Source organism: Bidens hawaiensis, unplaced genomic scaffold (genome assembly GCF_021521415.1).
Source record: "Bidens hawaiensis isolate Kalapana, Puna unplaced genomic scaffold, B.hawaiensis_p1.1 tig00000296_1, whole genome shotgun sequence".
In the NCBI taxonomy this organism is placed as follows: Eukaryota; Viridiplantae; Streptophyta; class Magnoliopsida; order Asterales; family Asteraceae; genus Bidens; species Bidens hawaiensis.
The window spans coordinates 153,962-226,050 of record NW_027491024.1 but is presented as its reverse complement, the minus strand read 5'-3'; the positions used below and the strand labels follow the sequence as shown (position 1 = coordinate 226,050).

Sequence of the window (72,089 nt, the reverse complement as noted above, 5' to 3'; positions counted from 1 at the left end):
ATCTGTAACAGCCCAGCTACCGCCGCACCATAATATTGTCCGCTTTGGCCGGGATGTACCACCATCACCTCACAGCTTTTGGTTGCGTAGGTGGTCACCCATCCTTATAATACTCCCACCTGAGCACGCTTAACTGTGAAATTCTCCTCTCATCCACTACTATTAAGCGCCAAAAACGCGTTATGACGGGGAAGGTATCCACCTCCTTAAAAAGAAGGCTTAGTTCTCTTTCCCAACCGATACGGGATGTCACAACTTGTAACATTCCGTTTTCTCATTTTGGTTAATAAATAAAATATGAGTTATTACGAGTTGGGCTTGTGTTGGGTTAAACAGATATGAGGTATGGACTTGGGTTAAAAAGGAGAGAAATAAAGACCATGGGCTTAAGCCCATGACTCATCATATATAAACAATAATTACTCCATTAATCCATTCATTTCACATATTCCATATACCACCCAAAACACACACTTAAGCTATCTCTCTAGTTTCTCTCTTTCTCTTAGCCGAACCATGAAGGAAAACCAAGCATCCGACCCAAGGTAATGAAAATATGATACTGTACGGACCTAAACCCGCTAGATCTAGTCGCGAAACGACGAGCCGACACCCTAAACCGTTAAAGTCACGAGATCCAGATGAAATCGGGTATAAACCGACCAAAAGATGAGCTTAGGGGTCACCCTAGCTCAGATCTGGATCGAACTGGACGAAAAACGGTGGAAAACAAGCGAGATCTCGCTTTTCCGGCGAGATCGCGGTTTTCTGGCGATGACGGCGCCGAAAAAGTGTGTACGAGGATGTTAGAGAATATTCTGACATATTGACCTAACCCTAATTCGTTAGCGGAGAGATAACGAATTAGTGGTAATTCGTTATGTTAATTCGTTAAGGAAGAATAACGAACTAGTTCCGTTCGTTAAGCAATTCGTTGACCAATTCGTTAAGCAGTTCGTTATAAATGTCAGTTCGTTATAAGGGTTCAATTCGCTATGAAGTTCAATTCGTTAACCAGACCAAACGAATAAGTCCAAATTCGTTATAAGGACCAGTTCGTTATAAGGTCCGATTCGTCATAAAAACAGATTCGTTATAATAGTCAGTTCGTTATGAAGTAACGAATGGGTTCATTCGTTATGAACCCAATTCGTTAAAAACTGGGTAACGAACTAGAAGTTTAATAAAATGTCAGAATGGTCCCTAGACTTAGAAAAGAAAGGTTTAATTACAAAGAATCCCTCGAACTTTTTAAGTTAGCAAATTAAATAATGATTTAAAATTCTAATGGAAAATGTGTTAAGACAGTTAATGGAAATAAAATTTTTCCAGCTCGACCCCAGCCAGGGGTTCTGCCCCTTGGACCCTGCTAGGGGCTGCCGCCCCTATAACCCCGCTGGCAGGGGTGCTGCCCCCGGACCCCCGTTCGTTGAGGGTAATAATTAAACTAGAAACGCGATATGGGTAGTGATAGTGTCACACCCCCATCTTAGGCCTAGGAGTGTGATCGACAGTTGGTACCATATTTGTAAATAAACCAGAGTAGCGGGTTAATGCGGAAGACTTTATAAAACTTAAGGATCACATTTATAAATTTTTACATTACAAAAGACGAGACGAAAGTTTCGTTTAGTATTTACTTGTTTATATGTTTTACAAAAAGATTATATTTTAATATTTTAACAAAGTTATCCGAGCCATCGGATTCTTGAGCTTCATCATCTCCATAAGCTCTAATCTTGATTACCTGCAAAATGTTATAAAAATACGTCAGCGACGAATGCTGATGAATATGCTGACGCTAAAATATTTTCTTTACTTAACTACCCCTCAAGACCATGTAAGCCTCGGCCCATCTTGGCTTAGGAATAATCAAGTTAAACAATCATTATAAACTCGAGTCTCTACACTAGGTCATCTCAGCAAAACACCGCAGCGTTTCGGCGTACATAGGTACCATAAATATACACAAGGTCATTCTCACTCGAACATACTTTTGTTCGGCCCATCGTGGCTGGAGGTTGTGACCAGGCGTGGTGCGATGTGCCCACCGCATACCACATACTTAAGGATCCAGACAAACGTATACCACAGCTTGAGGGCTAGGCTCATACTCTTATTTACAATGTTTTTAGAGAAACTTAGTCTCATTTAAAATTTTACACATAACACGTTTGTTTGTTTGAAAACAAGTTTATAAAAGTGGGGCGTATTCACCTTTTCAATGGAATCGGCTTCCAACACCGTCCGTTGAGTCTTTCTTGCTATCTCGCACCTATAGTACGAGTATAACCTTTGTTAGTCGGATACACGATCCGGCTTAACACCTTTAGTCCTATTTATCTCGATGAACCTTTAGTTCATTATCTCTTTTTACTTTAAAACCTTTAGTTAAACAGTAATCTTTATAAACCTTTAGTTTATTTAGAAAACCCTACGTTTCTTCTTCTTTAAGAAATGTATTCTTTTCTTTATTATTTAAGTATACTCATTATACCTAAATAATATATTTTATAACAAAGAGTAATCATATACATATATATTCACGTATGTATTTTATTTTTCTTTCTTTACGTTCTTTGATATAAATTTTTTTGTTTATCGAGAATAATTCTGACTTGGGGTATTAAGCCTTTCCAATAATTTATTATCATTTTATTCGGGCATTATGCCTACCTTTCTTGGCTCAATACTCCCTACTCACTCGGGCAGCACTTCGACTCTATCCTCCTTATCAACACACACTTGATCAACCCTTGGACACGCTTATCGAGACACCAACTCTTCACGGCACGTACTTCGAGATGATCGTCGGAACGTCGGGGCAACACCTCCTTCTTGATTAGAATGTTTTCGGGGAGTGGTACGAATGTCGAGGTAATGGGCACGGAAAACGATGAATTGGGGCACGGATTTCGAGGTTGATCGAGGGCACGTACTTCGAGGTTTAGAGAGAGAGTAGTGAAAGAGTAATGTGTGTGTTTATGGTCTGGGAACAACAGAACCCATGGCCCTCTATTTATTGCCAAATTTTGGACCTCATCGCTGTACGCGATGGGTTCCTTGGCTGGCCCGTCGCGTAGCGCGACGTAGGCCTGGCCATCCAGCCTGTAGACCTGCCACGTGGCAGGCGCCACGCCACGTGGCGAAAGACGTTGCCACCGTGTGCCACGTGGCACACGTGTCACAAGTGTCAGACACATCCATCGCGATACGCGATGGGGTTCTCTTCTAATCCATCGCGTAGCGCGATGGGTCAGGAAATCAGAATTTTCATTTTACCCCTTTGAGTTCGGAAATTGACGAATTTGGTTCATTGACTTTGGAAACTTGACATTTTTGGCTCGAAATTTACGTGATGTTACATCCTCCCAACCTTGAAATATATCTCGTCCTCGAGATTGCTTACGAGAACAAGTGGGGGTATTTCTTTCTCATTTTGGACTCGAGTTCCCAAGTATATTCGGGTCCTCTTCGGGAATCCCATCTTACTTTAACGATTTTTAAAGTTCGTCTTTTAAGTTTCTTTAATTTTGAACCTTCGATTTGGATTGGACGTTCTATGAATTTTAAGTTCTCGTTAATTTCTACGTCTTTTAATGGCATCATAAGAGATTCATCGGCTAGACACTTCCGTAGATTTGAGATATGGAATACGTTGTGTATCCCTTGCATTTCCTCGGGTAGTCGCAAACGGTATGTAACGGTACCAATTCGTTCGAGTTCCTCGACTGGTCCAACGAATGGAGGACTTAGCTTGCCTTTCTTACCGAAGCGGACTACGCCTTTCCACGGCGAGACTTTTAAAAGAACTTTATCACCAACATTGAATTCTAACGGCTTACGACAGACATCGGCGTAACTCTTTTGGCGATCAGGTGCTGTTTTAAGTCGTTCTCAGATTTGAAGAATTTTGTCGGTAGTTTCTTGGACTATCTCAGGTCCAGATAATTGATTGTCTCCAGTTTCAGACCAGCACACGGGCGTTCTACATTTCCGACCATATAACGCCTCGAATGGTGCGGCTTGAATACTCGTGTGATAACTATTGTTATACGAAAATTCCATTAGGGGTAAGTGGTCGTCCCAACTTCCACCTGTCTATCACACAAGCTCCGAGCATATCTTCCAACGTTTAAATTGTCCTTTCTCTTTTCCCATCAGTTTGTGGATGATAGGCAGTGCTAAGGTTTAGTTTCGTACCGAGTGCTTGTTGGAAGCTTTTCCAGAAATGAGACGTAAAGCGACTGTCTCGATAAGAGATTATAGATAGCGGTACTCCATGAAAAGCAACGATGTTGTTTACATAAATACGCGCTAATTTATCCATTGAGTACGACTCGTTGATAGGGATAAAGTGTGCGGATTTTGTTAAGCGATCCACAATTACCCATATAGTTTTATGTTGTCGAGTCGTCTTCGGGAATTTGGTTATAAAGTCCATAGTGATTAACTCCCACTTCCATGCGGGAAGTTCGGGTTGCTGAAGCAATCCTGAAGGCTTTTGGTGTTCAGTCTTAACTTTCAAACATGTTAGACATTTCGCAACATGCGAAGCGATGTCCTTTTTCATCCCATTCCACCAGTAGTTTGATTTGAGGTTTTGATACATCTTGTCACTACCGGGGTGCATCATGTACTTGGTCTTATGGGCTTCGTTCATTATTTTCTCACGCAAATCCTCAATGATCGGTACCCAAATCCGGTTTCCCATTCTAAGGATACCATCGTCACATTTGACTAGCGAGTCAATGGTGCCGTTACGTTTTTCATCGGAGATCTTGTTTTCATTGATCGCTTGAATTCGAGCAGATTTGATTTGGTCAATAAGATCAATTTGAAGTTCTAACCTTAACGCTCAGACTCTTTTTGGTTTTTCGTGCTCTTTGCGACTTAAGACATCAGCCACAACGTTGGATTTACCTTCGTGATAAACGATCTCACAATCGTAGTCGTTAAGAGTTTCCATCCAGCGTCGTTGGCGCATATTAAGTTCTTTTTGCACAAAGATGTGCTTTAAACTTTTATGATCAGTGTACACGATAAATCTTACTCCATAGAGATAGTGCCTCCATATCTTAAGTGCAAAGATTATGGCGCCTAACTCTAAATCGTGAGTTGTATAGTTCTTTTCGTGCACCTTAAGTTGACGAGAGGCGTAGGCGATTACTTTCTTTCGTTTCATTAGTACACATCCTAAACCGGAATGGGACGCATCATTAAAGACAACGAAATCTTCAGTACCTTCTGGCAAGGCCAGTATAGGAGCTTGGGTAAGCTTTTGTTTAAGTATATCGAACGCCTCTTGTTGCTTTGCTCCCCATTCATACTTGATATTCTTACGAGTCAAAAAAGTTAGAGGAACAGCGATTCAGGAAAAGTTTTCAATAAACCTACGGTAATAGCCGGCCAAACCTAAGAAACTTCGGATCTCAGTTGGCGACTTGGGAACTTCCCATTTAGAGATAGCTTCAATCTTAGCGGGGTCCACTTGAATACCGTTAACGTTAATGATGTGACCAAGAAATTGTACCTCGTGCAACCAGAACTCGCATTTTGAGAACTTGGCGTACAAATTCTCGGTTCTAAGGATTTCAAATAGTGTTCGAAGGTGATTTTCATGATCATCCTTAGACTTAGATTAAATAAGTATGTCGTCGATGAAGACGATAATAAATTTATCCAAGTAAGGCTTGCAGATACGATTCATCATATTCATGAATGCGGCTAGCGCATTAGTAAGTCCGAATGGCATAACGTTGAACTCATAATGGCCATACCTTGTTCGAAAGGCGGTTTTCGGGATATCTTTGGATTGAACCTCGAGTTGGTGATAGCCGGAACGAAGATCGATTTTAGAAAAGACGCTAGCACCTTGAAGTTGGTCGAAAAGATCATCGATTCGAGGGAGTGGATATCGATTCTTGATTGTGACTTTGTTGAGAGCCCGATAGTCGATACACGTGCGCATGGATCCATCCTTCTTCTTAAAAAAAGTATTGGCGCTCCCCATGGCGATGAAATTGGTCGTATAAAGCCTTTCTCAAGAAGTTCATCCAGTTGTTACTTTAGTTCCTTCTCTCTGTTGGTGCGAGGCGATATGGAGCTTTAGCGATCGGAGCAGTACCGGGAATAAGATCGATCCTAAATTATACTTCACGATCGGGAGGAATGCCAGGAAGTTCATTTGGAAATACATTGGCATAATCGGAAACAACAGGAACGTCTTTGATTTCTTTGGGTTTTGATTCTTCGGTGACGTAGGCCATGAATGCTAAGCATCCTTGATTTAAACATTTGTTAGCCCTTATCATTGAGATTAGGGTAACCCGGCCAGCGTCTTTATCCCCTTCAATTCGAATAGTTCGTTTATCTGTGGCTCGAAGTTCAACGGTCTTGTTATTGCAGAGGATACGAGCATGGTTGTCGGATAACCAATCCATACCCAATACAACATCAAAAACAGCAAGAGTCATAGGTAGCAATTGAATAGGCAAAACATAACCAGCTAATAAGATTTTTCCGTTTTCTAGGGCTTCGGAGATTTTAACGGTTTCTCCATTAGCGGTCTCGACGCTTAGAGTTTTATTTAGTTTGATTAAAGGTTCGTTTAATAGACTACAAAAATTATAATCTATAAAACTTAAGTTGGCACCTGAATCAAACAAGACTCTATGATGTGTTGAATAACACACTTATATTTCCTTACAATTTTATGATGTTTTAATGATTTAATATCAAATTTATGTAAGTTTAGGGGGTTAAGTGCAAAGTTTTACAAAGTTGAAATGTTTTGTGTAGGTTATGGAAAGATGTGGAAAAAAAGGCAAGAAAAAGAGAATTTGGAGGGTTTAAGTGTCAAAGTTTCAAAGTTTAATCAAGGCCCGACCCAAGCCCACATCTTAGAGGCCTGGTATAATATTATAATAAGTTAATTACTCAAGTAACCAGCCACAGATATTTCATTAATCCCGAAATACACAAAACCCTAACCCCATCTACAAGCTGCGATCGCAGCTACAGTAACAGCCGGGAAAAGAAAGAAAAAAAGGGAAGCTAGCGGCAGCTGAGGGCTGTGACTGATGGGGAAGAAGAAGGAACCTTGGGGCAACAGCTAGAGGCTTCAAACAATTACAAATCTCAGCCATAAACCTTGAGTATACATCTTTAAACTTTGTTTATCTTTCAAGAACCCTAGCTTTGATTGATTTGGTCTTTTGTTTTACATTGTTTTGCAATTGATTGATAGATTGACTTATAATTGATTGTGTTTGGATCTTGAATGAGTTTTATCATGTTTATATTGAAGTTTATGATGTTTACTTTGATTGTTTGTGGCTGTCCAAAAGTAATGTTAGGCTAAACTTGGGGGTACTACCTAGGATAGATGATTGTTGAGTAGTTTTGACTTGTTTAATGGATTGTTAATGTTCAAGACTTAAATTATTGATGTAAAGATTAACTAAACCATACATTAGATTGTGTGTGATGGCTGTGTTTTATGTTTGATTACTTATAATCCTCTTGCATTAGTTAATTGAATTGGTTTTGATTAATTGATTGCTTGTTAAACTCTTTACTTGGTGTTTTGGGTTTATTTGCGGGAAGTACAACCGTAGGGATAAGTGGGTAATATAATCATCTAAAATCAGTTAAAATACACCTTCTTTGAGACCGAGAGGTGATAAGAAGTAATATTGTCTCATTGCTTTTACTTGTTAGAATTAAGACCGCGCGAGAGCGGGTTTTTGTCTTGTCAAGTTTGAGTGTTTATGTGCAATTAGTTGGTTTAATTTGGGTTAAGTTAAATTGTTCCTCTATCCTTGGTTGCGTAGTATTCGTTTCCATTAGGTTAGTGTGTCGGTGAGACCGAGAGGTGAGTCGGTATTTGAACACGTTAATAATTGTTTGTCCGGTTTATTCTTTAAAATCAACTAAAATAAGTTAGAGTTTGTTAGAGAGACTGAGAGGTAATTTGACTTTCTTAAACAAGTTTTAGTTGTGTCATCTTTTATAACCGGTGTCTTGAATATTTTCAATCCATTGTCTTGTTATTTCTGTCAACATGATTCATTCCTAGGTAGACGTTTTTATCACTGCAGTCAAAGTTTTCAAAGAGTTTTGTTGAAAGTTTTCGTTTAATTAAGTTAAGTAGTTTAATAAATTCTAAAATAAATCATTTAAATATTATTTTGGTGAGTCTTAGTTAGAGTTCTCTTAATCATAAACGTTTTCATGTGTCTTCGAGTTCGATATCCGGACTTCCTTGATGCTATACTATTTATGATCGGTACACTTGCCGGTTTTGTGTGGTTTCTATAGGATTTTCGTTTTTATAAATTTAAAGCTTAATTTTGATTCGTTCTTTATTTATATTATACATTTTCACACATCACTCTAGCATAAGCGTTGTTAACCAGGAACGTACCGGTAATAGTTTCCGGCATGTCGGCCGCTTTCTTTGTATCCAAGACGAAGACTCTTGCATTGCCCTTCTTGGGCTCGTTCTGTTGACCGCTACCACCCGCACCACCGGTCGCGGGCTTATTCTTGGGACACTCGAAGCTAAGATGTCCCATCTCTTTGCATTTGTAGCAGGTCATCTTCTTTTACCAACAATCGGCCGTGGCGTGGCCGGGTTTGTGACATGATTCACAAAGTCGTGGAGTTAAATGGCATCTACCCCTGTGGTATTTATTACCAATTTTAGCATTGTGGGATGCCGGGGGTTGAAGCCAGACCTACGTTGGTCAATTCATTTACCCTTGAAACGGGTATTTCCTTCCTTCTTCGGGTCATGCGTCATCACAACCATCTTATCTTATTCTTTATTGCGAATCATTCCGCCCATTAGATACCCAGCCAACTCCATCACGGAGTCAGCAGTTTGTGGCAAGTGGGACCTCACCATATCACGAATCTCTCGTGGCAGTCCCTAAATGTAACGTGTCAGTTTACTAGATTCAGGGGTAACCAGCTGGAGAACCAGACGACAGTATTCATGAAATTTCGTGTTATACTCACGAAGGTTTGTTCCAACAACCTTGTGAGCCAAGAACTTGGTTTGGATTTGGTCCGTTTCATGCATCGGACAGAACTTTGACATCAACAACTCTTCGTGCTTAATTGTGATTCGTTCTTTATTTATATTATACATTTTCACATATCAAGTTTTTGGCGCCGTTGCCGGGGACACGGTTTGAAGCGTTTTAAGAACGACTCGAGTTAGGACTTGCTTTGTTACTACTTGTCTTTCTTAATTGTTTTGTTTGTTAGTTTAAAATAGTTTAGTTAATTAATATTTCTTTTATTTATTTTAATAGTTGTATGCGACGTACTCGATCTCTAGGAGCACCAGAAGTTGAAGGATTTCCCGAACCAGAGAGAGAGCTTCTTGAGAGATGTCGTACAAAACCGTCTTCTCGTTCATCTACATCCGTCGGTAATACATTCTCTTCTCCTTATGGCCGACGCACAACCGAGGAGGACAGTCGCAGACCGGGCCCGTCCGGTCGATTCTGGCGCAAGATCCAGCATTGTTGCACCAGCTATAGGAGTTCAAACGACTTGGCAGATTCCATCTAACGTTCTGAACACGATTGCTCATTCTGCTCAGTTTCACGGGTTGCTCCACGAGAACCCGCATTCTCATCTCACTCGTATTGCACGTATCTGCGACACGTTTCATCTTGCCGGCGTATCCGAAGACACCATAAAACTCCGAATCTTTCCGTTCTCACTCGTTGATCAGGCGAGTCTGTGGCTTGAATCCCTCCCACAGGGATCCATTTCTACTTGGGCCGCCATGCAGACCCAGTTCCTGGAAAAATACGATCCTCCGGCTAAGGCCGCTCGTTTGCATAACCAGATTCATTCTTTCCAGATGGAGGACCCTGAGAGTTTCTACGAGGCGTGGGAGAGATTCAAAAACCTACTTGCTTTATGTCCGAACCACGGCTTGCAGGACTGGGCGGTTGTTGAAAAGTTCTATAACGGAGTGACGTACGCGACTCAGAATATGCTTGACACTGCTGCAGGAGGCAACTTACTGACAACGAAAGATACAGATGAGTGCATTTCCTTATTTAACGGTTTAGCCATGAGTGGATACCAGCGACCACCAGTTAAGAGTACCAAAACCGTTGATTCCCTATCACGCGGCATGCATTCGGTGGACACGAGCACTGCACTTGCGGCACAAGTTGAAGCGTTAGCAAAGATCGTGAAGGACTTGCAGGTGAAAAGTAAGTTATGCGAGATCTGCAGAGGGGGACACGATACCGTTCAATGCCCCGTAGGTTTCCAGGAGGAGGCAGTCGACTTCGTTTATAATCCAAACCGAAATCAACATTCTTTCAATTCTTATAATTCGGGGTGGAGAGGTAACCAAAACTCAAACTGGAGGAACGGAAATCAGTCCGGCTTCAAGCAACGTCAGAGCCTATTCCAGGATTCCGGTGAGGGACCGAGTAGTGGGGAAAAGAAGCCCACGTTAGAGGAGATGATGGCACAGCAGACACAGATGTTGTCGTAGTATATGACTCGGGGGGACTCCCGTCACAAAGAGACTCAAGAGAAATTCCGGGAGCACGAGTCATTCATGAGAAATCAAGGAGCGTCAATTCAAAATCTTGAGCGTCAGATGGGAGAGATAGCAAGTCGTCTAAATGAGAGGTCGCCAGGTACACTTCCAAGTAACACTGATCAAAATCCGAAGGCGTTTGCGAAGGCTGTGACGACAAGGAGCGGTGCGGGGGCACGTAGCGAGCCCGTGATTCAAGAAGCGACGAGAGAAGTCGTTAACAAACCTGCGGTAGATGTAGAGGAGCAGGTAGACGAGGATATTCAGTTGGAGTCTCCACCGGCCAGGGTGCATCAGAGGCACAGCCCAGGAAGTACAGCACAGGCCGAGAACCAGCCATTACCCAGCACACTACCGAGAGTCTACAAACCTAGACTCCCGTATCCCGGGAGAGTCCGTAGGGATAGAGACGAGGAGCAGAACTCCAAATTTCTTGATCTTCTGAAGCAACTTCATCTTAATGTCCCATTCCTTGAGGCACTCACGCAAATTCCCAAATACGCAAAGTCTCTTAAGGATGTTCTTTCGAACAAAGAGAAGTTAGCCGAAGTCTCTTCCATTCCTCTAAGTGCTGGTTGCTCTGCAGTCTTGCAGAGAAAGTTACCCGAAAAGATGTCCGATCCTGGGAGTTTCACAATTCACTGCATCTTGAGTGATAATACAGTCGTCCATGCACTGGCAGATCTTGGTGCCAGTATTAATCTCATGCCGTATTCCGTGTATCGCAAGTTGGGACTAGGCGAACCAAGGCCTACCCGTATGAGTATCCAGCTTGCTGATCGTTCTATGAAATACCCCCGAGGGGTGGTCGAGAACATGCTAGTTCGTGTCGACAAGTTCATCTTCCCGGTGGACTTTGTCATCCTGGACATGAACGATGACGATAGTGTCCCACTCATATTGGGCCGACCTTTCCTTGCCACTGCATAGGCATTGATCGATGTCTAAGAGGGTAAATTAATCTTAAGAGTTGGGGATGAGAACGTCACCTTCGACGTTCGACAGTCACTGAAACACCCCAAGTCTGCTGATGACTCCTTATACTTCATTGATACCATCATGGAGCATGTCGGGGAGTTTTTCAGCGAAATTTGTGGAGGATCTGCCTCTGACACCCAGATTCTCGATAGGGAGATTCCGGAGATTGAAATGGTTGCCATGACCAATCAGTCCTTAGATGACGACACCGAGTCGCATAACCCTGAATCTGGCGTGTATGCCGAGATCGTACGAGACGATTCGATGGACCGACCTTCGGTCGAGAGCCCTCCTTCCTCCTTAGAGCTTAGGGATCTGCCTGCCCATCTTGAGTATGCATTTTTAGATGAAGAGAGGAAGCTTCCAGTTATCATTGCATCTGCTTTGACGGAGGTCGAGAAGGAGAAGTTGTTGAGGGTGCTACGAGAGCACAAAGAGGCGATTGCATGGAAGATTATCGACATCAAGGGTATCAACCCTTCATTTTGGACTCATAAAATCCTCATGGAGGATAATTTCAAAACTGTCGTCCAGCCGCAACGGCGGCTCAATCCGAAAATGCAAGAGGTCGTAAAGAAGGAGATCATTAAACTCCTTGATGCGGGGATCATTTTCCCCATTTCTGATAGTGCTTGGGTGAGTCCAGTCCAAGTGGTTCCTAAAAAGGGTGGCATGACTGTCGTCACCAATGAGAGGAACGAGCTTATCCCCACTAGGATTGTGACGGGATGGCGAGTCTGCATCGACTATCGCAGACTGAATGATGCCACCAGGAAAGACCACTTTCCTTTACCCTTCATTGATCAAATGTTGGAGCGTTTAGCGGGTCAGCAGTACTACTGCTTCTTGGATGGTTTCTCCGGGTATTTCCATATTCCCATAGCTCCCGATGACCAGGAGAAAACCACTTTCACCTGCCCTTACGGTACGTTTGCCTACAAACGTATTCCGTTCGGACTGTCTAACGCTCCAGCCACATTCCAGAGGTGTATGGTGGCTATTTTCCATGATATGATCGAGGACTCCATGGAGGTATTCATGGACGATTTTTCCGTATTTGGGAGTTCCTTCGATCATTGTTTATCTAATCTTGAGAGGATGATGTCCCGTTGCGTTGATACCAACCTAGTCCTTAACTGGGAGAAGTGTCATTTCATGGTTCGTGAGGGCATTGTTCTGGGACATCGGATCTCGAGTGCGGGGATAGAGGTTGATAAAGCGAAGGTCGAGACCATTTCTAATCTTCCCCCACCCACCTCCGTGAGATCCATTCGTAGTTTTCTAGGTCATGCCGGGTTCTACCGCCGGTTCATTAAAGATTTCTCAAAAATCGCGAGACCCATGACCAAACTTTTGGAGAAGGATGCTCCATTTGTTTTTTCCGAGCAGTGTATCGAGGCGTTTGATCTTCTAAAAGACAAACTCGTTAACGCCCCGATCATGGTTGCTCCGACTGGTCGTCACCATTCGAGTTGATGTGTGACGCGAGCGACTTCGCAGTCGGAGCAGTTCTTGGACAACGGAAGGATAAATATTTCCATCCGATCTACTATGCGAGCCGGACCTTAAACGGCGCTTTGGAAAGCTATACCACCACCGAAAAGGAGCTTTTAGCTGTGGTGTTCGCTTTCGACAAATTTAGGTCATATCTGGTTTTGTCCAAAACGATTGTTTATACGGATCATGCGGCTATTCGTTATCTCTTCAGCAAGCAGGACGCCAAACCTCGTCTTATCCGTTGGATCCTGTTGCTTCAAGAGTTTGATATTGAGATCCGTGATAAAAAGGGTGCCGAAAATGTCGCGGCCGATCATCTTTCACGTCTAGAAGGTGCTGAGTTAGGAGATTCAAGGGGCAGGATCAACGACCGTTTTCCGACGGAAAGTCTCATGTTCGTTTAGGCACAGGAGGAGGTTTTCCATGGTTCGCTGATTTTGCAAACTATCTTGCTGATGGATACCTCCCGAAGATGTCTTACCAGCAAAAGAAGAAATTCTTTGCTGATGTTAAGTTCTACCTATGGGACGACCCGTATCTTTTCCGTGTTGGTGCTGATCAGTTAATTAGGAGATGTGTAGATGCAAATGAGGGATGGCAGATTTTGAGCCATTGTCATGTGGGACCGACAGGAGGTCACCACGGTGCGAATTCGACAGCGAAGAAGGTATTTGATTCTGGATTCTATTGGCCTTCTATTTTCAAAGACGCACATGAGTTTGTTAAAAATTGTGACCGATGTCAACGTGTTGGTAATATCTTATCCCGGAATGAGATGCCCCAAAATGCGATTCAGGTATGCTAGGTTTTTGACATTTGGGGTATCGATTTTATGGGCCCGTTCCCGTCATCTAGAGGGAACAAGTACATTCTTGTGGCTGTTGATTACGTTTCCAAATGGGTCGAGGCTAAAGCATTGCCCACTAACGACGCCCGAGTTGTAGTGAGATTTTTAAAAGGTTTGTTTTCCCGTTTTGGAGTCCCGAAGGCCTTGATCAGTGATCGAGGTACTCACTTCTGCAATTCGCAGATGGAGAAGGCGTTGCAGCGCTATGGGGTCACCCACCGGCTTGCGACCGCCTACCACCCACAGACCAGTGGGCAAGTAGAAGTGAGTAATCGGGGAATTAAACGTATTCTCGAGAAAACGGTTGGTTCAAGTCGTCGGGATTGGTCCGACAAATTAGATGACGCTCTGTGGGCTTTCCGTACAGCCTACAAGACTCCGACTGGTTCCACACCATTTCGGATGATTTATGGGAAAGCATGTCATCTTCCTGTTGAATTGGAACACCGCGCTTCATGGGCCCTTCAGAGGGTTAATCTTGATTTATCCGTCGCTGAGAGTACACGTTTCCATCAGTTGCACGAGTTGGAGGAGCTCCGGGATCACGCATATGCACAATCATTTCGGTATAAGGAGCGGACGAAGGAACTGCATGATAGAAAGCTGAAGGGCAATAAGCAGTTCAAGTGTGGGGATAAGGTTTTATTGTATAACTCCCGGTTGAGGTTATTCCCGGGAAAGTTGAAATCCCGATGGTCGGGACCGTTCACGGTTACTGAAGTTTTCCCGTATGACACGATTGAGATACAAGATCGAAGCGGGAAGTTTAAGGTGAACGGCCATAGACTGAAGCACTACATTGGAGAGCCGATAACTGATCAGACAGTCGAGGTGTTCTACCTTGACTCATTCACCGAGGAATAGTCGTGGAGACAGCCCGAGTTGTAGAGTTTGTATTATGATTCCCTTTACTTTATGTTTTTATTTGTTTTATTTCTATTTATAAAAAAATAATAAAAATGCAAAAAATAAATATTTCAAAAAAAATCAAAAAAAAATAAAAAATTCAAAAAACACAAAAATTTGTTTATTTCTTATGTTCTGTTTTCTGTTTTGTACGCCGCTACATGCGAGCGAGTTTGAGTTGTTGCAGGTATTATTATGCGCATGGTAGCTCTGATGGCGTTTTGGAACTAGTTCACCCGAGGTTGCGGCCGCGAATGAAATGCTATACGGTCGTTCGTTCAAATCATAAACAGTTAATGAAGAATCTGCATCTAAACCAGGGGAGTAACCCGTTCTCTATTTTAATTTCTGTTCTTTAAAGTTTTAATTTTATGCTTTACGTTTTATTTTTATTTTATTTCTTTTCCTTGCTCTCATCGAGGACGATATCGTTCTAAGTGTGGGGATGGGAATTTATTTTACTTAGTTGTAGAAGAAAAAATAAATTTAAAAAAAAATTAAAAAAATTTAAAAAAATAAAAAAGTTTTCACTTGTTTTTCGTTTTCGTACGTTGTTCAAGTTTGATAAAAAAAAGAAAAAAAAGAAAAAATGTCCCTTGTTTTTAGTTTCTTTTGCATTAAAGTCGGAGATGATGATATTTATCGGAAATCAGTTTTTCAAACTACTGATAACATGAGATAAATAAAAGAAAACGCACTTAACTTGAGATGTGTCGGTAGGCTCAGCCTTGAAAATGAAAGGGCAAATTTGATAAAACGGTTAAACGGAAATCTTTTGTGGGTAAAGCATTTTGTCCGTGGAAAATAAGCAATGAAAGGTCGGGCCATACTCAAGCCTCAAATTTTGTTATGAAAAAGTGAAAATATCATGAGTTTTTAAAAATCTGAATACGTTATCATATGATGCTTGGGTAGGTTTAACGTTAGAGTATGCCGTGTAGCCTGTGATATAAATCTTAAAATGATAGTTTAGTGTTTTACACCTCATCGGCGTATGGTTTTATAACCTTAAATCCTGTATTGATGGGATGCTTCGGGTCCGGAGACCATGGGTCTGTATGCAATCTATTTAGCTGGGTATTCACAATTCCTAAGTGGGGTTGTGGATATTTAAAATAAAGCCAAAGAGCAAAACCCTTTTAAGTCTATAAACATGATCACAACAGTACGAAAGTACAAATACACTACAGACTTGATCATCCACGCTGTTAGTCATGTGGGGTCCCCTTGCTCGCGTCTCATTACCATTAAGAAACGGACCACAAGGGACACGCTACATGTAAGCCCTACAGATAAAATATTGCATACTCACCTATGGTTATGGATTTGGGTATTGCTTGATAACGGGGGTATGTCATGTTATGGGAAGCACTAGCTATAAATAATTGAACCTTAATCATATCAAATGGCTGCTTGGTAGACTTTGATGCTTAAGCATAGGTGGATAAAAAATACCCTTGATCGTCTTAACTATTCATAAATATTGAGCAACAAAGTTTTAATTCTGCTAACTTTGAGGTTTAAGTCAAGTTGGGGTGGTCTGGTCCGGTAAAAGCAGAAAATAAGTGGGTCTTAATTGTGTAAACCACTAAGTAATATTATTGTCGGATCTTATTTGTCTCGGTAAAGATTAAGGCATGGGTTTAGGTGGACAACAATAGCGATGATCGCGGTTTTTGCGTTTTTCTGAGCTTTAAAATCTAACCTATATGTTTGATTTGACTTTGATTTTCTGATTCTGATCCAACTGCAGTAAAATCTTTTTCAGGGACGAAAAAGTCTTAAGTGTGGGGATGTTTGATGTGTTGAATAACACACTTATATTTCCTTACAATTTTATGATGTTTTAATGATTTAATATCAAATTTATGTCAGTTTAGGGGGTTAAGTGCAAAGTTTTACAAAGTTGAAATGTTTTGTGTAGGTTATGGAAAGATGTGGAAAAAAGGCAAGAAAAAGAGAATTTGGAGGGTTTAAGTGTCAAAGTTTCAAAGTTTAATCAAGGCCCGACCCAAGCCCACATCTTAGAGGCCTTGTATAATATTATAATAAGTTAATTACTCAAGTAACCAGCCATAATTAATTCATTAATCCCGAAATACACAAAACCCTAACCCCATCTACAAGCTGCGATCGCAGCTACAGTAACAACCGGAAAAAGAAAGAAAAAAAGAGAAGCTAGTGGCGGCTGAGGGCTGTGACGGCTGTGGAAGAAGAAGGAACCTTGGGGCAGCAGCTAGAGGCTTCAAACAATTACAAATCTCAGCCATAAACCTTGAGTATACATCATTAAACTTTGTTTATCTTTCAAGAACCCTAACTTTGATTGATTTGGTCTTTTGTTTTACATTGTTTTGCAATTGATTGATAGATTGACTTATAATTGATTGTGTTTGGATCTTGAATGAGTTTTATCATGTTTATATTGAAGTTTATGATGTTTACTTTGATTGTTTGTGGCTGTCCAAAAGTAATGTTAGGCTAAACTTGTTTGTTCTACCTAGGATAGGTGATTGTTGAGTAGTTTTGACTTGTTTAATGGATTGTTAATGTTCAAGACTTAAATTATTGATGTAAAGTTTAACTAAACCATACATTAGATTGTGTGTGATGGCAGTGTTTTATGTTTGATTACTTATAATCCTCTTGCATTAGTTAATTGAATTGGTTTTGATTAATTGATTGCTTGTTAAACTCTTTACTTGGTGTTTTGGGTTTATTTGCGGGAAGTACAACCGTAGGGATAAGTGGGTAATATAATCATCTAAAATCAGTTAAAATACACCTTCTTTGAGACCGAGAGGTGATAAGAAGTAATATTGTCTCATTGCTTTTACTTGTTAGAATTAAGACCGCGCGAGAGCGGGTTTTTGTCTTGTCAAGTTTGAGTGTTTATGTGCAATTAGTTGGTTTAATTTGGGTTAAGTTAAATTGTTCCTCTATCCTTGGTTGCGTAGTATTCGTTTCCATTAGGTTAGTGTGTCGGTGAGACCGAGAGGTGAGTCGGTATTTGAACACGTTAATAATTGTTTGTCCGGTTTATTCTTTAAAATCAACTAAAATAAGTTAGAGTTTGTTAGAGAGACTGAGAGGTAATTTGACTTTCTTAAACAAGTTTTAGTTGTGTCATCTTTTATAACCGGTGTCTTGAATATTTTCAATCCATTGTCTTGTTATTTCTGTCAACATGATTCATTCCTAGGTAGACGTTTTTATCACTGCAGTCAAAGTTTTCAAAGAGTTTTGTTGAAAGTTTTCGTTTAATTAAGTTAAGTAGTTTAATAAATTCTAAAATAAATCATTTAAATATTATTTTGGTGAGTCTTAGTTAGAGTTCTCTTAATCATAAACGTTTTCACGTGTCTTCGAGTTTGATATCCGGACTTCCTTGATGCTATACTATTTATGATCGGTACACTTGCCGGTTTTGTGTGGTTTCTATAGGATTTTCGTTTTTATAAATTTAAAGCTTAATTTTGATTCGTTCTTTATTTATATTATACATTTTCACACATCACTCTAGCATAAGCGTTGTTAACCAGGAACGTACCGGTAATAGTTTCCGGCATGTCGGCCGCTTTCTTTGTATCCAAGACGAAGACTCTTGCATTACCCTTCTTGGGCTCGTTCTTTTGACCGCTACCACCCGCACCACCGGTCGCGGGCTTATTCTTGGGACACTCAAAGCTAAGATGTCCCATCTCTTTGCATTTGTAGCAGGTCATCTTCTTTTTCCAACAATCGGCCGTGGCGTGGCCGGATTTGTGACATGATTCACAAAGTCGTGGAGTTAAATGGCATCTACCCCTGTGGTATTTATTACCAATTTTAGCATTGTGGGATGCCGGGGGTTGAAGCCAGACCTACGTTGGTCAATTCATTTACCCTTGAAACGGGTATTTCCTTCCTTCTTCGGGTCATGCGTCATCACAACCATCTTATCTTATTCTTTATTGCGAATCATTCCGCCCATTAGATACCCAGCCAACTCCATCGCGGAGTCAACAGTTTGTGGCAAGTGGGACCTAACCATATCACGAATCTCTCGTGGCAGTCCCTAAATGTAACGTGTTAGTTTACTAGATTCAGGGGTAACCAGCTGGAGAACTAGACGACAGTATTCATGAAATTTCGTGTTATACTCACGAAGGTTTGTTCCAACAACCTTGTGAGCCAAGAACTTGGTTTGGATTTGGTCCGTTTCATGCATCGGACAGAACTTTGACATCAACAACTCTTCGAACTCGTTTCAGGTCAAAATATACATCGGTTCCCTTCCTCTACTCATCATTAACTTGTTCCACCACTCCAGGGCCTCACCTTTGAACATCAAGGCAGAGTATTGTATGTTCTCCTCGTCCGAACACTTGCTTGTAATAACTATCGTCTCCATCTCCTCGAGCCACCTCACAGTTGTGATGGCTCCCTTGTCACCATGGAACTCTTTTGGTCCATAATATTTGAAATCTTTAAACGAGCATCCACCGATTTTGAGTTTCTTAAATTCTTGTCTAACGCCTCCATCGGCATTCGACTCATGGACACTCTCTTCTAGATGAGATGGTTTTGGACGAGACTTAACAGATTTTTGGGAAGGGTGAATAGATTGAGAATGTTTTGTTTGTCGAGATTGGGATCAAAATTCAGATTCTTCTCTAACAGCTTTCTTAATCATTTGTTGGATTTGATTCATATATTTATCGGGAATTGGTTCCACTTGTTCTTTCTCGGGACCTTTTCCCTTTGCTTCACGTTTATCGGCTTCCTTTCGAAAAACCTCTCGGTTATCACTTTGTCTAGACATTCTTTTCTTTCTTTTTATCTGAAATTTAACATATTTCTTTTCTTTAATATGCAAGTTTATTTATTTCACATATATATATACATATCATAAAATGAAAGATATGTATATTATTTTACAACATACTTATATATCATTTTAAAACGATATATAAATTCCTATCTTTATTACATCATATGTTACATATATCACACAAACTATCTTAACACACAGACTTCATCTCTTTGAACACACCCTCATCATCATCCACTTAGTCTTTCATAAATTTCTTCACAAATTTCGTCAGCTTGTTGCATTTACGAAGAAGCTTGTCTCCTATCTTCTTCTTTTTCTTTCCTTCAACATCAATCTTCTTTCTTAACTCATCTGTTTCCTGTAGAGCTCGATCCAAATGCTCCTCCTGGGACTGAGGTATGTCTGTAGGATACCCATACCTTGGAGGTGGGTTGCGGTAACCCATCATCACAATGTCGTAGTGGTTCTTGGGATCAGGGTATGGAGATGCAGTCATATCGGAGGGATAATTGAAGAATGCATCGGATGCTTTATTCTGCTCTCGGATTTCATTGGCCTGTTCTTCAATGGATGGAATCTCACCTTGGTATGGTGGGAAACTTGATGACTCCTTACCCTTGAGTTCATGGAGGAATTTCATGTACGGATCAACAGAAACATAGCTTGGGGTTGAGTGTTGTTCTTCGATTAACGTGGTCACTTCATTTGGATTGTCAGGATATTCCTCCTCAGGGTTAGTTTCCTCTTCCGGTTTCTCTTCTGATTCATCTTCGTTCATTGCCGGCATGTGAATCTTCTGGTATGGCATCGTTACTCTCATCTAGGGTTTGTGAGATGGCCCTTCCTTGTTGACACGGGAATCGGCAGAATCCATAGTTGAAGTGCCGGTATGCCACCTTCGTTGATCGGAGTGGCATTGCATCCAGTCGGATGAAGAAGATTTTGGTTCCTACTTGATTGGTAAGTTGGAGAGGAAAACGTACGAAGGATGAGGATTCGGTGGTAGGTGTGTTGATCCTCCGGATGGGTAATACGGTGGGATTTCAGTTGGTTGATAAGTCGAGATCTCGGTAGGATGATATGTCGGAACCTCGGATGGTTGATACATAGGTAGTCTTGTTGGATGATAGTTTGAATGTCGAGGGGGTTGGTATGTTTGATGTGGAATGTTATCTAGATGGTAGATTGGACTTGGGTTGGGGTTTTGGTTATGTTCTTCGTTGGAGTTAAAGAATGATTCAAAATAGTCCTTGCTCATGATGTCTTTTGGGAATTTGTAGTACTTCCTTGCTCTTCTTGCTTCATTATCATAATATTCCATTAACTTCTCGTAAGACATCTTGATGGGTAGTTTAGAATGTGGAGAGGGAAAGAAAAGGTTACCAACCAATCTTATCCTTATTTCAAATAAACAAGTAAATATTCCTATGCTTGGATCGAAGCTTGGGTATTGTTTTATGATACCCAATTCGCTAAGATCGATGGCTCTGGTACCAACCTGTCACACCCCCATCTTAGGCCTAGAAGTGTGATCGACAGTTGGTACCAAATTTGTAAATAAATCAGAGTAGCGGATTAATACAGAAGACTTTATAAAACTTAAGGATCACATTTATAAATTTTTACATTACAAAAGACGAGACGAAAGTCTCGTTTAGTATTTACTTGTTTATATGTTTTACAAAAAGATTATATTTTAATATTTAAAAAAAATTATCCGAGCCATCGGATTCTTGAGCTTCTTCGTCTCCATAAGCTCTAATCTTGATTACCTGCAAAATGTAATAAAAATACATCAGCAACGAATGCTGGTGAATATGCTGACGCTAAAATATTTTCTTTACTTAACTACCCCTCGAGACCACGTAAGCCTCGGCCCATCTTGGCTTATGAATAATTAAGTTAAACAATCATTATAAACTCGAGTCTCTACACTAGGTCACCTCAGCAAAACACCGCAACGTTTCGACGTACTTTGGTCATTCTCACTTGAGCATACTTTGGTTCGGCCCATCGTGGCTGGAGGTCGTGACCAGGCGTGGTGCGATGTGCCCACCGCATACCACATATGTAAGGATCCAGACAAACGTATACCAAAGCCTGAGGGCTAGGCTCATACTCTTATTTACAATGTTTTTAGAGACACTTAGTCTCATGTAAAGTTTTACACATAACACGTTTGTTTGTTTGAAAACAAGTTTATAAAAGTGGGGCGTATTCACCTTTTCAATGGAATCGGCTTCCATCACCGTCCGTTGAGTCTTTCTTGCTATCTCGCACCTATAATACGAGTATAACCTTTGTTAGTCGGATACACGATCCGGCTTAAGACCTTTAGTCTTATTTATCTCGATGAACCTTTAGTTCATTATCTCTTTTTACTTTAAAACCTTTAGTTATAAAGTAATCTTTATAAACCATTAGTTTATTTATAAAACCCTACGTTTCTTCTTCTTTAAGAAACGTATTCTTTTCTTCATTATTTAAGTATACTCATTATACCTAAATAATATATTTTATAACAAAGAGTAATCATATACATATATATTCACATATATATTTTATTTTTATTTCTTTACTTTCTTTGTTATATATTTCTTAGTTTATCAAGAATAATTCTGACTTGGGGTATTAAGCATTTCCAATATTTTATTATTATTTTATTCGGGCATTGTGTCTACCTTTCTTGGCTCAATACTCCCTACTCACTCGGGCAGCACTTCGACTCTATCCTCCTTATCAACACACGCTTGATCAACCCTTGGACATGCTTATTGAGACACCAACTCTTCACGGCACGTACTTCGAGATGATCATCGGAACGTCGGGGCAGCACCTCCTTCTTGATTAGAATGTTGTCGGGGAGTGGTACGAATGTCGAGGTAATGGGCACGGAAAACGATGAATCAGGGCACGGATTTCGAGGTGGATTGAGGGCACGTACTTCGAGGTTTAGAGAGAGAGTAGTGAGAGAGTAATGTGTTTGTTTTTGGTGTGGGAACAACTGAACCCGTGGCCCTCTATTTATAGACAAATTTTGGACCCCATCGCGGTACGCGATGGGTTCCTTGGCTGACCCGTCGCGTAGCGCGACGTAGGCCTGGCCATTTAGCCAGTAGACCTGCCTGCCACGTGGCGACACGTGGCAGGCGTCGCGATACGTGGAGACACGTAGCAGACGTGTTGCCACGTGGCGGCAGACGTTTCCACCATGTGCCACGTGGCACACGTGTCACATGTGTCAGACACCCCCATCGCGATATGCGATGGGGTTCTCTTCTGATCCATCGCGTAGCGCGATGGGTCAGGAAATCAGAATTTTCATTTTACCCCTTTGAGTTTGGAAATTGACGAATTTGGTCCATTGACTTTGGAAACTTGACATATTTGGCCCAAAGTTTATGTGATGTTACAGATAGTTAATTGATACGTGTAATTATTATACAGTTAGTCGTGCACAGCTCAAGAAAGGAATAACCATTAACGATGAACGTAACTGAGTTCAGGTGAGTTTCTAGCCTCATTCCTTGTTATGTTTTCGGGGCTGTGTGCATACTCGATGTTATTAGTTAATACACTTACCTTAAGTGGTAAGTGTATGCCTTATATGATTTATGTATGAATGAATACTTGTCGGTGTGTGAATGATCTTCGGATATTGCATGTACTGCCAGGTGATGGTTTGATGATATGATTGTTGTATATGATGAATGAACAATGTATGTGCGTATGAAACTTATAATTATATATGTAGAAAGCTATGGCATAATAATAAGGAAGAAAGGGAGATCGGACCCTAACAATATCCGAGGATGGAGGGTACTGGACCCTAACAATATCCGAGCAAGAAGGGAGACCGGACTCTAATAATATCCGAGGATGGAGGGTACCGGACCCTAATAATATCCGAGGAAGAAGGGAGACCGGACCCTAATAATATCCAAGGTATGCAGGACGAAATGCTCTTTATAATGTAAGGATAGTTGTGAATGTATATGGAAGAATGATGGACAGGTTAAGTATGTAATGCGTACCTTCAGGCACATATATGTGTATGTAAAGTAAGTTATGTGATTAACTAGAACTCACTCAGCGTATCTGACTTTTAGTATGCACGTAGGTGAGTAGGATGAGGCAGTTCGCTTGATGAAGACACATGGCATGGAATTGAAGATACTGATATCTCAAGAAAATGTTATGATGTTTTAAAGACTATGTTTTGATTTTAAATAGCTGTGAATGTTTGTTAAGACAAGATTTGAAAGTTATGTAATATGTTATGGATGAAGTTTTATATTCCGCGTAAAGTTTTAATTAACTCTGATATTTAGAACTGTGTTTATGAGTAAATAAAACGTCAAAAGTGAGGCACCGGTAACGGGGCCTTACAAATTTAGTACAACATCATTTCAAAAATAATAATTAACTGAAAAGGCAGAAAAGGCATGCAAGTTTAAAAACCGATTTGTGTATCATTTATAATTGGTTAATGAGAATTTAGATTGGTATTTGGAAATAAGTCAATAACTAAAGCAATCCTACTCTAACTTTATTATAGATAAAAAGCATGAGAATTTGCTATGTTGGTACTAAAGATTGAGTTAAACTAATTAAGCCCAATATAATTATTATATAGTATAAATGTAAAGTGTAACTATTAATCGGGTTAACCCGAAACCCGATTTTCTTTCTATAACGAACCCAAAACCCGACCCTAATAACTATTCGGGTTAATCGGGTTAACCCGAATAACCCGATTAATACTTTTTGACCCGACTAACCCGACCCTATTTAGCTTATTCGGGTTAATCGGGTTCTGGTATTTTGGACACCCTATATACAAGTAAAGTAATTATGTGATTACATCATAGAGTAATTACATAAATTACTCTACTTGATTCTCACGTTTAGCACGTTAATTTCATTTATATTTGATCCAAACTCTATATATATATATGTATGTATATAATGGTTCAAATAAGAATATGGAGTTTCTTAGGAATGGTAAGAATCAACAAATTTTTAACATTTGACATTACAAATTATGGTGAAAGAACAATTTTAGGAAACTATGTCGGTTATTGGTAATTTTAAATCTCAATCGTTGATTAACATGATCCAATGACTATGATTTATTCCTAGTCTTCCTAGGAAACTACTTATTTTTTAGGATAACCCTCATTTATATATCTACCTATATACTAATAAAAGAAAATAATTTTGGACACATGACATGTTAAGATTAATTCTCACTATTAAATTCCTGTCCAAATCACTTCTCTTCTATTGATGGAAAAGAAAAAAAATATCTTTCAATATATAGTATAGATTATAAATTCAACATACCATATCAATTGACCAATCTCAATTGATTAAATTATTAATGCCATAAAGTATATTGTAAACATACTTAATATAAAAAAATATTAATATAATAATTACATGCCATAAAAGATATTTTCTTCAAATTTAAACGTAAATAAAAGAGTTTATATTTAAAGAGTACACTAATATTCAATTTTTGAAACATCTAAGAAAATTATAATAGTTTTTTTATTTTTATTTGTTTCATATATTCAATGTTTAATAAGTCTTAAAAATTAAATAATATAAAGAGACTTAATTATATATTTTTATTTGTATTAAGTTCTTCATTGTAATTTATACATTAACTTATCCCGTGTAATATACGGGTTTCTAAAGCTAGTATATATATATATATATATATATATAGGGGATGGATCTTGCGAGAAGTGATATTACAGCGAGAAGTGCGAGAAGTGAAGGTATAACTCCATTAATCCCTAATTTCACTCCCTTTCATATGATGTTACATATATATATGTAGGTTGGTTGTATTTATGTCTTAATTACACATTCAAACCTACTTACAAACATATAAATGTACCGAGCCACATTCAAACCTATGTACCTATACACATATAAACATACATACACATATACAAACATATGTACACATATACAAACATACGTACCTACACACATACATATACACCTACACAACGCACCTACACATAAGATAGGGAGTGAAATTAGGGATTAATGGAGTTACACCTTCACTTCTCGCACTAAAAAAACTTCTGAAATGATCCAATACCTATATATATATACATATATATATATATATATATATATACTTACAAACATATAAATGTACCGAGCCACATTCAAACCTATGTACCTATACACATATAAACATACATACACATATACAAACATATGTACACATATACAAACATACGTACCTACACACATACATATACACCTACACAACGCACCTACACATAAGATAGGGAGTGAAATTAGGGATTAATGGAGTTACACCTTCACTTCTCGCACTAAAAAAACTTCTGAAATGATCCAATACCTATATATATATACATATATATATATATATATATATATATATATATATATATATATATATATATATCTTTGAAGAAAGTTATGTGAGCCAAACATCACATTAAATAATTTTTTAGCATGTCCAAATTTGATATCTAAAATTTATCGGGAATATCTCATAGAATAGTAACCAATTTTCAAAAGTGTTCCAATTAGGTCACTCATGCATATTTTTCTTAAATCGAGTCACTAAATCTTCAAATCGAGTCTCACCGATTTTTTTGTTTATTAAGAAAGAAATAGAGGATAAGATGTGGGGGTCGAAAATTACAATATATGTAGTTATATTTAAAAAAAATAAAAAAACGTTAATTATATTAAAATTCAAAAATAAAAAAATAAACTCAACGTCGCAACTCAACGTCAACATAAAAAAATAAAAAGATTTCCTATGTCAAACAAAACATAAAAACGTTAAAAAACATGTTAAAACCTTTAATTTAATAAAATGTGAAAGTTGAGTGACCTAATTGAAACACTTTTTAAAGTTGAGTGACACTTTTGAAACACTTTTAAAACTTAATTAGTATTATATGAAATTGACCCAAAATTTATCTCATATAGTTTACTAGTTAGAATATTCATTAATTTTTTAGCTAACCATCAATATTCCGTATTTGCCATTAAAAATGATGCGCTTCACATCATTATTTATTTATGTGTTTGTATGAGTAAATATCAAACGTGAGTAATTATGTTACCTTTTCTTTTATCCAAAGAAACCAATAATTGTGTTATGTGTGCCTTATGGTTATAAATATATGATGAAGTAGAAGTGGAAGGATCGCACTTGTGAGCATATGAGTTCCCAAAAAACAGCAAGAAGCAATTAAGGATTTCTTTGCTCACTTGCAACTCTTTTCTTCAAGATCAATGCCACCACAATCGTTTCCCCCCGAAAATGAAGTCGGGAAAGTTCATCATGACGACCATCCACCGCAACCAAAACCCATCCAACGGAAGCCCGGTGGTTGGAAGTCCATGCCTTATATTCTAGGTATTAATATAATGAAGTTCCCTTTAGACACTATATTAGCTAGTTACATATATAGCTTCTATATTCTTGTTTGGATTCCCGTTCACTCATAAGGAAGATTTGTTGACGTTTAGCGTCTATATTCTTTTGGATTCTCGCTCATTCATAAGGCTTTGTAGACTCAATACTTCTAGACACTTGTTTGAAATCTCGTTCATTCATAAGGCTTCATAGACGTTTAACTTTGTTTGGATTCTCGTTCAATCCTTTTAAAAAAATACATTTGTATGTAGGAAATGAATCTTTTGAGAGACTCGCGTCATTTGGGTTGGTAGCTAACTTCACAGTGTTTCTAATGACGGTATTCCACATGAACCAAGTAGCAGTATCAAACCTAATCAACATTTGGTCCGGACTTACCAATTTTACTCCTCTCATCGGTGCCTTTATCTCGGATGCTTATGTTGGCAAGTTTTGGGTCATTGCCTTCTCCTCCTTCGCTACTCTTACGGTAATTTTCATCAAATTTGCTTATGAGCCATCAAGGTTGGCCATGGCATATGGCAGGGTAGTCGACGGCCATATGCTCGACTACCCGCTAGGCCTGGATTTTTTATTTTTTTTAAATTATATGTATTTTTATGAAAAACTATATCTATACTTAATGTTTTAACAAAAGGTTGTGTGTTTAAGTTTCATTTGAAACATGTTTTAGTCTATTTTTATACATCAGTTTTTTAAACAATTCAAATCATAACTAAGGAAGCCAATTTAAAAATTAAATTGTTTAAACCTAAAAAAATATTTTTTTTACTTTAGGTCCAAAATATTGTTCGTCTTCGGCCCAAATTTTCTTTTTCAATTCTCAGAGTCGGCCTTGTGAGCAATATGTCTTTTTACAACTAGTGGTAAAAGGTAAAACGCTAATATTCCAATTCCATTTGTAGTAATTTTATATGCTTGTTATATCGTCCAATAGTTCACGTTATTTATGTCGATAAAACTACCAATTTGGTGGGACTTAATGATTGATTAAACATTAAAGAGACATGTACATATATTTATTGGTCTGCTGTCATTTTAACTAAATTTATTGAGCATACGGTACTCGTCTAGTCGTCTTCATCTTAACTACATCAAACAAGCAATCAAACATTAACAGTCTTATAATTATAGGGATGAGCAAACGGTATCAGATACCGGTATCAAATTGGGTATTGTCGTTACCAATTTGTTATGATTTTTTAATTTTTGAGGTTTTGGGATAAGTACGATACCGGTATTTTTCCGAATTTTTACGTTTGGTAACGGTACCGAACCAGAACCGTATAGGTATGGTATCAAGTATTTTAGTACCGATACCCATATTTTGGCATTTTTAGTACCGGTAAGCTATCCCTATTCAGTTAATTAATTTATAGTTTTATGAAATATTTTAACAATTTTTTTCATACATGCATAATGGCACATACATAATTATTATTGAGATATTCCCTATATTATATGTGTATCACGTATGAAAAAGTATACATGATGTCATGTCTATCATGATGACTGAATGATTATATGAATTTGTCCTAAATATAAGTAAAATAAAGAGAAAGGTTTAGCTTGGTCATCCACTATATCTCCAAAAGGTGTAAATGATTTTTTGGACCCTTCATGGAGATGAATGTCATTAACGGTTAAAGTGAGGGATACTTTTGATGGGTTTTGTTTTTATTTTATGTTTATCTGGTACAAGAAGTTATATATAAAAATCTAGGGGCTCTTAAAATGTACTCCTATTTAATAAAACTAACGATTAAATTGCTTGATATGTATTGACAATCACATACCAACTAATCTCCTTTGACAGATAATATTTTTATATATTAAAATGTAACACGTGAACTTTCATAAACCCATATTTGTCACGGTTCATTTTCATCACTCGTTTAAGAATTCATAAATGAATATCTCACTCATCTTAATACTAGTCTCAAACGGTCAAAGTTGACTCTAGAACAAGGCGTTAGAGTATCCTTTCCTCTCATCTCCTTTTCTTTTTTTTTTTGTTAAAAAGCTCAAGAACAAGGCGTTAGAGTATGTTTGAGATTGAGTTTGAAGACACCTTATTAGTTTATTGACTTTTTCAAAAAAGCCAATAAGTTAAATGGTGTTTGACAATCATAAAAATTCTTTTTGTTTTAGCTTTTCGAAATAGTTAATAAACAGTTTTCTAAAAGCTCAAATCATGATTTTTTGAAAAACCCAATAAGACAATAAGCAGTTTTTAAACTCAATCCCAAACATGCTCTAAATCTCTTCTCCCGGCTACATCCAATATGCCTTAACACCTTATATTTGAGACCAACATATATTTTGTTAATGGACTATGTGAGATTCGAATAAGATACAAAAATACCTTCTTATATAGACTCATCTACCTCCATTATATTTACTAACCATCATAAATAACACACGTATATAATGCTATCTAAGGTGTTACTTCCTAGTTAGTGGCTTTTTATTTTGGTGAGATATTCCTGTTTTTTATCTTTATATTTTTTTTAACAACTACTTCCTAAGTTGTTAGACTACTTGTAGTGAGTGAAGTTTTCAGGCGATGAAAGGGCGAGAGGGGTGAGAACACCCCCCCCCCCCCCCCCCCCCCCCCGCAGCGAAATGTGGGGTGAAATGGGGGAGAAGGGGTGGGGGCGAGAACCTTTTGTCGCTTCTCTTTCTGATTATTATTATTATTATATTAATTGTGTGTGGATATATATATATATATATATATATATATATATATATATTATGCTACAAAATAATTACACCTCAAAAACAAATTATTACCCTTTGCTGACTGAGCGCCACGTGTCGCAATTCACCCAATTTATAGCCCATCCACTACACATGGCGTTAGTGCATTTATGTTCTAATCATTTACACCACCACACTTACTAGAAAGTAATTTACTTGCTCCTTAACTATTTAACAATTTTAATTTATCATCACCCACACACACTTCTGCGCACATATACATATATATTTTTTTACCGGTCAACACATGCATAATTTTCTAGATACTTCGTACGGGTTAAAAAGTCACTACCAACTAGTCCAATCAAGTCGTATGGAATTGTTAAGCGTCTTAAAGTTATCTTCAATGCTGGGGAAAACTCACCAGCCTGAAGGCTCACTGGTGGCAAAACCCATAAGCCCTCAGGGTCGAACCGGAGATCACAAAGATCTCGGTTTTCCTTCATTGAGTCACCCATTCCCTCCTCAAAATGTTGTATGTGCGGATCGAACATGGGTCTCCATTGAAAAACCCAGCATATAGATATAAAATTATATACTAATTTATATATCGATTAATTTCATTCTTGGTGTTTCGGTTTGGGTCTAGCAGCTTTCTAGTTTCAGCCGTTTGTTTATGAATGCATCTAAGTGAATACAGCCAGAAAATCAACTGACAACCACAATACGACACGACAAGTTAAAAATCATTAAACTATGTTTCAATTAACATGTGATATTGGACATCTTAACATGGTCGGCCCTAAGCCCTTCACATATAAGTTAAAAGATCAGATAAGTTAGATAACTATAAATAGCATCTCTAATTCTATTTATAGTTATATTATATAAAAATAAAAATAAAAATAAAATAAATCATTTAGAGCTAACATAATATAGATAACTTTAATATTTATACAGGGAATGATGATCATGACCTTAATAGTGGCATTACCAACGTTGCATCCGCCATCATGTCCGCGCCAACAAGCCATAATCAACCAATGTCAAGGCCCGACCACTAAACAACTTGGCATCTTAGTCTTAGCCCTTGGGTTCCTGTCCATAGGAACCGGTGGGATAAGACCATGCAGTCTGCCTTTTGGTGTTGACCAGTTTGACCCAACCACCGATGAAGGTAGGAAAGGCATCACTAGCTTCTTCAATTGGTATTACACGACCTTCACCGTCATCGTGCTCATATCCATGACCCTTGTGGTCTACATTCAAGACTCAGTGAGTTGGGTCTTGGGGTTCAGTATCCCAACCGCGCTCATGGCATGCTCTATTGTGTTGTTCTTTGTGGGCACTAAAATGTACATTTATGTCAAACCTGGAGGTAGTATTTTCTCTGGGGTCGCACAAACGCTTGTCGTGGCTTACAAGAAACGTAACCTCAAGCTCGAAAAGGCAATGGCTAGAGGGATGCTATATGATCCACCTGGTACTAAATTAGGAACATATCAATTCCCAAAATTGCCTCTAACTAATAGGTTAAGGTAATGTGTTTAAACTCCATATTACTTTATTATAAATAATATTCATATGTAAATATTTATTTATTTAAATTTTGCTGATTAATCAGGTTCTTCAACAAGGCTGCTATAATAGTGGATGGTGAAGTAAACACTGACGGATCTCGAGTAAATCCTTGGAAGTTGGCAAGTATACAACAAGTTGAAGAAGTAAAATGCCTAATCAAAGTTATCCCCATATTAGTTTCGGGTGTTCTTTGTTTTGTAACACTAATCCAACAAGGCACTTTCACCGTGTTACAAGCCTTAAAAATGGACCGTCACCTCGGTCCACATTTTCAGATACCGGCCGGCTCGATAGGTGTCATATCCATGATCACCATTGGGATATGGCTCCCCATCTATGACCGGATCATTGTCCCGTCTCTTAGAAAAATCACAAATATAGAGAGCGGGATAACGCTCCTCCAACGTGTCGGTATTGGTATAGTTTTTTCCATAGCATCAATGATAGTTGCCGCGTTGGTTGAAAAAAAGAGACGTTACACGGCTACTTACCATAACCGGCCCTTATCGGTCGCGTGGCTCGCACCACAACTTATCTTGATGGCATTTGCCGAGGCGTTTGCCATTCTCGGTCAGCTTGAATTATATTATAAGGAGTTCCCGGATAATATGAAGAGTGTGGGTAATGCAATGTTCTTTGTGACCATAGGGGGTGCAAATTATGTGAGTAGTGCCTTGGTTACTACGGTGCATAAGGTGACCGGGAAACATGGGCGACCCGATTGGTTAACCGCGGATATTAATCGCGGTAGAGTTGATTACTTTTATTATGTGATAGCTGTAATGGGGGTGTTGAACTTGGGGTATTATCTTCTGGTTGCATCTCAATATCAATATAAGGAAAAGAGCCAAGATACCCAAGATGAATCTAGATTTGATATTGAGTTAAACGCATCAAAAAAATGATACAAGAAGAGTGCGTATAAATTTTATATAGTATTGCGGTTATTGTAATAAAACGAGATCGAGATGAATATGCATGATTATACTTATAGTAAATTGTTTAAAATTGTTAACGTAGCGTTGCTTATGAAAATACTGTAGTAACCTGTTAGACATTAAAATCATCATCGTCGTCGTCGTCGTACTCACTATATCCCACCAATAGCAAAGCTATGGTAGGGTCTGAGGAGGGTAAGATGTAGACAGTCTTACCTCTACCCATAAGGATAGAGAGGCTGCTTCCGGTGAGACCCCCGGCTCGATAGTAGTTTTGCATCAAGCCTTGGACATAAGGCACATAGCACTCAATCATCGGGACACCGGCTGATCGGTGCATGTACCCTTGTCTTTCGGCTATCAACGCCACTACATGATGCCTGATTAACCGTCCGTCACTTTTAACGTTATTTTCACGAGATTAGTAAAATAACGTCAAAATTAGTGCATTTAAAATCATGCATATATAATTTGTTCTACTAAATTACACAAGAAATAACCATGTTTTAAATATCAACATAAATATACCCTGGTAAAGCATTTGATCACTCTCCCTTGGGGTGAACAGATAATAAAATTAACCGAACTGAAATCGAATTAACTAAAAAGGTTGAATCGGAAAAACTGAACTGAAGCATTAACCGACGGATAATTTTTGTTTTTTGGAAAACCAGGTTCGGTTTTCCATTTTCAAAAAAACCGAAAAAAACCAAACCGAATCGATTGATGGTGATGACGACTAAGACTAGACTTTGAAGATGAACAATATAATGAATGAAGATTGTGACAAAACTTTTAGTGTTTTTTGATTAAGAATTTTGATGAATTTAAAACTCTACTGCTTTAGCAACTTTGTATTCATATGGTTTCACGTAACATACACTTTTTTTGGTTTTCGAATGCAATACATATGTGGTATCTAATACGCTCTTACAAGCTTATAATAATCATTTTTTTTTGCAATGTCTACACATTGATAAAGAAACTGACTATAACCAAACCGAAACAGAAAATACGAAAACTGAACGGTTTGTATTATAAAAAACCGATGACTTCATATTCGGTTTCGGTTTGGCCTAATAACTGAACCGGACCGAAACATGCTCATCCCTAACTCTCGTTGTTTATCCTCATATTCCTTTTCAAAACCGATCAAAAACTGCATCAATTAAGTCATCAACCTTAAGCACAAATACCCGTCACCTTTTTCAACAGCCATCGAGAAAGGAGAGAAAGAGGGAAAGAATTTATTATTAATATAAGATTTAAGTAAAGGTGTTACAACGTTACAAGAGACTAAATTTGAAAAATTATAAATAAAATTCAAATGCAAATGTACGGAGGGGAAAAAATAACTATTTTACAGCCTATACGACCGTATAGACATATATGAGCCGTATGAGCATTTAATTGCTCGTATTACACCCGGTACACCATAAAACATGTATACGAGCCGTATAGGGCTATATGAACGTATATAAAACTTATTTTTATGTATATGGACCAGATGTTTATTAATATGTTATTATGGCTAAATTTTTTATTGTTTGCTTAATCATTGATTGATTATTGTGTATTGACTATTGTAATGTGTAACACAATATAATCTTAAACGAAGGTTCTCGGGGTACAACTATAAATTACTTAGGCTATCCGGTGTGGATCTCGTTTTGCCGCTCAACGGCTGACGTGGTGAGCGGCGTCGGCGGCAAACACCGCCCCGGTGTCATCGGTGCCGCCTAGCGGCGAAGTTATGGGTGAAATTTCACCGCCCATTTCACCGTTGAAAGCTTCAGATCTTGTTTCTTTCTTTCTTTTTTTAATAAATCAAAGCACAAATTGGAGGATTTGGTGAATTGTAAGATTTAAAGGGTTATTTGAGAAGAAGAAGAAGATGAAGAAAAGATGCTGTAGAGAAGAAGAGGAGTTTTGAGAATGAGAAGAAGATAAGATGATGTATTATGTATATTTATATTTTTTTTATTAAATTGTATCTATAGTTTATATTACTGTAATATATTATGTTTTTTATTTAACATTTAAATGTATATATTTTGTAATATAATTATTAAATTTGAGGTTTTTAATTTAATTTATTAAATATAATTTAATGTTTTTAAATATATCAGAATATTTGTATTTAAAAAAAAAATAAAATTAACTTTTATTATATTAAACTAGTCTTTTATATATATATATACTAGTTTTTATCCCCCGTATTACGGGGGTTGTTTTATATTATTTGTTTTTAATATTTATCTATTTTCTGAATTTTTATTTTTTTATTATATAAAAGTTAATATATAATATACTTATAGTTTTATATTAAATTGTTTCACAAATTATAAATGAGATATTATAACCCGGTTTATAAGCTATATGAATTTGATGAGATTCAAGACCCGTTTATTTTTTTACTATAAAATTGATTTTTTTAATTATAAATAATATGTATATTTTTTTAAATAAATTATATATTAATTTTTAATATATTCCTAATTTATAAAATTTTTGTATCAAATATTTGGTGAAATTAGTTTTTAATTTAATGAGATGCTATAACCCGTTTAAGAAATATCTGGGTCTGATAAAACTCATACCCTTGAATTCGGGTCAAATGCATGAGAAGCCTCCATTTAAAAATCAAGCAAATCTGATGACTCCAAGAAAAGAGGGAGCGATCTCATCGCGACACCTAGGATATATATATTTATTTATTTATTTATTTTTCAGTTAATTTTTTAAGATCATTTTTTTAATTTTTAAAATTGAAAAATATGGGTGATTATGAGAAGCTGTCATTCAAAAAATGGGCCTCTAATGATTTTATAACTTCTTTAAAAAACAATCTTCTTCTCTTCCTTCATCAATCCATTATTTCATAATCCGATTACAAATCTTAACTTACTGTATCAAATCCATATCGACGGAAAGATACATGACGCAAAAATTCACATTATTAACAACCAATTAATATGAAAAATATCCTGGGTATTTCACATTATTAACAACCTTGCCATAGAATTACAAAGGATTAAAAAAAGGACACAAACTTCAAAAAAAACGCATAATTTCAGTTACATGGCAAAGAACCCTCACAATAAGCAAACTAAAATTGACCCATAACCATGTTTAACGGTTTAAGTGACTTATGTTTTATTACTCTTAAAATGAATACGGGTCAATGATTTAATTATTAAAGGGATGTCATCAATTACCTAGTCATTAACGGGCCGATACATGCTATATATACATGTAACAGGCTGAACTCAGGTTATGTTTCATCTCAAGCGGGTAATACCAAAATATTACTCTTATTAGGTGAGAAGCGTGGTTGCCGAACAAATCAATAGCAAGATCAAAGCACAAAACGTAGATTTGACCACAAAATTCAAATGTATCATATATGAATGCAATAAGAGCTAAAAGATAAGAAGATACTCAGGATAATGTCTATTGACTTGTCTTCCAATCCAGATGAGGAGTTCTCTCAAAGTTTGGGCAATATTAACCTATAAACAGACTAAACGACACAGTTGAAACTGAATCATGCTTTATGAATACTTTAATTTTACTTCACAACTTTTGTTTTATTAATCAAATAAAACATCCACTGATAAAGAAAAGTGAAGAAAAGAATATGCATTATCTAATCTTTTGAGAGGCTTCAAAGAGTGGCTTCTAACTCGCCTTCTAACCCGCATTCTTCAGTTTCTGAACAAATCAAACAACCAGTTATCAAAACAAACACGTAATATTCCCGTAAATCCATAATTGTTTGAGACCCAATACTGTAGAAACTGCCAAAATACTCTCCAAGCAAATGTTACCCGATATCCAATTCACTATAGACAGGTTTACAAACCAAATTATATATTCCTAAAACTTAAAGACCAAACCATATTCCTACGTCACGTGAATCATAAATAACAGCCTGTAGGCTTAATGGCACCGGAGTGCCACCAAAGTTCATGCTTAGGAACATAAAAATGAAATTTTCACTTAAACTGTAATATAACAAAGTGATAAAAGAACCAAGTAAGGTAAAAAACAACTAACTTGAAAAAAAGTTTAGACACAATCTAGTTACATGAGGAGCTGACACAAATCCAACAATAAGAACAATAAAAGACTTAATTTCACAACAAATTATAAAGAATCAGAAATATAATAAGTATACCTTTAATATCTTAAAAACCTCAATGATCTTATATACATATACTGTATGTTGAACATAATAAAAAATACATAAGTAATTTTTTTTAGTCACTAAATCATAGAAACGTGCTTAACAAATTACTCAAAACACATGTAAATTCAGATTATAGAAAACCTAACCTCATGTATTTTGGTTTACACCATCCATGCGTAACTCATGCCCTCTAATTCCACCAAATCACTACCGTGATATTCTTGCCCACAATCAACAATCAAATAACAATTACAAACTTACAACCTTCTTCAACACCACACACATTCTGCTTATTTTTGATTAAATACTAGATATAGATCGGAAAGATCGTTCAATATAACATATCTGTTAAGAGGTAGCGAAACGGTGATACAAAGAAGTTGGAACAGATGTGATGTTATCGGAGATTGATTGAAATAGATAATTAGCACAAATTGCGTTGATTAATGATTCGATATCTGCAAGGAATTGATAGATCAAATATAAGATACTCATGTGCGGACATAGAAAAAACCTAATATAAATCCGAGATAATTACCTATTCAGCTTTCGTTCTGGTGATGGAGGAACTGAAATCAGATGTGAAGGGCTGTGGAGGTGTGAGATAGTGGGAAAAGTGAAACGAAAAAACCTAAGGGAGAATTAGGAGATACGGCTATCGTATTTGAGATGTTATGACCTGTGTAAAGAAATGGGTTCAAACCGGGTTAAATCTCTTTATTTACAAATCAAGCAATCTGGTTGCTTTAGAGGGGTGGGGAGCGATGTGAGAGTGACACGTAGAATTTTATAATAGACAATTATATAGATAGATATATATATATTATTTAATTTGAAAATGTATGAAAGTGGTAAATTGGTGACCATTTCCATGATATTATGGAAGAGAGTTGAGTGAAATGAGGTATGATGTGGCGCTGACGTATCACTATTAAGTTGAAGGTAAAATGGTATCCATACCATATAGTCTTAGTCAAGTATGTTATGTAAATTTTAATAGACAATTTATTATCTTATACTCCATCCGTCCCATTATAAGTGTCATAGCTTGACATTTTCGGTCTTTCTTGTTTAACTTTGATCGGCAATATTTTTGTTTGTGTTATATAATACTTGATGTAAAATATATGAACGGATTGGGTTTTAAATGTATTTTACATTGATATAAATTTCATCAAGTATGACACGAACAAAAATATTTACAGTCAAGGTTACAAAAAAAAGACTTGAAAAGTCAAACTAGGACATTTAAATTAGGACGGAGTGAGTAATATTATATTATTCAACATTTCAATATAAAACATAATTCTATATAACTGAAACAAAACATGAGAGGGTCGAAAATGAGAGCAACTAAAATTGCTAAAATAATATGGTGTAAGTCCGGGCGATGGCTTCATACATATAGGATGTTAAAGTCATAAATCACATAAATACACGGTCATCAAAAACTTGTGTACAAAAAATTGTCTATACGGCCTGTGTGGGTATATACGACCCGTATACTATATGGGGCACTACAAACAGTTACCGACAACGTCCGACACAAACTGATATGACTCACGTGCCCACAACGTATACGAGCCGTATAGACAAAAAAAAATTGTATGTGAGGATACTAAGCCTTTCAAATATTAAATCAGTATTCCATAATTTAGCCTAAACTAAATATATGTTTGTAAAGTGTAAACTCACTTTCCATATATATTATATTCCAATTTGATATGTTACGTTACATCATATAATCTTATCTTGTGTGGCATGCGTAGGTATCTTTTTAGCAAGAAGCGTACCGTGATTGCATGTTTTGTTTGTCTTCTAGAACACTTGAAGTCATGTGATGGGCCAAAAGTATGATAAAGTTAAGAAGGCAAGATTCCTCTTCAACGCATGTCAAAATTCAAATCAATTCTACGAAGAGAAAGAGATGTGTTATTTATACACTCATATAAATTTGAAACAACTACTTTTTCTTTGAATTTTTTTTATTGGGTCATCATGCCTTTTAATTTATTTAATTTAGAGTTCATTTTGGTCAAAATATATTGTCTTAATGTAAGGTTTTGGTTTCAGTGCCCCTATTTTAGTGTTGGATTTACTCATAGACACGGTTCTAAATACCAGAGGGAAAACTTTTTGCGGAATATATTAATGTCAAATAAGTCTTAAAATTTAAACAATATAAAAATGCCTTAAAGTTCAAACATTATAAATTTAAGTCTTCAGATGTCAGCTTCATTCTTCTGACATGTGTCCATTTTCAAACCAGCTGTCTCATTCTATTCACTAGTGTGTATACTAAAAGTCAGTTATGCTAAGTGAGTTCTAGTTAATCATGCAAGATACATTTCATACACATACTTACATATACGCATTCGAATATACATATTAGACACTTAACTTGTTTACCTTTCTTTCGTACTTAAAACATTCATACATTCTTCTTACATACATACATTGTTTCATACTTTCAAACTACATGCATAACTACATTTACCATCTCAGATATTAGTAGGGTCTGGTCCCTTCTATCTCAGATATTTGTAGGTCTGGTCCCTTTTTTTCTACCTCAGATATTATTAGGGTATGGTCCCTTCTTTTCATACAATTATACATACATTTCATTATATATATATATATATATTAAGTGTTAAAATAAAAACCCACTCCAGTTGTGAAAACCCCTGAAACTCTAAGCCCTTGACTTTTTAATGGATGGTTGAGATCAAATCCATAACACTAGTACAAGATTTATATTAAAAAAAACAATATTGAAATACTGAAGGGTAAAACGGACTTTTTAAGTGAATTTGCTTTATGTCTAATTACCAATACATGTAGACAATCAAAATATCAATAAACTTTCAAAATTTAAAACAAATCTTACAACCATATCAAGGCGCTTGTTCATCTTCTTGAAGTTTTAGAGAGAGAAACCACAATATACGTTCAACACTTAACTTTCCGGCGATACGATAGCCGTCATCTACATAATTGGTACGTTTGCTTCATTTGATATACGTTCTTCAAGCTAAAAAAATCAATTTCTGGGTTTATAAGCAGTTGATTAAATAAACGATTTCATTTTTAGGGTTTAAAAAATTTGGGTTTTACCCGATTTCATTTTTTGGTTTTAAAACCTAGTTGATTTTGAAAGGTTTTTTTACCGGATTTCATTTTTAGGGTTTAACAAATTTGGGTCATCTTAAAGTTTAAGAAAACCAAGTTGATTTTGAAAGGTATTTTTTAGTTTAATGGAAGGTTAACCAGACATAAGATATATTGTGAGGTTTAAATACTAAAATCTTAAAATAAGAAATACAGTAATAAAATTTCGGATTGAAATACAATAATAAAATTTTAAAGTTTAGGTTTAAAAATATTTCGAAATTTTTAAATTTTAAGAAAAGTAAGTTTATGTTTGATGGTTTTTAACTAAATCGAAGGCTAATGGGCACAAAGATTTGTCTGGTAAACAACAAGTCAGGTGTCTTCAGAAATTTTAAGAAAACGATATATTGTGTGTTTTAAAAAAGTCGAATAGAATCTTTAAAAAGTTACATGATTAGGATCTAAAAAAGGTTAAAAATGCTTAAAACATAAAGACAACAAGATATATTGTTTGTTAAAAATGAACATTTTTAGTTAAGTCTAACAAAGTTGTTTTTTGAGGATTTGTTTGCTTTTTGTTTTTGTTAATAAATTGAGTTGACTGAGTTAATTAAAAAATTAAGTTTTTGATTTTTATGTATAATCGTTAGTATTGTTTAGGATTAGTTATAGAAAATGAAGGAAATCACTTAAAAAAAGAAGTAATTTGTAATCGACCGAAGAAGTAGAAGCATTTCGAAGAAAACAAAAAAGGAAATTAAAAACACATTAAGTAATCCAATCTATGTGAAAATGTCACACCCTTACTTAGGGCCTAGGCGTGTGACCACAAGTTGGTACCTGTTTTGTAAATGTATCAGAGTTTATGGGTTAATTTTAGCGGAAGACTTTAAGTTTGAATATAATATTAATTGTTGGTACATGATGTCAGTAGTTCAGTATATAGTGTCTGTAATCGAGTCGTTTGGATTTGTGTTTTGTATGTAGCGAAGTTAGCTCACAAGTTCGCTAATACAGGCGAACTTGATGAGTAAGCGAAGTTAGGAACAACTTCGCCTGAACATGCCAGGCGAAGTTGTCGTGTTTATAAGTATAGGTTACGGCTGAGATGTTAATCAGTTTTTAGTTTTACGTGTAACGAGTTGTGTAATCAGTGATTGATATCACGTGTTTCCAGTTGCAATATACAACGTGTCTTTGCTTATTGTAACGTGTGTTCAATCGTGTTAGCTCGTATCGTCTTCTACGCTCGTAACGTCTTACGTAGGGATTCCGCACCTACGTAGAACGAGATATTCCGTGTAGATCCGGCTGGGAACCTACAATTGGTATTAGAGCTTTTGCTCGTGATTGTGTGGTTCGGGATTATCACGCGGGTGTAGAAATCGTTCCGTTCGACAATTCGCGGGACGAGTTTACCGAGTTTTTGTGTCCTACTCACCTTCCACCATCATAAACAACCCATTACACCTTCACAAACCTCGTAAAATCCAGAAATCAAACCTGCAAAACCATCGTGTTCATCAGGCGAACTTGCCGTCACTGTTTGTAGGGTTTAGGCGAAGATATAAGGTTAAGCGAAGTTATCCACAACTTCGCCTACTTTCTCAAGTTCGCTTATCTCAAGCGAAGTTACCCACAACTTCGCCTACCTCACAAATTCGCTTACCTTAAGCGAAGTTATACACAACTTCGCCGAATCAGGCGAATTTAAAAAAAAAAAGGAGCAAAGTTCAGAATCAGCGAAGTTCAGACTTAAGCGAAGTTATCCTTAACTTCGCCTACAGTACTGTTAAGAATAAAATTTTTATTTTTCGGGTTTCTTTGTGTTTCGTGAAAGATGACTTCAATAAATATTACGGAACTGGTGAAGATGGAAGTGGAAGCGGGTTCAGCTACAAAGGCACCAAAGATGCTTAAGGGAACCGATTTTGTAGCGTGGAAGGATCGGTTTGAACAGTATGTTAAGTACCAAGATGCTAAGATGCGGGTGTGCATACAAGATGGATACATTCCACCAACTGCTGAGTATGAGGGTCGTGATCAGATTAAGAAATACAACAAGATGGAAGAAGAAGAAAAGAAAATGTATGAGGCTGAAAGCAAAGCTCATGCAGCGATAACAATGGCTCTTCCACAAGAGATTCTTCACACCTTCAGGAAGTATAAAACTGCTAGGGAGCTATGGGAAGCACTTGAAAACCGTTTTGAGGGTAATGTGGGGATTCGCGCATCAAAGATTAAACTACTTAAAACCCAATTCTCGGTGTTCAAGTACTTGAAGAATGAATCACTTGATGATATCATCACTAGATATTATCATCTGATGACCGAACTCAGCAATTATTCCATTGCTTACAAAGAAGATGAGATCGTGGAAAAGCTTCTTGATGCTCTCCCACCGAAATGGGAGATGTACACTGTCTTGATGAGAGAAGACAAAGAGTTTGCCGACTATGACTTGGAAACAGCAGTCAACAAACTAAGAACTTTTGAACTTAACATGGTTCGAAAAGAGACACCAACTGATCAGGTTCAGGATCCAGGAATGTATGGTGCAAAAGTTAACTCAAGTTCAAGTTCGAAGTCTGAATCGTCTGCTTACTACTCAAAAGGAGACTCGGGCGCTAACTCAACACATGAAGGTCATGTATCTCTCAACATGAATGGTGATGTGTGTTTTGTAGCTGGTGGATCAAATGCTTCTAAACCTCAAGCAACCAAGAGTAGTTTTTCCCCAAGTGTTTCGAACAACAACTACTCAAAGATGCCCATGAGTGTTAAATCTGCTGAACAGCAGTTTGCTCTCTATGCATCTTTCATTGCTTCGTATGAAAATTACATTCAAGGTAAGATTGTTGATCCTGCAACGTTAGACGAAGACTATGATCAGATCGATGCTGATGATCTGGAAGAGATGGATCTGCAGTGGTAGATGGCGATGATTGTGAGAAGGGTTAAACGGTTTATGAAGAAGACTGGAAGGAAGTTTGTTGGTGAAAGACCAGGTTTTGACAAGTCAAAGGTGCGATGTTATAACTGTCAACAAAATGGACACTTTGCGAAAGAGTGCACAAATGAACGTGTAGAACGCAGTCAAAACAGGTCTACACAACAGAGTGGGGGTGGTAATGAGAATAGAGCCATGATATCCAGACAGAACGGGGAGTACAACTGGAATCTGCACGTTGAAGAAGTGTTCGAACAGGCCAATTTAGCGAACATCGAAACTGCAGATAGTGAGAAAGTGACTGGCGAAATTGAAGCTTACATGGCAAAAGTGACAGACCAGCTCTCCGAGGTAAGTACTAAACTCCCTTGTACTAAATGTGAAAATCTGTCTGAACAATTGACAACTATAACTGATCAGTTTGTTAGTTTGGATGCTCAATTTAAATCATTAAAAGAAGATCATCATTTCACTAAAGCTAGAGAAAACAGCTATAAGGTAAAAATAAAAGCTAGTGAGAAAGATATTAGAAGTCTTAAAGCAAGTCTAGCTGAAAAAATACAAGTAATTGATCTTAGCTATGAAGTATTAGAAGAGAAAACCAAACTAATAGCTGAAAGGGATAAACAGATAGCTGATCACCATGTGAAAGTGGTGGAACTTAACAGAAAACTTGAGCAATTTAGAAATTCCTCCGCTATACTTGATCACCTCGTTAGTGATCAAGGTTCCCCAGTTAAAAGGGGAGGAATTGGATATCATGAAGTTCCACCACCTTACAATCATAACTATACTTATGATCCTAGTAATCAGAAATCTGTAAAAGTTGATTTTGGTCAGACAGTTCCGGTTAAGGTTACTATTAAAGAACCAGAAGTTAGTAAAGGCGAAACAAGTAAGCCTGTTTCGAGTGTTAAGATTTCTGTTCCTAGTCATGTCTCATCAAACTCGGACAAGTCATCCGAGTCGAGTGAAACAAAAGAGAAGGCAGTGTTACCAAAAAGTGGAGAGAAACATAAATCAAATGAAAAGAATTTTCCACTAAACCCGTATGTCCCACCATATGTGAGACAAACGGGCAGTAATGCAGCCTCAACATCTAAAACAACTATTGAAAAGAAAGTTGAACACAGGAGTTGTTTCAGATGCACTCAATTAGGACACCTAATTGCTGATTGCCCTCTGAAGCAGAGATTCAGAGGTATGAGGCCTTCAAAATCTGAGAACAGAACTAACAGTAACTACAATAATGGTAAGAATGAAAACTCATCAAAGTTCAGAAATTGGACTAATCCAGGTTTTCCAAGAAATCGATCTCAGTTTTTCCCTGTTAACAACCAAATCATGAGTAATAATTCATTTAATTCACGAAGGTTTGGATGGCCTCATAGTCAATCTACAAGAAGGTATCCTTTTAGGACTTACAGAAATTATTCTGATACTAACTTTGGACAGCCAAAGTACGGGATGTATCGACCCAAGACCAATAGGTCTTGGGTCCCCAGATTTTAATCCTTTGCTTTAATCGTGCAGGAACAGTTGAACAGGGCTGCAAACAATCTATGGGTTGTGGATAGCGGCTATTCCCGGCACATGAAAGGTAACAAGAGTTTGTTACACGAATGGAAACCTGTTCAGGGAGGAAGAGTGAGTTTTGCTGGAGAGAGTGGTGGAAGGATTACAGGAATTGGGACGGTGACTAATGGAAAAATGACGTTAGAGAAAGTGAATTTCGTTGAAGAACTGAAGCATAATCTGCTGAGTGTATCGCAGATCTGTGACAAAGATTACACCGTGCACTTTACCAAGAATGAAGCGATCGTGCTGTATCCTGGTTTCAAGATACCAGAGGATTGGATAGTTATGAAAGCTCCAAGAGAAACGAATACGTATATTATGGACATGAGGTCGACTGAGATGGCAACAGAAGAATCGTGTCTTCTGTCAAAAGCAACTGAATCGGAATCCAAATTATGGCATAGAAGAATGGGGCATATTCATCTTTGGAAAATGAACTACATTGTCAAGAATGGGCTGGTGCTGGGTGTTCCCTTGAAGAATTTCAACTTTGAAGACCAATGCTTATCGTGCAAAAAGGGAAAGCAACACAAGAAATCCCATCACACCAAGAAGGTTAATTCAATAGTCAGTACCCTAGACCTACTTCACATGGATCTCTTTGGTCCCGTGAATGTAAAAAGCCTAGGAGGAACATCTTACTACTTGGTGATTACTGATGATTTCTCTCGATACTCTTGGGTATATTTCCTGAAGTCAAAGGATGAAACGGTCCAGATGGTAATAAATTTGATTACCAAAGTTGAGAATATTATGGGGAAAAGAGTTAAATACATCAGGAGTGACAATGGGACTGAGTTCAAGAACTATCAGATGGAGATCTTCTGCTTACAGAAAGGGATAGAGCACCAGTTCAGCGCTCCGTATACTCCGCAACAAAATGGAGTGGCTGAGAGGAAGAACAGAATGTTAATTGAAGGAGCCAGAACCATGCTGGCTGATTCGAAACTTCCTGTGGTGTTCTGGGCTGAAGCTGTTGCAACAGCCTGTTATATCCTTAATAGAGTTTTAACTGTTAAAATACTGAATAAAACATGTTATGAACTTATGCATGGGAGAAAGCCCAACTTGAGTGGTCTCGAACCATTCGGGTCCCCGTGTTCGATATTAAAGACAAATTCTAAATTTTGTGAAATAGCCGACGAAGGTATTTTAGTCGGATACGTTGTTGGGACTCCCAACAGACGAGTCTTTAATACATCGACCAGCAAGGTTGAGGTGGTGTGTAACACTGATATCACAAGTTACAAATCACCAAAACCAAGCACGGGACCCGCTGGGGTTTTCGACTATGATAGACTTTTTAAATCTTTTAACATACCTTACTTGGATTGTGCAGAAGTTGATGAAAGAATTGCTACGATGATGCTTTACGATGAGGAAGACAATGTTGTGCAAAGACCGCTGTACGATGAATGTCAGCCTTCCTCGTCAAATGCTGTCGATACCCCTGCTGCCTCTACAGAAGAGGAATTCTTCAATCCGTTTCACTCTCAACAACAATCACCCATTGATGAGCTACCTTCGAACCTGGAAGAAAATCTGCAAGTCAGTTCGGTTCCGACTACGAGAGTTCACAAAAATCACCCTTTGGTGAACGTGATAGGTGATCTGTCCGACGGTGTACAAACAAGACAAAGCTTGAATGAGCACACCTGTGTTTACACAAGCATTAAAGATACGGGCATAATTAACGAATGCTTGTACACCTGCTTCATCAGCCAGATTGAACCAAAGAACTATCAAATGGCTCTCAAGGACAGCTCATGGGTCGAAGCCATGCAAGAAGAATTAGCCCAGTTCAAAAAGATGGAGGTATGGAACTTGGTTGCAAAACCGAAGAATGTGCATGCGATTGGCACCAAATGGGTTTTCAAATGCAAGAGAGATGAGAAAGGGATTATTATCAGGAACAAGGCGAGGCTGGTTGTAAAAGGTTTTAATCAGCAAGAGGGGATCGATTACAATGAGGTGTTTGCTCCTGTGGCGAGATTGGAAGCCATTTGATTGTTTTTGGCATTTGCTGCACACAAGGAGATGAAGGTATTTCAGTTAGACGTGAAGAGTGCGTTCCTTAACGGTAAAGTCGATGAGGTTGTGTACGTTGAGCAACCTCCGGGTTTTCCTGACCCAGACTTTCCTGATCACGTGTACAAGCTAAGTAAAGCGCTATACGGGTTACATCAGGCACCTCGTGCCTGGTACTCAACACTATCCGACTACTTGCTTGAGAATGAGTTTGAAAGGGGAAAGATTGATAGCACATTGTTCTTTAAGAGAAAAGGAAGCGACTTTCTTCTGGTGCAAGTCTACGTGGATGACATCATCTTTGCTGCATCAAAAGTCGCCATGTGTCAGGAGTTTGAGGCCGTCATGAAAAAGAGGTTTGAAATGAGTGCTATGGGTGAACTAACTTTCTTTTTAGGACTGCAGGTTGATCAGAAGAAAGATGGGATGTTCATTCATCAGACTAAGTATGTCCATGATGTTCTCAAACGCTTCAAGATGGAGGACAGCACTCCATTTGATACTCCAGTCTGCGTCAACCATAAATTGGGTGCTGATTCAGACAATGATGCAGACGTGGACCCAACCCAATATCGGGCAATAATAGGTTCTTTAATGTACTTAACTGCTTCTAGACCTGATATTATGTTTGCAGTTTGTCTTTGTGCACGCTTTCAGGCAAACCCAAAGGAATCTCACTTGAAGGGTGCGAAGAGGATATTGCGCTATCTCAAAGGCAAACCTAAACTGGGGTTGTGGTACACGAAAGGAGGAGACTTGGAGTTGGTCGTCTACACGAATTCTGATTATGGAGGGTGCAATCAGAATCGGAAGTCAACAACAGGTGGTTGTCAGTTTCTTGGAGGCAGATTAGTGTCATGGCAATGCAAGAAGCAGACCTCAGTCGCCATTTCAACCTGTGAAGCAGAATACATGGCAGCATCGAACTGCTGCTCCCAGGTTCTTTGGATTCAACAGCAATTGCGCGATTATGGTCTGAATTTCACTCATACTCCTATTTGCATTGATAACACTGCTGCTATCTCAGTAACTAACAATCCCGTAAAACACAGTAAAACTAAACATATTGACATCCGTCATCATTTTATACGGGATTGTGCTGAGAAGAAACTGATTGTGCTCGAAAAGGTTGATACGTTAGATAATTTCGCTGATTTGTTCACTAAAGCGTTTGAAAAAAATCGTTTTCAAAACCTTGTTGAGCTGAATGGGATGATCAATCCCGAGTAACCGTGTTTTTGTCTTTACTTAAAAAAAAAAACGTCACTATTGCTTAGAATTATGTCGGTTGCCTCAGTTTGAAGGACATATCTTCGGATATGTTTGGTCCTCATTTCTACTTGTAGAATATAAGGATAGCCATTAACCAGATGACTGAAAGTGACCGGGGCGGTTTATGATGTGTTTTTATTCTTTCGCTGGAAATTAGTCGATCATACTTAGTTAGAAGGACACATACTTGTATGTGGTCGGTCCAGCTGATCCATTGGATCTTCAGGATAGCCGTTTACCTGAAAACTTCAATTTGATCAGGGCGATTGAAGTTAAATTTTTTTTCGGGAGATGAAATTATTTTTCAAGTCTACTACTTCGTAAGAAGTTCCTTTACTATGTTTAACAGAAAATTGATCCAACCTTGGAAAGTGATAGATATACTGATTCTGTGTGCTTAACTAGTGAAGTTATAAGGCCTAAAAGACTTTAGAACAGTCATTGTATGTCATGGTAGCTTTTTATGGTGCGTAAAAGTATAAGTGATACTAACTAAATCTACTCGATTTTACGTGGAAACTCCTTAAGAGTTGTGCATGTCTCCATATATATCTTTCCGAATGATAGGCAGAAAAGCGATTACCCAGTCATACACGAGCCCGTAAGTGTTCTGATTCCCGTGAAGATAGCGTGTCAAGAAACTGCAGTGATCCAGATTCGGGACTTGCAGTTATTTACTACTCTGAAGTTGTGTAAATACTTAAAAAAAAATGTGTGAGTTATTGAGACATTCTAGAGTTCATAATGTTAAGACTTCTCAATCAAGATGCAAGATAGAGAACGGGAAGAAGAGTCTAAAGATCGAAGAGTAATTACTATTTAATCAGACACTACGGGTCGAGGTCAACTCGGGGTGACTTGGGGAAAGCCAAATACGCTTTGAGAATAGATAGGAGGCATCATAATCTCTGAGTTGTTGCCCATTTAATTTTTGAGCTTAATTGAACCTAACCCGTATCACAGAAACGATGAAAACCATTCTAAGTTATTTACCTGCTTACAACCTGTTTCTTTATGTCATAATACAGCTGAACACGGATCTGTGTGACAGTCACGTAGTTAGTATGATTCCTGTTCGGATCTTTTCTAAAACATGGTAGTCCCTGTCGAGACTGAAATTTGATCCCGTGTACCTAATTGTTAAAATTTTTCTACTTATGTAGTTGTATGATTTTATACCTGGTTACTTGGTCTTGATCGTATCATTTAACGCTTTAAAGGTTGTTTTAAAACTTAATTGCAAATTGTTCAAATAATAGGGGTTTGTTTTGAAAATTTTAATATATCGGCGAACTTATCCTTAACTTCGCCTGCAATAGGCGAAGTTATCCATAACTTCGCCTGTATAACTCTGACCCTATATAAAGAAGTTTTAAGGTCAAACTGTTCATTATTTTTTAAACCAGCGAACTTATCTTCCACTCACCCGGCGAACTTATTATCAGAACCCTAAGCGAACTTATCGTTCGAATCCGATCTGTGTTCTTATTCTCTGTTTCTAATCCAATTACAAGGTGTCTAAAAGAAGTGCCGATGTAACAAATGCCCAAGGATGTGCTGAAAGAGCTGAAGTGGTGGTATGTAGATTGTGAAACAGCTGAAGCAGTAATGGAGGACGAAGATGAACAAGAGCTGCTGAGAGTCTATGATCCGATGCATCTAGTGAACTTATCTGAAGCTGATCTGCAGGCGCTGAATGAGAAGAAGATATTTTATATTCCTGCTTGGAAAGACGAAGCGAGGAAGTATCAAAGAGTTGTTTCGGTATGTGTACGAGAAGGAGTGCATGCTTGAAGATGATGATACAAGATTGTTGAGATTACAAGACACGTGCTTGAAGATAAAGATATGAAGCTACTGCCAAGGGGGAGTCTGTTGGTACATGATGTCAGTAGTTCAGTATATAGTGTCTGTAATCAAGTCGTTTGGATTTGTGTTTTGTATGTAGCGAAGTTAGCTCACAAGTTCGCTAATACAGGCGAACTTGATGAGTAAGCGAAGTTAGGAACAACTTCGCCTGAACATGCCAGGCGAAGTTGTCGTGTTTATAAGTATAGGTTACGGCTGAGATGTTAATCAGTTTTTAGTTTTACGTGTAACGAGTTGTGTAATCAGTGATTGATATCACGTGTTTCCAGTTGCAATATACAACGTGTCTTTGCTTATTGTAACGTGTGTTCAATCGTGTTAGCTCGTATCGTCTTCTACGCTCGTAACGTCTTACGTAGGGATTCCGCACCTACGTAGAACGAGATATTCCGTGTAGATCCGACTGGGAACCTACATTAATTTACATTGAAAATTAACTCGGGAATTAAAATACCCGAGTAGTTAGTTTACAAAATATAGGTTTCATATTACAAGGATTTGTTTATCAAATACGTAGCCATCTTGTACGCGCTTCTATCTTCTTTTTAAGACTCCAATCCTCGTTACTGCTACTTATGCTTAATTACCTGCAATGGGTTGAAAAAATACGTCAGCTATATGCTGGTGAACACGTATGACTCAATAAAACATTTTGTATGACGATTACAATACAAATATAGTTTTCTCGACAAACTCAGCGGAAGAATCTCTACTTCCGGTATATGTACAACTGCCCTAAACACATTACGGTATTCTCCGAGCCACACGGCCCTGAACAGAGAACTGGTCATGACCGTTTAAGCTCGCGGCTTCTTTGCCTTTGATTGATTGATTGAGCTTTAACAGTTATGTTTGGATCCAGACACATGCGTATTCGGTCTGAGTTGATTTTATTTTCTACTTCGTATTATAACGTTTTAGAGATCACATGATCTCACGCAGACATTGACTGACTCATTAAGACAAACACCCGTTCGTCTTATTGAGTATAAATATGTTTTGACTGATTGAAAAGGTTAGCGTATTCACCTGTACCGTCGGTGTTGAAAACCTTGACTGAATGATTGATTGATTGTGAATGATATTAACCTATATACAAAATAGGTTTGTATAAACATTTTGAATGATGATTATGCTATGAATGTAAGCTTAACCTTGAAATCGTTTATCTTTTATTATGAATGAAAATACTTGGTTTTATGTGACGTTTGATATAGCATGCTTTGGCCTAATAGGTTCTAACACGTTGGTAACTTTCTCCAGGTAAGTAAACGGGTCCCTCGGTTGATTGGGATTTGTACGAATTACTTTTCCTTAGGCAAGAAACTTACAACTAGTGATATCCCCCTTCCAGTTACTACATGCCCGTCAAAATATATCTTTTGTTTAACATTACTTAATCATGAAGTAATGTTTTATGAAAACTTGATTGTGAATGAATGTTTGTAAAATACGATCAAGGTTAAATGTCATAGTGATGTGGGGAGATCAAACATTTACCAAATAATGAAGACATAGGTTATGGAATTACAAGAGTTTATAATTAATATTTTATGTATTTTGGTTTAATCATTAGAAGCCCAATGGTTTATAGTTTCTTTTAAATACTTGAGATTTTGTCATGTAAGAAAATAAGGGTTTGGAATATATAAAAAAATCATTTCCTCTCTATCACAGTGTGTGTTAGTGTGTGAAGGACCTAATTATCGATATTCTTTGTGAATCAACGATAGTTGGAAGAATTGATCCTGGTATTCGTGTGAATCAACAGGTTCAATTATTTATCTTATTTACGATCTACATCTTTTTTGAGAGTTTTGGGAAGTTCTTCATGGGTATTCTTAGAATCAACGTGTTTGACATCCAATTCTATCATCACGCTACGTCAGTTGGTATCAGAGCCGAATTCCTGGCTCGAAAATGTCTCCAAGGAGACAACAAAGACCGATCAATGAGGTTTACGAACGAGAGTTGGAACAACGGTTTATGGCGCGGGTGGAGCAACGATTTGATCAAGTGGTCGATCAACTCACTGATCAAATGGATGACTTGATGAATCATAGAAGACAGGTACCTGAAAATAGGGAGGGGCGTGACTTCGATAATCCATTTTTTGGTCATGATGGTTCGTCTTTCGAAGAGGGGTACGAGAGGGGACCAAGGCAAGAACCTGGTGATGGCAATCGACGTTGGGATGCTGGGATCCGAACTGATATCCCAGAATTTGATGGGACTAGTTTGGATCCGGAAGGGTTCATTGATTGGTTGGTTATTGTAGAAGAGGTGTTTGAGTTCCGAGAGGTCCCTGAAAATAAGCGGGTCTCTTTGATCTCTACCAGGCTACGTGGGAGGGCGTCAGCATGGTGGCAACAGTTGAAGATGACACGAAATAGACTCGGGAAGTCGCGGATCGTGACATGGGCCAAGATGAGAAAGTGTTTGCGGGACACTTTTTTACCTCACAACTTTCAACGGTTGATGTATCAACGTTTGCAGAATCTGAAACAGGGATCCAGGTCGGTTGATGAATATACGACCGAGTATTATCATTTGATTTCTCGTAATGATATTCAAGAAACCGATGAACAACTCGTTGCTCAGTATATTGGAGGTTTAAGGGTTCAGATCATGGACTCTGTAAATCTTTTTGATCCATTAACGGTCGCCGAGGCATACCAAAGGGCCTTGGCTTTTGAAAAACAAAACCGTCGGGTGGGCGGTTCGTATTCACCAGCCTCTGCTGGAGGAAATTCGGGGTCGGGTAGTGGAGGACCTCGTGTCGTGCCTAGTCAACAGAGGTCGGGGGCCAACAACACTGGGTCGACTTCTAAGGGGGCTAGTAGTATCGGGGTGAAGTGTTTCAAATGTGGTGAGACGGGTCATCGGCAAGTTGACTGTAAACAGGCAGGTAAGAGGCATTTGCTTGTTGAATCAGAAGATGAACAGTATGAAGAATATGAAAGGGCCCCAGAGTATGATGAAGAACCCGAGTACGAGGAGGAGTTTGTGACCGGTGATGTGGGGGCGAATTTGGTGGTTAGGAGTTCTTGTTATGCACCAAAGGCTGATGGAGACGAATGGCTTAAACATAATATCTTCCACTCCACATGTACCATTTTGGGGAAGGTTTGCACGTTTGTTATCGATTCTGGAAGTTGTGACAATCTGATTTCTGAAGAGGCAGTCCAAAAGTTGGCCTTGAAGACGGAGAGTCACCACAAGCCTTACAAGCTTCAGTGGCTTAAAAATGGGGGAGAGGTAACGGTCTCTAAAAAGGGCCTTGTTTCTTTTTCTGTTGGGACCACGTACAAAGATGATGTTGTGTGTGATGTGGTTCCTATGGATGCGTGTCACTTGTTGTTGGGTAGACCTTGGGAGTATGATCGAAGTATAAAACATGACGGGCGGTCAAATTCTTATAGCTTCATGTTTAGTAGAGTAAAGATAACGCTTGTTCCAAGCAAGCCCAAGCAGCTAGCCACAAAGCAGTCGGGTAACCTGTTAACCATTAGTCAGTTTGAAGATGAGTTGGTGGAGGCAGACAATGTGTTTGTTTTGATAGGGAAACCAGTGGCTGAGGAAGTTGAGATTCCTGAAGCTATGATTCCTTTACTTGAGGAATTTTCTGATGATTTCCCTGATGACTTGCCGGATGGGCTGCCACCTTTGCGTGACATCCAACATCATATTGATTTGGAGCCTGGTTCACAATTGCCCAATAGGCCACATTACAGGATGAGCCCGAGAGAGCATGAAGAGTTGCGTAGATAGGTTGAGGAGTTGATTTCTAAGGGTCATGTTCGTGAAAGTATGAGCCCTTGTGCTGTTCCTGCTTTGTTAACTCCGAAGAAGGATGGTACCTGGAGGATGTGTGTCGATAGTCGAGCCATCAACAAGATTACTGTGAGGTACAGGTTTCCTATTCCTCGACTTGATGATTTTCTTGACTAGATTAGTGGTGCCACTATTTTCACAAAGTTGGATTTGAAGAGTGGTTATTACCAGATTCGCCTTAGACCTGGGGATGAGTGGAAAACAGCCTTCAAGACTCGTGAAGGGTTGTATGAGTGGTTGGTGATGCCTTTTGGTTTATCAAACGCGCCTAGTACTTTTATGCGTGTGACGAATCAGTTGCTCATGCCTTTTATTGGGAAATTTGTGGTGGTATATTTTGATGATATTCTTATTTATAGTGCTTCTTTCAGTGAGCATGTCGTGCATATCAAGAAGGTTTTGGCCTTGCTTCGCAGAGACAGTTTTTATGTAGCAACTAAGAAATGTGTGTTCATGACCCCTAAAGTTTTGTTCTTAGGGTATGTTATTTCAGGTGATGGGATACAGGTGGATGAATCTAAAGTTGAAGCTGTTCAAAACTGGCCAACTCCTACCACCATTACTGAAGTCCGCAGTTTTCATGGGCTTGCTTCTTTTTATTGGCGATTCATTCCACACTTCAGTTCCATTATGGCCCCTATGACATATTGCATGAAGGGAAAGACGTTTGTATGGACAGAGGGAGCAGAGTTAGCTTTTCTGGTTATCAAGTAAAAACTCACTACCGCACCAATTCTGGTATTGCCTAACTTTTCACAAGTTTTTGAACTTCATACTGATGCCTCGAAGGTTGGGATTGGCGGGGTCCTCAGTCAAGGGGGTCGACCAATTGCTTATTTTAGTGAGAAGTTAACAGGGGCAAAGTTTAGATATAGTACTTATGACCTGGAGTTTTATGCAGTGGTCCAAGTTGTAAAGCATTGGCGTCACTATTTATTTCATAAAGAGTTTGTTTTATTCACTGATCATGATTCTCTAAGGCATATTCGCACGCAAGACAAGATATCGTCAGTTGGTATCAGAGCCGAATTCCTGGCTCAATATGTCTTGTGAGGGGGATAATATCTATGATTCTTGGCCCGTGTTTGATGAATACGAGGACGAGGAATGGTATGTTTGGGCAACCGGTGATGTTCTTGAAAGTTTAAAAAGAAAACATGAGTGGTCTACAATTTATTCAGGTGGCGTGGATATTACTCAAGAAGAAAAAAACCACTAGAATAGATTTTTGTCAAATGCTAATATTAATATGGTTAGCAATGTCATTTATGAAGATTTGTATGCAAGTTTCACAGACAACACTCTAAGGTTAGAAGTCAATCAATTATATCTTAAAAATGCACAAGATATAATGTGGTCAATTATTAAATATGCAAGCAAAGAAATATTATCAAGATCACATGAACTTGTAGAAAAAAGAAAGTGTATCGATGCTCCCTTTAACCCATGTGGTACAAGCCTATAGTCGGACAAGATGATTAGTAAAGTTGAACTATTTGAGCAGGTCATCATAACTATAAATTGGAATCGGATGGATGGTCCCTTTGACCCAGGTGGCTACGGTTCAAAGACAAAAACTCGAGGGCGAGGTTTTCAAAGGTGGAGAGAATGATGTGGGGAGATCAAACATTTACTAAATAATAAAGACATAGGTTATGGAATTACAAGAGTTTATAATTAATATTTTATGTCTTTTGGTTTAATCATTAGAAGCCCAATGGTTTACAGTTTCTTTTAAATACTTGAGATTTTGTCATGTAAGAAAATAAGGGTTTGGAATATATAAAAAAATCATTTCCTCTCTATCACAGTGTGTGTTAGTGTGTGAAGGACCTAATTATCGGTATTCTTTGTGAATCAACGATAGTTGGAAGAATTGATCCTGGTATTCGTGTGAATCAACAGGTTCAATTATTTATCTTATTTACGATCTACATCTTTTTTGAGAGTTTTGGGAAGTTCTTCACGGGTATTCTTATAATCAACGTGTTTGACATCCAATTCTATCATCACGCTACGCCACATAGCCTCGATTAATAGTCTAAGCTATAATTCAAATAACTTAAACGTAATCTCTACCTTAACACGGATACTTAGATTGATTATAAGAAAAAGGCAGGGTCTTGATCTACTCGATTATATGATTGCTACTTGATTATAACTTCGTTTCTTGCACGAACTTTGAGAAATTGGCACGTCGGCTTGTTACGGCAATGGGGCACGCCTTTCAAGGTTAAGTGTGTGTAAATGGAGGTGTGTTTGGGATGAATGGACCTCTCTAACACGGATACTTAGATTGTTTATAAGAAAAAGGCAGGGTCTTGATCTACTCGATTATATGATTGCTATTTGATTATAACTTCGTTTCTTGCACGAACTTCGAGAAATTGGAACGTCGGCTTGTTAGGGCAATGGGGCACGCCTTTCAAGGTTAAGTGTCTGTAAATGGAGGTGTGTTTGGGATGAATGGAGCTCATGCCCGTCACCCCCTTTTATAGGGGAATTTAGGACCTCGTCGCGGTAGCGATGGGTTCCTTGGGACCTGTCACGTACCGCGGCGCCGCAATTTTACGCCGCCTTATGCGGTGGTGACATGTTGCCTGTCATAACTTGCCACGTGTTGACACGTGGTTGGACACGTGTCCGGTGACTCGCCAAGTCCATCGCGCTACGCGATGGGTTGAGTGTTAACCCGTCGCGTACCGCGATGGCAGAAGATTTTCAGAATTTGCAATTTTGGTCCTTATACTTTCTAAGTTAGTAATTTAGGCTCAAATTTAATAGGGTGAAAGACACGGTGTTACATCCTCCCCACCTTTTGAATAATATCGTCCTCGAGATTTATTGGAATAGATAGGGATACTTCTTTTTCATTTCTTACTCGAGCTCCCACGTATACTCGGGTCCTCGTCTTGAATCCCATTTAACTTTAACGAGCTTGAGCCGTTTGTGTTTGAGAAACTTGATCATACTATCTTTTATTTGAATCGGATTTTCTACAAACTTAAGCTTCTCATTGATCTTGACATCTTTTAATGGCACTGCAAGGGTTTCGTCGGCTAAACACTTGCGAAGATTGGATACATGAAATACATCATGAATGCCTTTCATTTCATCGGGTAATTCTAGCCGGTAAGCAACTGGTCCAATTCTTTCGAGTATCTTAAATGGTCCGACAAATCGTGGACTCAGTTTCCCTTTCTTTCCGAATCGGACAACACCTTTCCAAGGCGACACTTTTAATAATACTCTATCGCCTTCTTTGAATTCTAATGGCTTGCGGTGAATGTCCGCATAACTCTTTTGTCTATCTCTTGCCGTTTTCAAGCGTTCACGGATTTGTATTACTTGATCAGTGGTTCTTTGAACAATCTCGGGTCCTGACAACTGACTATCACCTGTTTCAGACCAGCATACAGGTGTTCTACATTTATGCCCATACAAAGCTTCAAATGGTGGCATTTGGATACTTGTATGATAACTGTTGTTGTACAAGAATTCCGTTAGAGCAAGATGGGTATCCCAACTTCCTCCAAAATCAATAACACAAGCACGAAGCATATCTTCTAAGGTTTGAATTGTACGTTCACTTTGGCCATCAGTTTGGGGATGGTAAAAAGTACTTAAGTTTAGTCGCGTCTCCATGGATTTTTGAAAACTTGACCAAAATTTTGAAGTGAAACGACTATCTCTATCAGAAATGATGGATAATGGCACACCATGTAATGATACTATGTTTTCGACATATAAGTGTGCTAACTTATCTAAACTAAACGTTTCTTGAATTGGAATAAAATGAGCAGATTTGGTAAGTCTATCTACAATAACCCAGATTGCATCATTTTGGCGTGAAGTTTTCGGTAACTTCATGATGAAATCCATAGTTATCACATCCCATTTCCATATCGGGATTTCCGGTTGTTGTAACAATCCTAATGGCTTTTGGTGTTTAGTTTTTACTTGAGAACAGGTTAGGCATTTGGCTACATACAAAGCAATATCTTTCTTCATACCAATCCACCAATAATCATTCTTAAGATTGTGATACATCTTGTCACTTCCCGGGTGCATCATGTATTTTGATTTGTGTGCTTCTTCAAGAATCTTGTCTCTCAGATTTCCGACCATTGGTACCCAAATCCTTGTACCAAGTCTCAGTATTTCATCATTTCCTTTGACTAGTTGATCGATTGTACCATTTTCTTTTTCAGCTTTTATATTCCCTTCTTCTAGTGCCAACTTTTGAGCTTCTTTAATTTTGCAGGCTAAATCGACTTTAAGTTCCAATCTAAGAGCTCGAACTCTCTTTGGTTTTTCATGTTCTTTCCTACTTAAAGCGTTAGCCACAATGTTGGCTTTTCCTTCATGATATACGATCTCACAGTCGTAGTCATTAAGCGTTTCCATCCAACGCCTTTGTCTCATGTTCAACTCTTTTTGATCAAATATATGCTTCAAACTTTTGTGATCAGTATATATTGTGAATTTTACACCATACAAATAGTGTCGCCATAATTTCAGTGCGAAGATTATAGCGCCTAATTCCAGTTCGTGCGTGGTGTAATTCTTTTCATGAACTTTCAATTGTCTCGAAGCATAGGCAATCACTTTCTTTCCTTGCATCAAAACACTTCCCATTCCCGTGTGCCAAGCATCACATTAAATGATAAAGTTTTATAGTTCATCTAGCAAAGCCAAGATAGGTGCATTAGTTAACTTTTGTTTGAGTGTTTCGAATGCTTCCTCTTGCTTTGGACCCCATTCAAACTTAATCGCCTTTCTTGTAAGTGAAGTTAATGGGACACATATTCGGGAAAAGTCTTGAATGAATCTTCGGTAATATCCAGCTAAACCTAGAAAACTTCGGACTTGAGTCGGTGTCTTCGGTTTCTCCCATTTAGTTATTGCTTCTATCTTTGTTGGATCTACTTGAATACTCTTTTCATTTATAACATGACCAAGAAATTGAACTTCGGACAACCAAAATTCACACTTTGAGAATTTGGCGTACAATTTCTCATTCCTTAGGGTTTCGAGTATGATCTTGAGGTGAACTTAATGATCGTCTTTGGATTTTGAATAAACAATTATGTCATCTAAGAAGAAAATGACGAACTTGTCTAAATAGGGCTTACAAATCTGATTTATCATGTCCATGAAAGCTGTCGGAGCATTAGTGAGTCCAAAAGGCATAACGGTGAACTCATAATGTCTGTATCGGGTTCTAAATGTTGTTTTTGGTATATCTTCTTCTTGTACCTTCAATTGATGGTAACCCGATCTAAGATCAATCTTTGAAAAACAACTTGCTCCTTGGAAGTGGATGCTTGTTCTTAATCGTGACCTTATTTAGCTCCCGGTAATCTATACACATTCTCATTGATCCATCCTTTTTCTTTACAAACAGAATTGGGGCTCCCCACGGTGACGAACTTGGTCGTATGAATCCTTTCTCCAAAAGTTCATCTAACTCTTTCTTCAGCTCTTTCATTTCCGTTGGTGCTAGACTATAAGGTGATTTTGCTATTGGTGACGTTCCTGGTATGAGGTCGATCTTAAATTCTATCTCTCTGTCTGGCGGCGCTCCTGGTAACTCTTAAGGAAATACATCTTGAAATTCAGAAACGATCGGTACTTCCTCCATCTTCTTTGGTTCGGGTTCCTTGGTTACATAGGCCATGAATGCGAGGCATCCCTTACCTATGCAGTGGCTTGCTTTGATTTTTAAATGATTCCTACTTTTCCTCCTTCTTTATCTCCATTTATACGAAAGGTTTTGTTATTAGGTGATCGAATGTCGATGGCTCTATCATTACATAGGATACGGGCTTGATTAAATGATAACCAGTCCATACCTAAAACTACGTCAAAACCTGCTAATGTCATGGGTAACAATCGTACAGGTATGACGTGATTGGCTAACGAAATTGTGGCATTGTTTAGAACTTTGGTTATTCTACTTATACTTCTATCAGCAGTTTCTACTTCATAATGTTTATCTAGTTTATCTAAGGGCTCATTTAATAGACTACAAAATTTATAATCTATAAAGCTTTGGTTTGCACCTAAGTCAAATAATACCCTAGCATAAACATTATTTATAGGAAACGTACCGGTGATCTCTGTTGCTTTTTAAGTGTCTAACATAAAGACACGAGCGTTTCCTTTCTTGGCATCGGTCTTCGTACCGCTGCCACCTGCGCTAACTGCTCCCACCGTCGGCTTCTTCTTTGGACATTCATTGCTAAAATGTCCCCATTCACCACACACAAAACACACCGCTGATTTCTTTCTACAATCTAGTTCCGAATGACCCGGTCTCTTGCAAAAATTACATATAGCAGTATTAGTTGGTCGAAGACATCTTCCGAAATGTCTCCTGCCGCAAGATTTGCAAATGGGACGACTATACACAAATGTCCCTTCTCGTTTCTTTTCCGTCTTCTTCACCTTTCCACCCACACTCACTTTTCCATCATCTTTCTTTTTCTCATCTCGGTTCCTCAACATCCCGTCAATAAAATATCCAGCCAACTCCATGGCAGATTCTGTCGAAGACGACATATGTGAACGAACTAAATCACGGATCTCGATTGGTAATCCGTAGATTTAGCGTGTCACTTTATTGATTTCAGGACGATTCTGTAGTATTCAAGGAACTTGGTGTTGTATTCCTTGAGATTCGTTCCCACAACCTTGTGGTTCCACAACTTGGTTTGTATTTGATCCATTTCATTGATTAGGCAAAACTTCTTCAATATCATGGCCTTAAACGTTTCCCAATCCAAGTTGTATATATTATCTCTACCCTTGATTCCAATTAGGGTATTCCACCATTCCAGTGCTTCCCCTTTGAACATCTGGGAAGTATATTGCACTTTTTCTCTTTCAGTACACTTGCTTATCAACACAATCGATTCCATTTCCTCCAACCATCGGAGGGTATTTATCACTCCTTTATCCCCGTGGAATTCTTTGAGGTTGTAAACCTTAAATACTTTGAAATCACAACCTTCGTGTATTTTGAGTTTCTTTGTTTTCTCTCGGTGTTCGTTTCAGCAGTTGAACTTTCATCGCTTGCTTCTTTCTTTCTTTCTTTCGGTCTCTTTTTTCTTTTTCTTAATTTCTTTCTTCTCCGATTCTTTTTTAGATTCTTTCTTTGATTCTCTTTTCGAAGTAGCAGATTCGCTTTGGCTTGCTCTTTTATTAGAATGTGAGGTGGTACGACTTTGATCGTTTTTCAATATTTCATATATTGGGCTTACTACCTCTTTTATCAGATCGCGGATACCAAGCACATAATTTTGTGGTATGGCTTGTATATTTTCCGCAGTAGATTTTTCTTGCAAAATTTATTCAATTGTCTTTCCTTTATTGTTACTTGAGTTTCTTGAATACTGTTTGCTTTAGACATACTGTTACATGAATAAAACAAGATTTCATAAAAGACACTCTTTATAATACATTATTTATTTTACAAGAAAAAGATCACAACAACTAAAATAGTACACAACAACGATTCCTAATCCTTAATCCATTTTGTAACAAGATTTTTCATCTTGTCACATTTCTTGACAATATTTCTCCCTATTTTCTTTTTGTCCACTTTCTCGTTCCTCAGCTCGTCCATCACTGAATCTGGTGGGTTCGGATATTCCGTTGGTGCGGATGCGGCTGGGAAGTGATAAGCGTTTTCCCTTGGATAGAGATGCGGATTAGCAACGTATGCATGCATTTCTTCATCAGGGATATTGTTAGTATAAAATTCCTCGATAAGATTTGCTTCTTCACGAATCTCTTTAGCTTGTTGGGAGATTGATGGTCTTGGTCCAAAATATGGAGAAAAATCAGAATTTTCATTCTCCTCCTCGGGATCCTCCTCTTCTTCAGGATCCTCATCTGTTTCATAAGGGTTTTTGATCGGTGTTTGGAATGATATCTTTTCATGTGGCATGGTAACCCTCATTTTCAGTTTTTGGCTTGGTTCTGCAGTAGTCGGTGGGATCTAGTATTGATAGTTGGACGGTGGTGATCCAAATTGCCATCTTCTTTGATCAGAGTGACAATTCATCCAACTTGATGATTCCGATTCAGTTTCCTGTTTGATCTTACTCTGTACCTCTTGTTCCTCGGAAGGATGGTAAGTCGGAACCTCGGATGGATAATGTTGGTGCATGATGTCAGTAGTTCAGTATCAAGTGTCTGTAATAGTGTTTGTTGGTTTGTATTGATGTTTAAGCGAACATGTCTCACAAGTTCGCCTGTTAAAAGCGAACTTGTGAACAAGCGAAGTTATCAACAACTTCGCCTAGCCTGGTAGGCGAAGTTGTCGATAACTATATATTCTTGTTTCCGGCTTATTTTGTAATTAACGATTCAGTACGAGTAATTGGTGATTGAATATCACGTGTTATTAGTGGCAATACAACGTGTCTTTTGATTATTGTAACGTGTGTTTGCTTGTGTTTAACGTATATCGCTTCTACGCTCGTATCGTCTTACGTAAGGATTCCGCACCTACGTAGAACGAGATATTTCCGTGTAGATCCGGCTGGGAACCTACAATTGGTATCAGAGCATTTGCTCGTGATTGTGTGGTTCGGGATTATCACACGGGTGTAGAAATCGTTACGTTCGACTATTCGCGGGACGTGTTTACGTTGAAATACCGAGTGTCCTACTCACCTCCTACCATCAAACACAACCCATTACACCTTCGAATACCTCGCAATACGTCAAAATCAAACCTGCAAAAACGTTGTGTTCATCAGGCGAAGTTGCCGCCACTGTATGTAGGGTTTAGGCGAAGATATAAGATTAAGCGAAGTTATCAATAACTTCGCCTACCTCACAAGTTCGCTTACCTTAAGTGAAGTTATCATCAAGCGAAGTTAATATCAGGCGAAGTTGGGAAGACAGTGAAGTTGTGTATTCAAGCGAAGTTACTCTTAAGCGAAGTTAAGAATAACTTCGCCTACAGTACTGTTCAGAATAATAAATTATTTTTGGTTTCTTTGAGTGTTCGTCTGTATTTGTTCCAAAGATGACTTCTATAAATATTACGGAACTGGTGAAAATGGAGGTGGAGGCAGGTTCAGCTACTAAGGCTCCGAAAATGCTTAAGGGTACCGATTTCGTTGCTTGGAAAGATCGGTTTGAACAATATGTTAAATATCAAGATGCTAAGATGTGGGTGTGCATTCAAGATGGATACATTCCACCAACGGCTTTGTTTGAGGGTCGTGAACAAATTAAGAAATACAATAAGATGGAAGAGGAAGAAAAGAAGATGTATGAGGCTGAAAGCAAAGCTCATGCGGCGATAACAATGGCTCTTCCACAAGAGATTCTTCACACCTTCAAGAAATATAAAACCGCCAGAGAGCTATAGGAAGTGCTTGAAAATCGATATGAAGGTAATGTGGGGATACGTGCATCCAAGATTAAGCTACTCAAAACCCAATTCTCGGTGTTCAAGTATTTGAAGAATGAGTCACTTGATGATATCATCACAAGGTATTACCACTTGATGACCGAACTCAGAAACTATTCAATTGACTATAAAGAAGAAGAGATCGTAGAAAAACTTCTTGATGCTCTCCCACCGAAATGGGAAATGTACACTGTCTTGATGAGAGAGGACAAAGAGTTTGCGAACATCGACTTGGAAACAGCAGTCAATAAACTACGAACTTTTGAACTTAACATGGTTCGAAAAGAGACACCAACTGATCAGGTTCAGGATCCGGGAATGTATGGTGCGAAAGTTACTTCAAGTTCAAGTTTAAAGTCAGAATCATCTGCTTACTTCTCAAAGGGAGACTCAAGCTCTAACTCAACTCATGATGGTCATGTAACTCTCAACATGGATGGTGATGTATGCTTCGTAGCTGGTGGAACAAATTCTTCTAAACCTCAAGCAACAACTGGTAGTTTTTCTTCAAGTGTTCTGAACAACAACTACTCTCAGATGCCCATGAGCGTTAAATCTGCTGAACAACAGTTTGCTCTCTATGCATCTTTCATTGCTTCTTACGAAAATTACATCAAAGGTAAAATTGTTGACCCTGCAACTTTAGAAGAAGACTATGATCAGATCGATGCTGATGATCTGGAAGAGATGGATCTGCAGTTGCAGATGGAGATGATAGTAAGAAGAGTTAAAAGGTTTATGAAGAAAACTGGTAGAAAGTTCGTTGGTGAAAGACCAGGTTTTGATAAGTCAAAGGTCCGGTGTTATAACTGTCAACAGAATGGCCACTTTGCTAAAGAATGCACAAATGAAAGAGTAGAACGTAGTCAGAACAGGCCAGCACAACCGAATGGGGGAAGTAATGAGAATAGGGCGATGGTATCCAGACAGAACGGGGGATACAATTAGAATCTGGAGGTTGAGGAAGTGTTCGAACAGGCCAACTTGGTTAACATCGAAACTGAAGGAAACGACAGAGAGACAAGAGAAGATCAAGCTTAATGGCAGAGGTGAATGATCAGCTCTCTGAGGTAAGTTCTGAACTCCCTTGTATGCAATGTAAAAATCTGTCTGAACAATTGAAAACATTAACTGATCAGTTTGTTAGTTTGGACTCTCAATTTAAAACGTTAAAAGAAGATCATCATTACACTAAAACTAGAGAAAATAGTTATTCAGTAAAGATTAAGGCTAGTGAAAAATATATCAGAAGTCTTAAAGCAAGTCTTGTTGAAAAAATACAAGTAATTGATCATAGCTATGAAGTGTTAGAAGAGAAAACCAAACTAATTGCTGAAAGGGATAAACAGATAGCTGATTACCAGGTGAAAGTGGTGGAACTAAACAGAAAGCTTGAGCAGTTTAGAAATTCCTCTGCAATACTTGATCACCTCGTAAGTGATCAATGTTCCCCAGTTAAAAGGGGAGGAATTGGATATTCTGAAGTTCCACCACCTTATAATCATAATTATACATATGATCCTAGTAATCAGAAATCTGTTGATGTTGAGATTAGTCAGACAGTTATTGTCAAAGTTTCAATTAAAAAACCTGAATTGAGTGAAAAAGATACGAAAAAGTCTGTTTTGAGTGTTAAGATTTCTGTTCCAAGTTCTGTCTCATCAAATTCGGACAAGACATCCGAAGCTAGTGAGACAAATGAAGAGGTAGTGTTACTAAAACGTGGGGAGGAATTTAAACCTACTGAAAAGAATTCCCCTCTAAACCCGTATGTTCCACCATATGTTAGGCAAACGGGTAGTAACGCAACCTCAACATCTGAAACAACTGTTGAGACGAAGGTTGAACACAGGAGTTGTTTCAGATGCAATCAAATAGGACACCTGATTGCTGATTTCCCTTTGAATCAGAGACTCAGAGGTATGAGGCCTCCAGAAACTGAGAATAAAACTAACAGTAATTACTATAATGGTAAGAATGCGAACTCATCAAAGTTCAGACATTGGACTAATCCAGGATTTCGAAGAAATAGATCTCAGTTTTTCCCTGTTAACAACCAAACCACTAGTTATAATTCATTTAACTCACGAAGGTTTGGATGGCCTCATAGTCAATCTACAAGAAGGCATCCTTTTAGGACTTACATAAATCATTCTAATACTAACTTTGTATAGCCAAAGTACGGGATGTCTTTTAACAGATTTAATCGACCCAAGACCAATAGGTCTTGGGTCCCCAGATTTTAATTCTTTGCTTTAATCGTGCAGGAACAGCTGAACAGGGCTGCAAACAATCAATGGGTTGTGGATAGCGGCTGTTCCCGGCACATGACTGGTAACAAGAATTTGTTACACGAATGGAAACCTGTTCAAGGAGGTAGAGTAAGTTTTGCTGGAGAGAGTGGTGGTAGAATTACTGGAATTGGGACAGTGACTAATGGTAAAATGACGTTAGAAAAGGTGAATTTCGTTGAAGAGCTGAAGCATAATTTGCTGAGTGTGTCTCAGATCTGTGACAAAGATTACACTGTGCACTTTACCAAAAATGAAGCGATTGTACTGTATCCTGGTTTCAAGATACCAGAGGCATGGATAGTGATGAAGGCTCCAAGGGAAAAGAATACATATGTAATGGACATGAGGTCGACTGCGATGGCAACAGAAGAATCATGTCTTCTGTCAAAAGCAACTGAATCGGAGTCCGAGTTATAGCATCGAAGAATGGGGCATATACATCTTCGAAAAATGAACTACATTGTCAAGAATAGGCTGGTGCTTGGTGTTCCCTTAAAAAACTTCAACTTTGAAGACCAATGCTTATTGTGCAAAAAGGGAAAGCAACACAAGAAACCTCATCACACCAAGAAGATCAATTCAATAGTCAGTACCCTAGACCTACTTCACATGGATCTCTTCGGTCCTGTGAATGTAAAAAGCCTAGGTGGAACATCGTACTGCTTGATGATAACTGATGATTTCTCTCGATATTCTTGGGTATATTTCATGAGGACAAAAGATGAAACGGTTCAGTTGGTAATTAACATGATTACCAAGGTTGAGAACATCGTGGGGAGAAAGGTTAAATACATCAGGAGTGACAATGGGACAGAGTTCAAAAACTACCAGATGGAGATGTTCTGCCTACAGAAAGGGATAGACCACCAGTACAGCGCCCCGTATACTCCGCAACAAAATGGGGTGGCTGAGAGGAAGAACAGGACGCTAATTGAAGGAGCCAGAACAATGCTGGCTAATGCTAAACTTCCTGTGGTGTTCTGGGCTGAAGCTGTTACAACAGCCTGTTATATCCTTAATCGAGTTTTAACTGTTAAAAGATTGAATAAAACTTGTTATGAACTTATGCATGGTAGAAAGCCTAACTTGAATGGTCTCGAACCATTCGGGTCCCCATGTTCGATATTAAAGACGAACTCAAAATTTGGTGAGAAAGCTGACGAAGGTATTTTAGTCGGATATGTTGTTGGGACACCCAACAGACGAGTCTTTAATCTATCGACCAGCAAGGTTGAGGTGGTGTGTAACACTGACATCACAAGTTACAAACCACCAAAACCAAGCACGGGACCCGCTGAGGCTTTCGACTATGATAAGCTTTTTAAATCTTTTAATTTGCCTTACTTGGATTGTGCAGAAGTTGATGAGAGAATAGCTACGCAGATTCTTTATGATGAGGAAGAAAATTTTGTGCAACGACCGCAGTACGATGAATGTCAACCTTCCTCGTCAACTGCTGTCGACACCCCTGCTGCCCCTACTGAAGACGAATTCTTCAATCCTTTTCACTCTCAACAACAATCGCCCATTGATGAACTATCTTCGAACCTGGAAGACAATCTGCAAGTCAGTTCGGTTTCGACTACTGGAGTTCATAAATATCACCCTTTGGAGAACGTGATAGGTGATATTTCTGATGGTGTAAAAACAAGACGAAGCTTGAATGAGGACACCTGTGTTTACGCAAGCATCAAAGAAACAGGTATCATTAACGAGTGCTTGTACATCTGCTTCATTAGCCAGATTGAACCAAAGAACTATCAAATGGCTCTAAAGGACAGATCGTGGGTCGAAGTCATGCAAGAAGAGTTAGCCCAGTTCGAGAAGATGGAGGTTTGGAAATTGGTTGCAAAACTGAAGAATGTGCATGCGATTGGCACAAAATGGGTTTTCAAATGCAAGAGAGATGAAAAAGGGATAATTATCAGGAACAAGGCGAGGCTGGTTGTAAAAGGTTTTAATCAGCAAGAAGGGATTGACTACAATGAAGTGTTTGCTCCTGTGGCGAGATTGGAAGCGATTCGTTTGTTTTTGGCATTTGCTGCTCACAATGACATGAAGGTGTTCCAGTTAGACGTGAAAAGTGCGTTTCTTAACCGTAAAGTTGATGAGGTTGTGTACGTTGAGCAGCCTCCAGTCTTTCCTGACCCAGACTTTCCTGATCACGTGTACAAGCTAAGTAAAGCACTATATGGTCTACATCAGGCACCTCGTGCCTGGTATGCAACCTTGTCTGATTACTTGCTTGAGAATGGGTTTGAAAGAGGAAAAATCGACAGCACACTGTTTTTCAAGAGAAAAGGGGGAGATTTTCTTCTGGTTCAAGTCTACGTGGACGACATCATCTTTGCTGCATCAAAAGTCGCCATGTGTCAGGAATTTGAAGACGTCATGAAAAAGAGGTTTGAAATGAGTGCTATGGGTGAACTAACTTTCTTTTTAGGATTGCAGGTTGATCAGAAGAAAGATGGGATGTTCATTCATCAGACTAAATATGTCCAAGACGTTCTCAAATGCTTCAAGATGGAGGACAACACTCCATTTGATACTCCACTTTGCGTCAACCACAAACTGGGTGCTGACTCAGACAGTGATGCAGACGTGGACCCCACCCAATATCGGGCAATCATAGGTTCTTTAATGTATTTAACTGCATCTAGACCTGATATTATGTTTGCAGTTTGTCTTTGTGCTCGTTTTCAGGCAAACCCAAAGGAATCTCACATGAAGGGTGTGAAGAGGATATTGCGGTATATTAAAGGCAAGCCTAAGTTGGGGTTGTGGTACATGAAAGGGGGAGACTTGGATTTGGTCGCTTACACGGATTCTGACTATGGTGGATGCAATCAGAATCGGAAGTCAACAACATGTGGATGCCAGTTCCTTGGAGGCAGATTAGTGTCATGGCAGTGCAAGAAGCAGACCTCAGTTGCTATCTCTACCTGTGAAGCAGAATACATGGCAGCATCGAACTGCTGCTCCCAGGTTCTTTGGATACAATAGCAATTGCGCGATTACGGTCTGAATTTCACTCATACTCCAATCTGTATAGATAACACTGCTGCTATCTCAGTAACTAACAATCCCGTAAAGCATAGCAAAACTAAACACATTGACATTCGTCATCATTTTATACGGGATTGTGCTGAGAAGAAATTAATAGTGCTCGAAAAGGTTGATTCGTTAGATAATTTTGCTGATTTGTTTACTAAAGCGTTTGACAGAACTCGTTTTCAAAACCTTGTTGAGCTTAATGGGATGATCAATCCCGAGTAACCATATTTTTCGCTTTTACTTACATATTTAAAAAAAAAAACGTCACTATCGCTTAGAATTATGTCGGTTGCTTCAGTTTGAAGGACATATCTTCGGATGTGTTTGGTCCTCACTTCTGCCAGTAGATTATAAGGATAGCCATTAACCAACTGAATGAAAGTGACCGGGGCGGTTTATGATGTGGTTTTATTCTTTCGCTGAAAATTAGTCGTTCATACTTAGTTAGAAGGACACATACTCGAATGTGGTCGGTCCAGCTGATCCATTGGATCTTCAGGATAGCCGTTTACCTGAAGACTTTGACTTGATCTGGGCGATAGAATTTAAAATATTTTTATGGGAGATGAAATAATTTTTCAAGTCTTTCACTTCGTAGGAAGTTAAATTATAATGTTTCTAAGAAAATTGATCCAACCTTGGAAAGTGATACACAAGCTAATTTTGTGTGCTTAACTAGTGACGTAATTCGGCCTAAAAGACTTTAGAACAGTCAATGTATGTTATGGTAGCTTTTTATGGTGCGTAAAAGTAGAAGTGATACTAACTAAATCTCCTCGATTTTAAGTGGAAACTCATTAAGAGTTGTGCATGCCTCCATATACATCTTTCCGAATGATAGGCAGAAAAGCGATTACCCAGTCATACACGAGCCCGTGAGTGGTCTGATTCCCGTGAAGATAGTGTGTCAAGAAACCGCAGTGATCCAGATTCGGGACTTGCAGTTGTTTACTGTTTTGAAGTTGTGTAAATATTTATTAAAAAAAAAAAAATTAGTGTTTCGCCCATAATGTTAATACTTCTCAATCAAGATGCAAGAAAGATGCGAAGACACTAAATGACTAAGATGTATTTACAGCTTAGTCAGACACTACGGGTCGAGGTCAACTCGGGGTGACTTGGGGAAAGCCAAATAAGCTTTGAGAATAGATAGGAGGCATCACAATCTCTGATGTGGTGTCCATTTATATTTTGAGCTTAATTGAACCTAACCCGTATCACAGAAGCGATGAAAACCATTAAGTTATTTACCTGCTTACAACCTGTTTCTTTGTCATAATACAGCTGAACATGGATCTATGTGACAGCCATCTAATTAGTATGATTCCTGTTTGGATCTTTTCTAAAACATGTTAGTCACTGTCAAGACTGAAATTTGATCCCGTGTATTTTATTTCTAAGATTTTATTTTACTTATGTCGTTTTATGGTTTTATACCTGGTTACTTGGTAGTTGATCGTAACATTTTACTCTTTAAAGGAAGTTTTAAAAGTTAGTGGCATAACGTTCTAATTAGAAGGGTTTGTTATGTAACATTCATATCAAGCGAAGTTGCTATAACAGGCGAAGTTAAGGGGTAAGCGAAGTTAGCCCCAACTTCGCCTGTGTAACTTTGACCCTATATAAAGAGAATTTTGGTCAAACACTTTATACTTTTTCAAATACCAGCGAACTTATCAAATAATCTCTCAGCGAAGTTATATCTTGAATCACAACTCGTTGTTTATCTCAGTTTTTAATCCGATTTAAAGGTGTGTAGTGTCATCATATCTTATAATCTATGTCATTGACGTTAATCAAAGGTCGTTTCGACCCGATTTGTGGCCCCGTTCATTCAAACCCTCAACACCCGCTTTTCAAACTTATTTTCACGTGGTCGTAATCATCTTGATCGTCTAGATATCCATTAAATCATGTGTTTAAGAGTCCACAATCATCGAATTATCCAAACGACATCTCGTTTGGCCGTCTAAACCTTTGCCGTTTCAGTTCAGGCGAAGTTATGGTTTAGGCGAAGTTGTTCTCAACTTCTCCTAAGGCTTAACTTCGCCTGTTACTTTAAACTTTAATTAATCAGGGGCGAACTTATGATTAGGCGAAGTTATCCTTAACTTCGCCTTAGGCTTAACTTCGCCTAATGGTTTAAATATTATTTAAATGTTAACCTGTTGTCAAGCGAAGTTAGTGTATAGGCGAAGTTATGCTCAACTTTGCCCTATGTCTAACTTCGCTTGCACACTAATGTTTATCTTACCTTCGCTCATGGTAATAAGCGAAGTTACGATCTGCCTCGACGTTTCTCTAACTTAGACCGTTTGTGTTGTAGATATGGCAGCTGTTGCAGGAGCCGGTGGTGCCAGTGGTGACGAAGGTGGAGACAACAACCGTCAGTTTTTCCCGGGGCATAACATGTACATCACATTGGACCCGGATGCGAGTGGTGTAGATGATTATCGCGAGATCATCTCTTTTCTTATCCGCTCGCATATCTTCCACGCTATTACTACAACTCTGCCCATCTCTTTACCAAACATCGAAGATTTCTGGCAGACTGTGGAGTATGATTGCAGGGTTGAGCCACCAGTTATGCGTGCAACGGTTAACAATCAGGAAGTGCAGTTCTCTTCTGAGCAGATAAGGGTTGCTTTGCAGTTTGGGGATGAAACGAGAGATGACCCTACAGACTTCGTGGCTCCATTCAGAGATGGTGCTTTTCTAAGAATGGGCTATTCTGGTCCATTGGGGGATACTCAGAGACGCAAGGGGTTTTTATTAGACCAATGGCGCTTTCTCATGCACGTGATGATCGTGTGTATGTTGGGGAGAAAGGCTGGTACGGATGGAATGGGTGCGACCATGCAGTCGGCAATGACTGTACTGACTTACAACAAGCGTTATAGCTTCAGTCAGATGGTATTCTATGAGATAGACCGTCAAAGACGAGCGGTGGCGCGTGAGAGATTCTTGATGTACCCAAGATTTCTTCAAATGATCTTGAATCACGTGGCTCCTACATTACCTCAGCGCCGTCCGATTTGATATGTGGAGAGTGTCAGCAAGAGGATCTTTGCCCAGTGTAGATCGTCAAGTGCCAGAAGTAAACCAGAGCTCCGTCCTCGACATACTCCGTTATTTGGGTACTTGATCAACCCGGAGTATGTTGCAGCTTGTGGGGACGTGTTTCGGGATCCGGCACCGCAACAGGCAGGAGCACATCAACCACCACCTGTGGTACACCAATCACTGCCTGCTGCACCTGTTGTGGCACCGGAGGAACACGTCGACCTTGAAGCTGCTTTTGGCGGCCAAGGATTCTTCGATATGGAACGTGTTGATCCAGAGGAAGAGGTACAGGTCTCGTCTGCACAGGTTACGAGTGTGGATGTGTCGATGGTAGCTACGACTGTAGCTGTGTCTGAAAGAACTGATTCTGACTCCTCAAACGATGATGTGGCTGAAGCAAGACAGATTTTGATTACTCAAGAAAGAATTCATGGGAAGAGAAAGAGAGACACAGATGATAGTGAATCAGATTTTGAGGAGGATTTACAACGGTTGGTTCGTCGAGCAAGAAGGGCAAGAACGGGTGAAGGATCGGGAGCTGGTGAGAGCTCGAGGGTGGTTCGTTTTTCTCCACCCGCACTGTCTGGTATGACTATGGTCCCTACATCATTGACAGTTACAGGGCCGATCACCTCGGGTGTTCCCGTGTTGACTACCTCATCATCCTTTGGCATACCACCCACTACATTTCAACTCCCGGCTCCAGAGATTGTGTCCTTGCCCCCTCCAACTCTTACTCCATCGGAGGTCGTTGCAAGGTTTGTTGAGTCGACGGTTGTTGCCACTGCAGGGTTGTCTGTTACGATACCACCTGCGGTTACGTTTCCACCTGTTTCTGATGTACCGGTTACCTTGGGAATCCCTCCTCCGTACGCTCAAGACATTTCACATATGAGGTTTGATTTCGACGAAACCCTATCCGACTCGGAAAGAATAGCAGCTCTTGAAAGGGTCGTGGTAGAACAGTCAAGAGTAAATTTGATCCAGACTCACGCTATTCAGCGCCTCGTTGCAGAGAATCAAATTCAGTCGTCCCTCCTGATTGAGCATGGTAAAATTTTTGATGCCTTGAAACAGTTCTTGGCATCTCAGGGGGAGACGAGCTGTAAGGGTGACGAG

At 38.5% G+C, this 72,089-nt stretch overlaps 1 protein-coding gene and 1 pseudogene across 1 annotated transcript; both read left to right on the top strand.

Annotated features, from left to right (window-relative positions):
- The first annotated feature begins 26,819 nt into the window (after nucleotides 1-26,819).
- On the top strand, nucleotides 26,820-32,329 carry LOC143620383 (protein NRT1/ PTR FAMILY 2.13-like). Its single transcript, XM_077092094.1, has 4 exons — nucleotides 26,820-27,049; nucleotides 27,322-27,539; nucleotides 30,734-31,311; nucleotides 31,398-32,329. Exons 1-4 carry the CDS (start codon nucleotides 26,926-26,928, stop codon nucleotides 32,257-32,259), a joined length of 1,782 nt encoding a protein of 593 aa, XP_076948209.1. The 5' UTR covers nucleotides 26,820-26,925; the 3' UTR covers nucleotides 32,260-32,329.
- Nucleotides 32,330-51,212: 18,883 nt separating this feature from the next.
- Nucleotides 51,213-53,840, top strand: LOC143620016 (uncharacterized; annotated as a pseudogene).
- The last annotated feature ends 18,249 nt before the right edge of the window (nucleotides 53,841-72,089 follow it).

Bases quoted from the DNA above. Each gene is read 5' to 3' on its own strand.
- LOC143620383 (XM_077092094.1), top strand. From the start codon at position 26,926: ATGCCACCACAATCGTTTCCCCCCGAAAATGAAGTCGGGAAAGTTCAT. The intron at 27,050-27,321 runs GTATTAATATAA...ATTTGTATGTAG, and splicing joins GTCCATGCCTTATATTCTAG to GAAATGAATCTTTTGAGAGA. The intron at 27,540-30,733 runs GTAATTTTCATC...ATATTTATACAG, and splicing joins CCTCCTTCGCTACTCTTACG to GGAATGATGATCATGACCTT.